Here is a 72,089-nt window from a genome sequence, read left to right on the forward strand (position 1 = left end):
GCATTTTAATCTGGTCATACATACTAAGTGTCAGCTTGGTAACATCCAATGGTTTATCATTTCACTGTGTAATGATCATTAAGCCTCACAAGAATGCTGGGGTGACTGTAGACTTTTATTATTATTAATACACTTTCATTATTTCTACCCCAGAGAAGCTCTGCTGCTGGGAAATGTAACAATGAGTCAAACCCAAGTTTGAAGCATGAACCTATTTTGGAGGCTGTAGCAGTTTGAACCCTTAAGCATTAGACATGGAGTGAGGAGGGCAGCAGGAAGATAAGTGGGCAGGCTGCTGGAGGTCATGAAGAATCAAAGGCTGTAAAATCTTCCTTGTTACAAGTCTTGCTTGTTCGGTTTCTCTTGTCTTTCTGCATTGACCTTGCTCTGTCTGTACCCAGAATCTCACCTAAACTCTCCCTGTCCATGTCTTCCCTCCTGCACCAGCATATCTCGTTTACCTTCCGCTGCACATTTTCTCAGATGGTCTATTTCCCACAAACAAAAAGCTGATAACACATGAAACATGATGGCCGGTCCTGCTTCAGAAGAAGAAAGAAACCCTGACTGTGATGTTCTGTTCAATGTGTGCTTCTTCACGTACAATCTGACAGATAGTGCGTACAAATATTTACATTTTATTTAGTATTTTCCACAAAAGTATGCAGTCACAAAAAGGTTTGAAACTCACCACTGGATGTGTCACTACCACCTTACACAGTATGCAGCACTGAGACAAAACCTAGCCAGAAGCTTTGACAGACAGTGTCATTACAACAGTGGTCTCAGCATTGAACAAGGTCATCTGTGTAGAGCTGTATTCATTTTTGGCAGGCTTTGGAAAAAAGTATTTCCATAACACAAAAGAAACACAGGCAGAAGACAATAAAGAGTATGTTGAGAATGAGTGACTAAGCTTCAGTTGTTATATGGAAGGTAAGGCTGAAAGTAAAAAAACAATTTCTGAATTAATTGAAAAAATTATCCACAGATCTACAGTCAACAAAACAATCTCAACTCAAGGTCTATTTACTTACTTGTTCTGGAGCTTTCAACCATATCACACGGTCATCATCAGTAAATTGGAGGTTGAGTTTAGGTTAACATGGAGAAGAAATGGTTTGAGGTTTGAGCATCCACAGTTCTATAACTGAGCAAACTAAATCTGCTGATGAAGACCGTGTGATGCGGTCGAAAGCAACAGAACAAGTGAATAAGTGGACCTTGAGTTCAGATATTTTTGTCAACTGCTGTTTACGCGAGCAGTCAAGCTCAATGCATTAATCGTTTAGTCAACAGTGAACAATGAAAAAAGAGCCCAAAGTGATGTTTTCTAATGACTTGTTGTGTCCAAAACCCAAAAATATTCAATTAACAATAATACAAAAAAGAAAAACAGAAAATTCTCACATTGGAGAAGCTGGAAACAGAGACTGTTTGGAATGGTTGCAGCAAATGATTAATCAATTTTACATTTTAGACTGATATTGATGAATTTTCTGTAATATTCAATTAATGGACGTATTATTTCAGCACTAGTGGAGAACTTGATAAAAACTTAGTGTACAAGATCAATAAATTATTTTTCTTTACAGTTTTCTCACTGCCAGGCCTTGAAAATTATAAACTGACAGCAATATTTGGATCTCTGAAATGAGAAGGACCACAGTGAAAGAACCTGAAGAAGAGAAGAAAAAGTGACTTTTCTCTTTGATGTATAAATAAATAGAACAGATTTGACAAAAGTGACAAGGTTACGGTAACAAGGATACAATGTCTAAAAGTGTCTTTACTTGAAAAAGCATCTTTCTTGGCGTTCAATCCACAGTTCTTAACCAAAGGGTTTAAAGTGTTGCTTTTAAAAAACGCTGTGCCATAATAAGAGTACAAAAATACATAACTATGCAAGACAGCAACTATTAAAAGTGTCTTTGTGAATACTGTGAGCTCCATACAGCACTGTGTAGTTTGGCTGGCAGCCACGGAGACATGGGGGGCAGTCTGGCGAGGTTTCCCTGGGTGCAAGGAGCTGAAGGCAGCGCCGCAGGAAAAAAAAACAACATATAACAGCAGTAGTGGCATTCAGAGTGAGCAGACAGCTGGTATGCAGCATTTCAAACTGTGTAACTTCTAAAATGCTCCAGGAGAGCGAGGTGAGCTGGTGTCTGGAAACACCTGCAGGAGTAAAGAGTCATGAAGGAGAGAACTTAGATGGCGTAGTCGTCCTGAGCGGCGGGGCTGAAGGCGGAGCTCCGCAGGGCGTCCAGGCAGTTGACCAGGATGAGCGTGCCGGTCAGGTGCTTCCAGCGTTTGGTGATGGGGTTCTTCATCTTGTCCAGGCCCATGTGCAGCTCCTGGATCACGTCCCTGTAGCTGTCACCGATCTGGGCAGCCCATGTGACCAGGAAGTCATACGCTGGCTTCCACATGGCCTGCAGAGAGGGAGAGAGAGAGTTTGGGTACCTTAAGAATTCCGAAGTCTCGGATTGTTTTTACAAGGTCTCAGACCTTAATCAACTCATTAGGTCATTTGGATATGACAGCTGGTGCCAGTTTCAAAGTTTTACAAATACTCTGACTCTTCAAACCTTGTGTGAACACTCAGCAACCATGAGTTCCTCTAAGCAGTTGTGTAAGACTCAGGCCCTTACTCTAGTTCAGTAATAACAACTGACTAATATCTCATTTCCATTGAAATACTATATATAACTGCATAACTACCCCTAAAGGCCAAAGAACAAAAAAGAAGTCGGTCCTACTATACTGTTATTATTATACTGAACTAATCTTAAGACAAACATATGTAAACTGAATCAAAACAATAGTAATGCACTGTAATACAGGTGTACCTCACTGTCCACCACCCCATTCTTGTCGCGGTGCGGCGCCTCATACGCATCCATCTGCTGGCGTGAAACCTTGGCGAGCCTCTCAGCCAGTTCCCTCCAGCGTCCAGCCACCTCCACAGCCGTGGTCAGGAGGACAAAGTCCATGACCAGTCTGGCCACAAGACCCTGACAGTCCATCTTCAACAGAGCCTGCAGAGAAAGGACAAGAGGACTTCAGACTGAGATAAATACATAAAAAAGTAGTGAAGTAGAAGAACAGCTTGAAATGATGGGGGTTTGTAGAGATTAAGATCCTGTATTCTGGAACCATGTGAGGCCAGAATTGTGAAAACACATCAGATCTGAGCTCTGACTGAGAATCAGCAGACAGGGTAAGAGAGAGGACGACAATGAATCATTAACAAGTCTAGTGCAGATTGAAACTGAGCAGAATTCAGTGAAGTTTGACTAAAACTACACACAAAGAGACTAATAAATGTACATCTACAGGTTTCATTCCACTGACTTGATCCTCTGTAATTTTCCAAAGGCTGCCTCCCCAATCCCCCCTGCAAATCTCAGCTTTGTGCATTTTTCAGATGCTTTCTGGTGGAAATAGAAATAAGAGCCTCGTGTTGCTTCAGCAGCACCACTCAGGATTTATGGCACATCTAAACTGAGGATGAGGAAATGAGGAAAACGCCTGCTGATCAACAGTGATAGAAAGAGTCAGGCGCTGAGGAGATACGATACGAATATAGACACAGGACAGAACAAGAGCTGCGTTCAGTTAGATTCAAGTTAAACCCTAATGGTGGCCTCTAAAAGCAACATACTAATGTTTTAGCTACAGTTTGTCTTTAGAGAAAAGGTCAGGGTTAGGTAAAGCCAGACCAAAAGACCAAAGTTTGGACTGCCAAACAACATATCCATCCTCAGCCCCATTGCTAGCGAGACAAAAAATGGGAGAGAAAAATGCAATGTGCCAATGTGTCTCCTGTTTGTTTGTGTCTAACTGGTCTGGACAAGAGCCCAGCTCCTCCCATCAGCCCCTGTAACCTCTGTCTCCATCAATTCTGCTGAGCGACTGGAGACTCAGTCTGCTCCTGCAGCAGAGAACCTGCAGCATGTCAGAAGAGATTTGCAAATCCAAATGTGGCACATGCAAATACAAGTGCATTTGCACTAATGGATACGCATGTATTATCACATTCATATTTACACACACGTACACAGGCACACACAAAAACATCTGTACTTATATACTAAATACAACCCAGAGCCCCTATCCTATTATAACAGCAACAACAATAGCAATAATACTAATAATAATCTTTATTTGTAGATCATTTTTCTAAACTCAAGGTACAAAGTTCATTACACAAGGCAAAATATTAAAAACCAACAATAATAATAGAGACAATTGAAAATGGGTAAATAAAAGACATCAAACCCTAACCCTAACCCTAACCCTAGCCCTAGCCCTAACCCTAACCCTAACCCTGACCCTAGCTGGACCAGATTTAAAACATTTATACTGACTCAGCCGACTTTATTTCCTCATCCAGGTCAATCAAAAAGCTGCAGGGATTATGCCCCCCTACTTTTAAGCTTGGACTCTGGGACAGACAAGAAACCTCTGCTTAACCTGCTTAACTTAACCACCACAACTCCATGACTAACCCAAAGATAATTCCAATCTTAACCCTTAAACTGAGTCTTAACTCTCAAACAGCTCTTGGAAGAAGTGAAGACCAGACAAAGTTAGCCCACTATCCAAAAATTGTCCAAATAAGTCCTCACTATAAAAATATCTTCACTCTCCAAAAGTTTACCCACTTTCCAAACATGTCCTCATTTTCCAAAAATGTCCTCACTCTTTTAAAATGTTAAAAATGTTCTACCTAAAACTCAAACTGGTCCTCACAAAGATAGAAGTACCCAAGAACACACTCACACAGATGAACTGACCCACTCTGATGTAGCTTTTGACTTGCAGACTCAACAGAGCGAAGGTGAATTTAAAGCTCCAGTTTGGGCTTCAGTTCCATGTGCAGGAATGTGTGGAATGACAGGATATGGGGGGGGGGATAGGGGGTAGGGGGTTGAGGGGGGGGTGATTCAGATGCCATGCTCCAGCAGCCACTCTCACTCTGAGACGAGACCAGAGGATGAGATAGCAGCGGCTGTAGGCCAATCACATGCTGCTGACTGTGCTGCAGGAATGCCACCAAATTACATTCATCAAAGGAAAAAAAAAGTTCAGTCACCACCTCTGGACAAATTCAACAACTAAACTAAACTCAAGTTTTATTTTGACTCTGCTTGTGTTGGCGACACAGAGGGTTTGTTTGTTTCGGAGTCTTTGTGGATATCGGGGGGACTGGGCTGTCAGGGAGATAAGCCTTTGACGAGCACCTGTTTCCTCACTAAACAACCACAGGAAATCCCTGCCAAAATAAAGGGAATCACTTTCTGTCTAACCGTGACTTTAAATCTGTCACCAGACAGGAGTGCTGCTGGGTAACAATGTTATGCTTCCTTTATTCTGCAGTGATATACAGTTGGATTGACAATGTCAAGCAAATATTTTGATACTGAATCAACATCAAGATGGTGTTCATAGACACAAGTTGTGCTCTTTCCTGTAATCAGGACCTAAATATAAATCTTTTAAAAATCAGGCAAATTATTAAATTGTCACACATTAAAAACTGTGCATATTTGTGCTGATGGCAATGGTTTAAGATAATAAGCATGAACATATCTTGAATTAATGTAATGAAGGGCTTCCTTTACTACTTTGTATTCTTCATAAGCAAACATCACCTGGGAGCAGAGCAAAACATGGAGAATCTGAGGCATCATCCTGTTAGGCTCTGCCTTCTAAGTAGCGACAAGTTTCTTCCGCCACCTTTTTCATTTGTCTGAGAGGCTTTAATTGTGAAAATTTAATGAGCCCTAATAGCTAGGTGTGGCATGTCCTGTCAAAGCCTGTTTGCCAAAAATACTTGGTTAACAAGCTCTTGGAGGCCAGCGCTGGAAGAAGTATGCAGAGACTTAGAGAAGATATCATTGCCGTTTGTAAAAAGCATCAAACCTCTTCATCATAAAAACACTGAGTGCATGTAAGTGACTCAATCAATAATTCCTTCAGCATCACTCCCTGCTTCCTTTTTTGTACTTTTCAGCCTATTAATTCCTCCAGATCCAATTTAACTGCAGGTCTGATATAAACCTGAATCCTCCACAGACACATTGTGAATGTGGGAAGTTTTCTGAGCTTATGGTGTTAACAAGAGATGATGGTCCCAATTACTACCACAATCTTCCTTTATTGCAAATAGTGAAGTGACAATAAGACAACTGAATTGCAGTATGTGCCATGGCCATTAAGCATAAACTTCCATAAATCCACTTAGCAATCACGTAGTAAGACAACCTTTATCAGAGCAGATTTTGCCTCATAAACAAATGAAATTCAGCCTTTTTCTTCAGTATCAAAAGTAATCCAGGTGATTGTTTCCATTGTTACAATGCATCCATGGACAGATGATTCGGCCCCCGCTGGGTTTCTACAGTCGACCTTGTGAGAGGCTTTTGACTTTTCGCTCTTGAGGAATTTAATTCCTCAGTGGCAGTAAAACACGTTGCGCAAGCTGTCAGAGACTCTCATATATTCCTAAACACTATTAGCAGTGAATGACACACTATAAATGGACATGAAGAAACTTGCTAGCCTAGCAACAATAAGGCTACAAACAACCCATAATGCAACACTCTGTAAAAGACTCTTTCCGTTTAAAATGAAAGAATATCTGATGTTGTGAATAATATGTATAATACAACCACTGCTTTTTCAAACGTAGTCCAGGAAAAAATACTGTCACACATTCAGGCCACTATAGTATTTTGCCATCTTTGTCATGTGGCACAGATTTTTTTTTTTCATACGTCGTGTTTGTGTCCAGAGATACTACAGAAAAAAAAGACTGAGGAGAGAAAAAAGATCAATCAGGTGCATGTCTGATAAATCATCAATGAATTACTATTAAGAAATACAGACTATAAAATCAGGGCTCAAGTGCAGCTCAGCTGAATTACATGGCAACATTACACTTTCTATTTGCATCACCCAAAGTATGATGGGAATGGTAGTCTCAAAACATCTAAAATCAAAATAAAACAAAGAAAAACCATTTTCGTTCATTTTACACAATCAGTACATGTTTTGACATGACTGAGGCTCAGACTGTCCCATCAGCATGGTTCTTACATCCCTGGAATACAGATACTCTCCTCTATACATTCAAATACACATATTTGTGTTGTACTGATATGATGTTCTGAAACATGTATAATACCACTGACGAGGCAAATTGATGACATCTGTCAACCTTCTTGTCTAAATTAACAATCTCTAGCTAAGACATGAAGTGACAATGCCAAAAGCTGTAAAGCCTGTTATTAAAGTTCTCAAAGGGTTAAAAACCAATATTGAAGATAAAAAGGAAAAATCATCTTATCTCAGGGGTTCACACCTTTCAACCGCAACTCATGGACTTCATTAGGGGATGGAGTTTCCTAAGTTGTCATGGTGACACCTGACCCTTGAGAATATTATGTCAAACTACTATTTCCAAGGTCAAGAATGAACTATCAACTATCAGGCTCAAGGCAGGAGATGGCGGCTAACATGAGAGGGAAATTTATGACAGCACAGTGTATGTTGAATGTTCTATTTTTATTATGTTATGAGGTCCAGCTCACTGGTCAGAGCTTTAAGAAGAAGTTTTGTGAAGCTGCACTTTCATCTTTTCCTAGCATGCCTCAGTGGTCGGAAACGTTCTGCTGTAAATTTTTGATGGCGTGTGGTAAAGTATTTAACAGTGAGTGACGTGCTCTGTGAGTCTTGGGCCTGATTTGAAACTAATAATTGCGCCGTAGTGAACGGAGCGGCGTACACTGTTATTACTGCAATTTAAACAGTTTCTACGCACCGCAACAATACACTGAGACTGTGGAGGAATTAAATGCTGTGTTTTTCTTAAATGTCAGCTGATCTGTGTAGACTAGTTATGGGAATGTGTGCGTGTGTGTGCTTTAGTTAAATGCCACAGAGTTTGTTTCACCAGCTCAGCAATCAGTACGCTGACGCCCTGCAGCTCCCCCCGCTGCATAAATCATCTGCTTGTCAAAAGGAGAAGAAAATTCCTGCAGACATATTTTTCAGAGATAACGTTGATGTGGGATTGAAGCAGGCTGTTCAGACGTGTGTACACAGAAACACACACAGTCTCCCTCTTTTTCACATTAGAAGAAAACGGCAAAACTAAACTCTCGGTACGACCGACCATGAGGTTTTTGATAAATGACTTGTTTCTTCCGTCATCGTGTTTCTGTTTTTCCTCTCAGCTACAAAGCTGACACTCAATCTCTCCACTTCAATCTCCCCTTTATTAGTTTTCTATCCCATCTTCATTTTCCATCTGACTTCCTCCACCTTTCCCATTTGCAGCCTCATCTTAGCTGCACTGTGGCTTTGCAGTTTCATTCCTTTTCCAGTTTTCCTTTAAACCTGCTTTCTCGTCTATTTACCTTCTTCATGAACAAACCTCAATCTCAAAACTGACACCTGAGGACGCTGATTGTGGGTTTTGACACTTAACCCACCCATGTGAACTCTCTCCTCATTCCTCATAAACTGAAACAACTTGCACATTCCCAAACAAGGCCAAATCTCCTGAGAGTGAGCGATCTGTTGTTCAAGTCAGTTATTCCAAAAGCAGCAGCTTACCACACCCAGCCGCTGAAGGAGGGGGGGAAGAGGAAGTGAAGAAAAAAAAGAGGAAGGAGGCCATGGATGGTGGTAAAAAAATGTAGATCTGTGTACAAAAATGGCAAAAGCAGAAAGCTAATCGCACATAATGGGCCTGGTGGCCTCTCCAGTTTTCAAAGTCCTCCTCCAGAAATAGGATGTTGTTATTATTCTCAGGCTCTATCTGCCACTCTGATCTCACTGCAAATAATTCAAGAGGGCCGGACGTTCTGCTGCAGAGCTGAGTGAGAGCTTTCTGAGTGAGAGAAATGAAAATCCCCTTTTAGCACCAAGATACAACAAGGTTCTACCTCTGTGGTCTCATGCTTCAAGATTTTACGGAATCTGCAGTCTGTTCACTGTCTGCAACAAGAGGAGCAAGAACAGGGGTTAGGAGGAGGAGGAGGAGGAGGAGGGTTTCCCCTGGTGCTTCTCTTTCTTCACTTGTATGGGAGGAATTCAGACTGCTTGAAAGAAGCTCACAGTGGGATTCAGTCTTATTCACGTCATGTGAGACAGAAAAGTAGTGACTCACTTCTGAGTAAATAAGTCTGCAAGCTGTGCACGTTGGTTTCAGTGTCCATTTTCAGGCTCCGTTTACAAAGTAAATACACACAATAAAGGGCTTTTTTCAGATCATATTACCAGAGAAAAAGACATACAGACAGGATATCAGGTCGATGTCTGAGGCTGTTTCTGGTATCACTTATGTGCAGTCCATTGATCAGTCATGTGTTTTATAGATCACTGTAGATACTAATCGTTGCCGTCATCACTTTAAAATATCTTTTACAAGATTTACTCCCAGTGAAAGAAATTCCTGTAGACTGACTTTGAAATGACTTATGAGTTATCCATGAACACTGAGATGGAAGAGATTTGAGTATGATGTATTTTTGAAAAAATAAAATTGAGAATTTGTTGTTTTATACTGACAAATGGAGATTCAGCATTTTTACCCTTTGTTGGGTTGAGATGAAAGATTGTACTTTATTTTTGAAAAGTTGGTAGTAATATTGTATATGCTGTACTCACGGTGATTTATGTTTCTCTTTTTACATTTCCGTAATCAATCAGTCCATTGAGTTTTTTTTGGGTGGTTTCTTTACTCAGTAGCTTCTTAATGAGAAAGTGCAGTTAGCAGTTTGTTGCTGGAAAGGCAAATCTATGCTGACAAGAGAATGTGTGCAGTGGGTAAATGTTTAAGCAAGCAAGCAGCAGGATACATGAACACAATGTGCAGGGAGGACATGAGCAGAGACACAGAGAGAGAGAGAGAGGGAGAGAGAAAGAGGGAGAGAGAGAGAGAGAGAGAGAGAGAGAGAGAGAGAGAGAGAGAGAGAGAGAGAGAGAGATATGGGGTTTTTATTTTGGATTTTTAATTTCTCCTTCATATCCACAAAGATAACTGCAGCAGCTTGAGAGAGACACAGAGAGAGTGATAACCTGCTTGCCCAGAATCACCCATTCACAAGTAAGTTTATCACATTACAGAACAGTTCAACAAGATGAGAAGACTAATACTCTAATAATCTGTCTGTTAAATATCAAGCTGATAATATGAGGCAACGGTAGGCTGATTTTTTACATTTTGGCCAGAGCCAGGCTAACTGTTTCCCTTTGTTTCCAGTCTTTATGCTAAGCTATGCTAACCAGCTGCTGGCTGTATCTTCATATTTACCATGCACTAGTGATATTGTCATCTAATTCTCTGGAAGAAAATAAACAAGCGTTTACCCAAATTTCCATTACACACATCTTTATTTGTGCACTAAAATGAAATGAATTATTGATTAATAATTCATGATGATAAATATGAATTAATCAAATGAATAATGGATGACTGATGTGTGATGCGGCTGTACCCTGACATGAAATAAAGCACAAATCATCTCCTATTATGTAACAGAATTCACCTGCTAGAGAGAATGTGCTGTTTAAGCGTCTGTGACTGGTTCTATGTGCAGAGGGAGTCTGGGTCCAGGAGGATTATGGGAAGGACAAGGAGGCGCCTGCAGGTCCCCAACTGGAGCTTCTGTTTAGTTTCTGAACAATGAGGCAGGAAACATCTGCAGGCCTGAGATCCATCAGACACAACCTGGATCCTTTCCATCATCCGCTGACAACAACAACAACACAACGTCTTTACAAACCCACAAGACTCACATCAGACACGTGAGACTGTTATGTAACTCTAAGCAGGGCTCCTGACTCCATCCCGGAACCGTCCTGGAGAGAATGTAAACCGTCCCAAAGCAAGACAGAATTCTCTTGAGGCCCCAGATCACTAAATCTGCTCCTGCTGATGTTTGAGTGTTTTCTTTGACAATTTACTTTAAAGATTACAGATGCTGCTTCCACCCAGGACCCCTCCACTATTAATCCCTGACCTGCCCGATTCGTGGATAACCGTGGTGTCCTCAGATATAACTGCAATCTGCGCATCACTACTGTCCACGTACAAGCTTTGTTTGATAAGTGTTTAAGTCTTAGATTAGAACAAAAGAGACCGCAATAACATATTGAAATGCTCTAAATGTACGCTTTAGCTAATATACTCACACACAGCCAGAGTAGCGCTGTGTTTTGTTTAACCAGTGCAACATCCAGCCAGTGATAGTAACTATAGTAACAGCATGAGAAGACGCGCTCCGTTGTCAGTGCTCAGTTCAGTTTATCATTTACTAAGCGATAGTTTAAAATCCCTTTATCATCCGAGGTAAATCTCTGTTCATCCCAGACATATTTTCTACCGTCTCCAGGACGACTGAACTCTAGATGGATTCTTACATGATGATAGCTTTATTCATACAGGTATTACCTGGGAACATCCAGAACAAATAACTGAATGGAACTATTCCAGAAAAAAAGTCATATTTATTATCAATTTGAGTCTGCTTCAATTTTGTTTCTATTGTTTGCCTTAAGTTTGCCTCACAAAATTGTACATAATGAGACATTTTGTAATTGCTCACCTTAAAGACCACAGCAGCATGTTAAACACTGTCATTTTAAATCTATTCATCTCAACTTTAGTGAGATAAATATCAGGCAAGTCTTTACACTGTTGTTCGCCTCCTCTGTCAGAGTAAAATCGGCTCCACAAAAGATAAATGATTTACAATTATGGGAAGAGAGTTGATGGTACAAAACAGGTCTTTAGCTCAGAGAGCCTTTTTTCTCCTCTTCAATAAAACTTCTTGTTGAATGAAATGCTGTATAATCCTGAGAACAAAATGCCAGGGTGGAGTAAACAGCCAAGTACAGAGAAAGTAGAAAGAAGCTGAGGGAGCTATTGTGACTAACTCACACTAACTATGTTCCTGGCTGGTTAGCGTGTTAGCGCTTTGAGTAGTCTTTGCGTCACAAAGCTTTTAGAAACACATATTTTACCAAGACGTGCAGATACATTTTGCTGTCACTGTTGTGACTTAAAAACTTTCTCATGCAAATATGCTGGGCTACAACATCCTCTCTAATTAACTGCAATGTGTGGTCACTTTTGGAGAAATCTACTGGAAGTCTATCTTCTAACCACCAGTTAAGTGATCATTCTGCCCAGTTTCTGGCTGAACGGTTAACTTAGACCTCACATCCAGAAATTTGTAGGAAAACTACAAGTCAAAGTGTTAATAATTGTAAAAAATCACCCAAAATAAAATTACAGACCCTATCTTCCAAGAAGAACTAAAGCAAAAGCAAAGAAAAACATTAATAGATGTAACTGTTGTGGTAAAAAAAAAAAATCTAAAAGCCCGACCATGCAGTATAATGACATGTCAGTGCAAATTTGATGCTAAAATCTGATTAGATATTTGAGATTGGAGGTGCACTCTGTTCCCTTCTGCTCAGCACCTTCCAGCAGATTTGTTTGGCTGGGAGGAGAATCAACCCATCAGGTAGTTGGCACGCCGATGAACGATGATAAATCTCAACCTGCACTCCTGAGGTGCTCCTCATTTTGCCAGAGTTTAAACTGAGGCCTTGGGCTTCTTATTGCTTGCTTCTAAAGACAAACTCTGAGATCAACCATTAGAACATACTGTATGCACTGGTATACTGTATGTTACATTATGAAGAGGTAATTATCATTTGTAGATATAACTACTAATCACCTGAAGCTAAGAACACAGAATGTAGTTAAATGCTAAAATGTAGCACTCTCTCTTACTTTCATAATTAATAATAAATACTGTTGTTGCTACTACTACTACTGCTGGAAAGTAATCAGGAAATGTTAAGGCAATCTGCCCATTTGAACATGACAGTAGTCGTGGGGAGCATGGTGAAGGCTGTGAAAATGCATCGGTGCTACAGCAAAGCATGGAGAAGGTTGTTGAAAGGGCTGTTACTTTAATGTTACTGAACATTAAAGTGGCTATGATCTTTTTTTTTTTTAAACAATCACATGACTATGTGTATGTGAAAGGTGTTGCTTGTAGTGTTGAACCTGCAGAGAATTATCACTTGACTTTGCATTTCCACACACTTCTTCAGAACCTTTCACAATCTTTCAACTTATTGTTTTGGTTTTCTGACCCCTAACTTGTTTTGTTTCACTCTCACAGCTCTCATCAGCATCATTTTTGGCATCAGCAGGCAGCTGTTTTCAGTGAAAAAGCTAAAAAAAACACTACCTGTGCAGCACCAAACAGCAGAAAGATGTTATTCTCTGGAGCTGAAACAGAACTAAAAGGACTTCATGAGGTGGACAGAAACACGACCAAATAAATACTAATGTTGCTCTGCATCTGCCAGATGTCTAAATCATTGACTGTTTGCTCACAAGTTCACCATATCAACTTAAAAAGTGATATGTTGGTGTTATATTAGCAGCTTTCAATTTACGTTGCCTCCTAGTGGCAAAAAAAAAAAATCAATTATTTACGGTTTTATGGTGTGTTCACATAGAACGCAAAGAGAATTGTTCCACAACAAGAAAAGTCAATGCGAATTCACGTTTATTCACGACAGGTGAATGATGTGAATTACATTGAAATTGTATTCGTACAAGTTGAAAATGTTCAACTTGAAGGTCAGAGGGTCATCAAAGTTTTTAGAATTCATACTCTGAGTACAATGAATATCTACACCTACTTGGTTAAAAATACAGCTATAAATTTTCAAGATACCTAAAAATGTTGTTGAAGGGAAATTTTTGTGCTGATGGTGGCGCTGTAGAAATTTTATGGTTGTAAGGCCAGTAGCTTGAAATATTTTGTAGATGTTGAGATGTTTGTTCCGTACCAAAGAGTAACACTGATGGACAGATGGAGCAATGGTCTCATTTCTAAACTTTATCAATCCTTGGTCCTCCTGCTTTGTTACAGTGGTTTATATTACAAGGCTTTAGACATTATTTGGATCACAATACTTTTGAACAAAGTTTATTTTGTATGTGTACAGAGCCTGCAAATGTAAAAACTCATAGTTCCCCTCATATATTTTTTCTCTGGCTCATAGGACCCATCTGTGGCCATTATTAACTTAGTCAACATCTGTACATTCTTAATGTTATCATATCTAAATATACAGGCGACACTGACTCGTCTGAGAAGCAGTTAAATGAATAACTTAGGACAAGACAATAAAAAAAATCTATATTTGTAACAATACACTGTATATGTGTATATGCACTGCTAATGATTCCTTTCTTCATGAACAATCAAAGCAGAAAAGTACAGATTCAGATGTTGGAGCACAAAGGGAGCTCTTTGGTGCAACCACAGTGCTTTTGATTTGGTTGTGTTTCTTCTAAAAATAGACTTCTGCCCATGTCAAAATGACACACCGGCAAATCATAAGAGATTGTTTCCTCTGAAATAGAAAATAGTTCATTTGCAAGAAGAGAGGAAGAAGAGGATTTCATCTGACAATCAGCTACTCCGAGGCCCACACATAGACCAAAATCCACTTTTCAAGGGACAAAAAACAAACATTGGATGTTTGCAAATGGCACAAACAGCATATTTGTGTCGGTTAAACAAAGAGCCTTCATAATTTCAAATTTGCTGGATTGCTGCGTGCTTTGATTGTCCCCGCAGTAACCAGTAATTTAGGTGTAATCGTGACAGAAGAAACAGAAAACACAGTGCCGACCTATATTCAGAAATGGATTGCAAAGTACCGACTCCCCCAAAAGGGCATATTTTCAGTCACCACCTTTTATTATGTTCTTTTCCATACTGCAGTTTCTCTGTCTATAAATGGTTCTAACTAGTGTTTACCACCCTGCGTAAATTACAGTGTTTCTGCTCCGTGTTACTTCAGCTGTATGACCTCTGACAGAGACTCTCAGTTGAATATTATACTGACAGAGAAACAAAGTGTCGAAACAGAATAAAGGCACAAGGGAAGCTTAACGTCACTCCCCCTAAAGGTTGTAGTATTTCAAACAGGCACAGACACATAAAATAAAAACTGGAAGACTGAAAATACAAGGTTTTATGGAGCATTGGGCAATAAGCACAAGTCAGATTAAATATAATATGAGTGTTCAGTGTGTTTAAGCATCTCAGGATGAGAATCATTACCACCTGAGGCAACACAGGAAATCCACATTTCCATGACAGGAGATGCACTACAAAGTATCAGATAGAGTTGGTTTTCACATTTACAGCTCAGCATTTTGTCTATGAAGAAAAGCTGAATATACTGAAAAGAGAAAAGGCTTGAACAGGTCTCTTCGTCTACTGCGGACAAATCTGTTCTCTTTAGAGGAAAGGCACAAGTAAGTCCCAACTACCAATCTGATAAACCAATTACAGCTAAATGTTTTTAGGAAAAGGCTCAGTTCTGTGTTTTGCTCTGTAAGAGCAAAAAGATTGTGCTGTGAGTTTACTGATGATCTATACATGACAATCACCTGTGGCTCTGTTTTTAAGGCATTTATTCACAGTACATAATATTCGTGCACTAAATCTGCCTTTTAAAATTACTTTATACTGTAAATACAAGACTAAGGGTCTGTTTCATTAAGCTGTTTTACTGTGTTGTTTTGTCCCCAAGGGCTTTGATTCATATGCACATAAAGACAGAAAATTATTAGAGCAGCCTGAGCAATCAATTGGATTTATAAGATCAGCATACTGTAAACACGCTGCACACTAACTCTTAAACTCAAGCAACAAACACTTGTATGGGAATAAAGTATTCTGCTGCTCTCCACTGCTCCTCGGGTCTCGACTACACTTTGATGCCTACACAGCAGTTATCGACTGCTCTCCCAGCAGAATTAGCAGACTGGACCAAAGCCTAAAACCTAAAGCAGCTGTGTGCAGATAACAAGAGAAAGGCACAACTCTGTGTTCCAAAAGAGAATTCTCCTACCGGGAGGATCAAGACAGAAACACAGTCATTTAATTGCACATATGAAGGACAAACAGACGAACAACTGAGACTCTGAACAGGGAAGGAAAATTTGCATTTTTTCAAATCAATGACTTGGAGAAAATGCTAAGTCACTGCAACAGAGGAGGATGCCAAGGCTGTAACTTACTGTCAGGAGTTCTTTCTGGAAAGACTTCCGCTCTTTGCTCTCTGCATTGTTGCAGTCCTCCTTCAGCTTCTCCAGCACTGATGCAACCCTCTCAGGTTCACTGTCGAGCTCTGCGCGGCAGAAATGCGTCAAGGGCAGGTTGACATATCCGAGGGCGTCAGCGAATGCTCGCCAGTTGCCGATGTTCTCCATCAGTATAGTTCTTACAGAGGCGTAGATGTATGTGAGGAACTTGCAGGGCTTCAGTATCTGCTCCAGTAATAATGAAGTTGTAAGGTCAGGCCCACTGAAGTAAATGGGTTTAACTTTGCCAACCACTAGCACATTCTTGGCATGGACAAGTCCCATTTTGCCCTGATAATATCCAATGTACCATTCTTTCGTCCACAACTGGCCCTTCAGCTTGATCTTCTCTTCACTCAACAGAGCAACAAAGTCTCCTTTTTTGTACTCCAGCAAGTACTGATTTTTTGTTTGTCGGATGACAGTTTTGATTAGTTTTCCAAACTTCAGGTTATTAATTCTCCTGTCTTGGAAAACAGGGTACTTGGTGGCAATGGCAAGAGGAGACAAGACGATCTTGCCCACTTCCTTCTTCTTCAGGAAGCGCCGCTGCACTGATGTTTTTGGGCCTGCTTTGGGTGGTGGTGTTGGTGTCTGGACACAAAATTGGGCCAGTATAACATCTTGGTCATCTTTGACTTGGATTCTTAAGGTAAAATCAGAAACCTCTTCAGTGTTGCGTGAGGCAATCATGTAGACAAGTCTACTCACTTTGCCTAGTTTGATCTGGAAGCCCCGGACCACTCTGGCCTGCTCACTAGCCTTTACTTCGTAGTTGGCCATGTTGGAGTAAACCCCAACACGGAGGTCCTGCGGTCTGGACAATACAAACTGGTGTTTTCCCCAGAGCTGCAGCGCTACTGGTGGTGCAGACTGTGCCTGCTTGCCTACCTCACTCACCAATAGTGTCTTTGGGGCACAATCATGGCCAAACATAGCCACGACTGTTTTGAAAGATGGGTGAATGTGTTTGGGACCATATACTCCAAGGGTGATCTTTTTAACCACATGCTCCCAAACTGTGGAGTCTGGAGATATGGACTGGGACTGAGCCACAACGCACACATACATGCACGGTTCCAGGTTATCCAGGCACACCTGGACCGTGTCCCCGTACATGTACGCCTGAGGAATAGGGGTATAAGGTCCCTCTTTACAATCACTCCTGACACACAATACTTCAGTGGTCTGCCTGCTCTCCATTTTCACCACAACAGATACTTTCATCTCCAGGGTAATGGTAGTTTTGGTCTCCATGTTGCTGAGTTTGATCTCCACCACAGGGCTGACGGTTGTGCAGCGGTCGTTGTTCAGCTCTAGCGGTGGGTCTAGCAGAGCTTTGATTGAGATCTGCTGGGTGTCCCCTGGAGCTACATGGCCCTCGGGTATGTGGATGCTGATGTTGGTGTCTGGAAGCTGGACAGCCCCTCCTGAGCTGTCCAGCCGACAGACGATGTTGGTCTCCACCGGCTGTGTTTGGCCCCAGCCTGGGTTCTGACCCAGTGAGTCCAAGTCATGGCAGGACCTGGCAAGCTTGCGGTGGGTGAGCCACGCAGTCCGGAAATCCTCCCTGCTCTGGAACTGCTCTGGCGCCGGTGCTTTAAGGCCACCAAAGAAACCAGTGGAGGCCTGAGGGGTGTCGGACTGAGCCTGCAGGATGGACAGCTCAGACAGACTGTAGGACCTTTTGCTTCTAAAAAACGGGTTGTCCCTGCGCAGCGTTTGGCCCACCCCTACAGTGGGACTAAGAGGGTTCAGGTTAAAAATGCCACTGCCAAAACCATTGATGTCGGCAGTGCTGCTGGTGGAGTTGGGCGCTGATGGAGTGAGGGTGTCAAACAGAAGGAGGTCAACTGATTTCTCATTACTGTTCTGATCAAGTGAGCTCTGAGGACCCCCATTTAGAAAAGGGTTTGTAGAGGTATGGGTTGTTGTAAAAGGATTTCCATTTTGGAAAGTGGTTGGTTTCAGAATCACCCCTGCCCACTCTCCTAGAAGGTCCATTTCTTTGGCTGCCTCCTCATTACAGTCTCCCACAGTGTCAATCATCCCGCTGTCACTGAAGGATGAGTCTCTATAGTTGATGGGCTGCACATAAGCTGCAGGAATGTAACCCATCTCTGTGTTGTTGTGGGCGTACCACCACTCTCCTCCTGATGAGTCCAGAACGTAGAGGCGGTCCCCTTTAGAGAACTTCAAGGTAGTGAAGCTGGATGGGCAGTAGTCCTTAATGGCAACGACTTCCCTGGCAGTGCCGAAGGAGGCAGTAGCATCCAGTCGTAAGGCACTGGGAGAAGGCACTGGAAAAAAAGAACAATGTCAGGTTTTTTGATTTTTCTATGTGTATAATGTATGGATTCTAGCAGTTTTCAAAATAGTCTGGTGTCATTAAATAGGTGCAGTCTTTGTGTTGTGTGTTTTCTTGCAAAAATATGAAAGGACTAAAACATGATTGAAACATATATGTCTAAGGCCTACATGTAAAGTTAATGCAAAGTTAAAAAGTTATTAAGAATAACAAACGAACTGCACCACTTGCACGGACGTCATCATTATGCATCTTTAAATACAGTCTATCCCATTCTTTTCATTGCCCAGTTCGTATGTCATTAAAACCCCCAGAGGTGATTGTTTTTGCCTGCATTCTTTAGTTTAAGCAGCTGACCTTTGACATCAGTGAGAGTGGCTTCTGACACTCCTTCGCTGAGATCGATGAGCGTCCCCTCAGATTTGCAGCGAGGGAGAGAAGTGTTGTTGTTGGTTGTGGCTCTGATTCGATGGGCGGCCATGGTTGGACCCGTCACTGTCCAGCAACCTGTGTGTTCAGGCTACGCTAATGGGTTTTCTTTAGCTGGTGGCAAAGTCGGATGTCAACAGCCTCCCATGATCTGAAAGACACAAAAATATTCAATAACATAACATTTAATCAATCTCTTTTTTGCATGTCATTTATTATTTAAGATACAGTGTGTGAAACAACATCGTCAAACATCCAGAGCCCCAATCTTCTCGCCCTTTGAAATGTATCTTGTTGATGTTGATCATGCTCTGAACTCACTGTGCTGTAACTCACTTTAAATTTGGAATGTTTTTCAGTTTTTTGCTTCTAAGCTTCCAACTTGCTACAAATCAGCATAAACTAAGCAATAAATGTTGTTATAAAAAGGATGTGCATAAATACGCATGTGTTTAAAGGCTTCTAAATAGCTTCCTCTCTGGAGTTTGGATCTTCATGTACAGAATCAGACCAACACGAGAGGTAGAAAATCTTCATCAACAGAATAACAAATTATTTCACCCTGAGTTTTGCTCTCTGGCTCATAAATGTCTGATTAATGTTCATACATTAGATATCAGTTTATTTATTCATACCAATTATTATTGATACAATGCTAGTGATGATTTCTGGGATCATTACAACACTGCTGAACAAGTCTGCGGTTCATTTCATTACTTTTTATATTTGAAAAGTAGTCGTTTTTAAGCGTAATAAGAAACACTGCCTGCAGCACACATGTCACATATGATGAAGTGAGTCAAAAATCATATATTAATTTTATAGGTAAGATATTTTGAAAATGCACTAAAACATGTCATTGCTAAGTTTCTGATACAGCACTGTATATCTACCATGAAATAGTAATACTACTGTTTACTTAAAATCAATACAACAACAAAACACACACTTGCTATTTACTTCCTTAAATGGAAAATAAAGACCTAAACCTTTAAAAACAGCTGACAAATATATAGTTTGTTTTTCAAAAAAGACTAAATCATTTTGTAAGACAGCTGGGCACTGTACTTTTTCTCAAACGTTACTCAAACAGGAGGAAATAATGCATTTGTTTGGGACTATTTTCGGTGGCGGATTAATACACATTTGGTGCAGCAGTGAGTATTTCCAGCAGCAGGATGTTTAACCCCTTTTCCTGTCAACAGTTTTCACAGGAGCTATTTTTTCTATAGAAAGTAGTAGATTGCAGTGTGTTTGGTGGATTTTCCAGACTAACAGGGACACTGTTTCTATTCATTTGTAATGTAATTTTTACAATGCTGTACGCACCACAAACTAATCTCCATTCATCAACATTGTTTTAGGATGAAGACAGAAATATCACAACCTGAACAAACCAAACCAAAACTACCAGCATGGATAGATATCACTAGAAGTAAGTGAAAAAAATATGACACACACACACACACACACACATTCTGTTTGTCTGATTGCAGCTGTGAATTTCATTAATTCAAGCTTTGCCTCGAGGAGAAAGGAGACACCCGAAACAACACACTTATCTTTACTTCTCATACATGACTCAAACTCTATACTGTAACCAACTGCAGACGAATATTCAGACCACTGTCGGCAGTGTAAATATGATGGAAACAAAAAAAAAAAGGAGTAAAAAAACTACAAGCTGCAGATGTGGGTCAGTGGAACACAGTGGTTTGAGAGACACCAGGCTTTTTACTTGAATCCATAATTGATAACAGTGTCAGCTCAGGGACGACACACTGCACAGAGAGGATGAGGCTGATGATGGTTTACTACTGGTACACTGCTACAGCACACATTCAGCTGGGCAAGTTCTGAGACAACACTGCCAACAAAAGGCCACAACTGCTCCACTCAGTTAAGATGATGTTATATTGATGCAGATATTATGATTTCACCTGACTCACCGAGCTTAAACAAACGTCTTTCAGTGAAGAGTTTTGATCTCCTGGTTCCAGTTGACAAAGTTGGACAAATACAGAAACCTTTAGTTACATAATACACTGCTGATGGATTTAACGTTATGTATTTTGTTGATTTTATTTGTTGCAGTCTCAAGCACTCCGAGTGTCAAATGTGAGGCGAATAATGAATATTGTGACCTTGTGTTTGTGACCTCTCTTGTCAGGAGAGATTATTGTTCTTGTTGGTATGTACTCTGTATCTGCTCTTACTTCTCATGTGGGCATCATTCAAGACCTCAGAATCACACATCACTAGTGGAGCAGATAAACTCATATATGGAAGGCATGGTGGATTTTATGACTAAAGCATGAAACTTTCTCCAGTGTTTCTATAAACCCTGAAGTTTATTTTAAGATGTGGAGGAATTTCAGATTTGACTTCTGGGAGAGGGCAAACAAATTTTAGGCTGTCAATTTTTTTTCATTTTTTTTGCAGGCATAAAGGCGGTATACATCAATTGTGTTTTATGTTTATGCTCTTATTACACATAGATTGCACAGAACTGCTGTAAACTCTGTTTTAATGAAGTAACCTTTACACCTGGATATATTTAACATACATATTTAACACATATATTTGTAGGGTCAGATTGGTGCTCTGAGCAGAAGTTTGTTACAGGGCCATGGCTGAGGCAGCTGGCAGCAATTAAGCGTCTTTATTAGAACAAAAATGCAGTTTTGGCAAAGATATATATTATTGTAATGCAGAGTGATGGGGCAAAAACTGGAAACTGGAAACTTTCACTGAGTTTAGTTTAAATTAGGCTAGCTGATAACAATATCCCACTTTTTGGTGGGACTGTATCATGATGATATGATCTTATCATGAGGTCACAGCACAAAGTTATATTGTACAAATAAATCTGAGCAAATTGTAATATGGTGGTAGAGGAGAAGATGGCAGAGACACTGGTGTGTGTCTGTTTAAATAGGAGTTTAGCCGACTTCGCTGCATTCAAGTGCCTGTTCACTGATACTGAATTATAATTTTGATATAACCTGTAGGGTCAGCTACTTTATATCAACCTACACATGCATATGCATAGTGCCTAAGCCTCATTAGATTGTAGACAAAACAAGGCCACATCATTGGCAAATATATTCATTTGTGATCTCAGTACAAACTTGCAGTGCTGTAAGTGTTTCAAAGGCTGCACTTTTATGTTATGTGTCTCAGCCTCATTATTCTTACATAATTAAATATACTTATGGTTTGTTTTACTTCATTCATAACAAAATGAGTGTGCTCCCTGCCAGCTAAGATTATCAACCTTTTATTAGGTCAGTATAGTACGTTTATTAACAGTATTTAACAGTATTTAAATAGCTCTCATAAAAAAAAAGCCATGTAAAAATCTGAAAGCTCATTTATGCAGGATTTTCCACAGCAGAGGTGGTCCACCTCGCCTGAAATGAAGATCACGTCCACTGACATAGAAAAATAATACATTTTTATCAAGCAAAGCATTAACCTTCAATGAAAACTTTACAAACTAAATTGATCATGATCAATTGATCTTAGTGACTCACCACCTCAGCTAAACAACTTCCTGGGAGAAAACACTCAAAATCCATTATCAGTCGGGCTTTTACACTGTAAATTGTGTAAGAACTGCCCCAAAATATGAGTTAACCAAGGCCGCGACTAACCAAAATATTCTTGATCAGTTAATCCAACCATTATGTCTCAGATTCATTTTGTCTGTAAACCAACGTACATGTATGAAATGCTGTTACTGCATGAACAAGTTGTGCTTAGTTGTTTCAAAGTGCAGGACAAAAGTTTTTGGTAAAGCAAATTTTCAGTGTTTATACTCAGAGCCGTTTTAGCAGCCTGATGAGGATCTTTGTATTCACTAGCCTGTTTAAAAGGTGCTATACGAATAGTATGAATTAGCTATCAGCAACTTTGATATCAGTATCACATTCAATAATCCATGCTCGTTAGAACCGTTAGTGTGCTCTGCCTCGTCAGCAGTATGACGTCTGGATCTCATCTCTCTGAAGCAGGGGGAGGGAGGGTGAGGTGAGGTCAAATGTAAAGTCTGGGTGGTCTGCAGCAGCAGCAGCTATCTAAACCTCAGCATGACCACCCTGCACTGTCTTACTCCCATCACCACAGAACAATGGTGGGTGGGGACTGCTGGCATGTAAATCTGAGAAAGAAGAACAACAAAACTCTGTCATGTAAATCGGCACCTTGTTGCCTGGTAATAAGGCACTTGGAGAGGCTACAATGAGGCTCAGCCAGCTGCTCTGCTGACGGCATGTCAAAAACTCTCCCTTTGGACTTCTCTAATAACATTTCTGTAGAGTTAAGCTGCTCAGCATTTAGCACAGACTTTCATACTGTGTGGAAATCACACTTAGCACTGCCTCATGTGTCTCCTCAGAGGACAGTGTCAAGAAAGGAAAGCACTTGGCTCTACTGCCCGTACTTTCTTCAGAGCCTCAACAACATAAAGGAAAGATCTAGCGGCTGATTCATTATTTATTTAGCTAATGTTCAGTCTCAGAAATGTGTCTTATAAATGGCTTTGAGGATGTTGAGGTGGAACTTCACATTTGGAAGCACTTAAAAGTTCAGAAGTAATCAGAAACCATCACAGAAATCCCATCAGTCTGTTTTTGATGTTTAAAGTACGTGCAGACCTGCAGCCAGTCTCATGAAGGAGATTCAGCTTAATCAGGCTCTCTCCGGTGTTGGACTTAACTAAATCTATGCAGAGTTAAGTACTTCAGATAGAGGAAATGTGTAGATAAATATGATGAGATAAATTTGTGACCAGAGTATTTCATGAACAAAGCCAACTATTTATTAGAGTGAGGAGGCTGGTCACTGGCCATTACAGGGGCACAGTGTTGGATTGTCTACCAGTTTGTAAAGATGTTAACCTGTTAATCAGACTGAACTAATATTCAATATTTTCCTCTCCTCTTTTTCATGGAAGCCTATGTTCTCCGTAAGGATCAGCTTTTCCTTTCTTTAGCCATGCTACCAACTCTAGGGATGGCACTGTTGCTCTGTCAGTCACTCCACCACTTTGGTCCACAGTGAAATGTCTAAAAATAATTGGATGGATTGCCATGAAATTTTGTTCACGGTTCCCATGATGAACATTATGAATCCTACTGACTTTGGTGTCCTGACCTTTACTCTAGAGCCACCATGAGGTTGACATTTGTAATTTTAAAATGTCTTGACAACTATCTGATGGATTGCCATGATATTCTGGACAGTGTTTCCCACAGAATTAGATTCTATCTGTGGCGGTGGCTGAACGGTGGAAGGAGGCATACCTGCACTTTCTTAAATTTATTACTAAATAATACCATGCTCCACTGCAAATAGCATGCAGCTATGTACAGCGTGCTAACCTTGACAACCCAGCTGTATTTTGACAGTGTTGTGTCAAGAACATAGACAGATCAGATAGAGTTATCTTGAATGCATCAATTTTGGACAAATTTGTGCATGTGTTCATGATACTAACCATTCATGAACTTTAGTTTGATTGTATTAAGGAATTTGGCCTGCCGTCTTCTCTGCGGGGAAAAGCCAACAACAATCCTTCCTCTCGCGCATGACCATGTTTTGATTGTGCATAGAGAGAAGAGGCTATTCACAGATAGTTGGTTATCAATGTGTTTGTGTGTGTGTGTGTGTGTGTGTGTGTGTGTGTGTGTGTGTGTGTGAGAAAGAGAGGGAGAGAGGGAGAGAGAGAGAGAGAGTTAACGAATCAATGTCCTGCGTCTTAAATAGTGAAAAAATTAGAAAATCAAAATGTAGCGGTCAATGATGTTATTGTGGCAGGCTGCCAGAAATAAATAACTGTATGGGAAACTTTGGTGTAATAACTTTAGTGATCCTCTGACTTTCATCTTGTGCCATTATGTCAATTTAAAATTGTCCGATACTTTGGTTCATGATCAAATACCTGTGAAACACTCCTATCAGCCTCTGACATACTTTGTTTAGTGCTAATTAGCAAATGTTAGCATGCTAATATGCTAAACTAAGAGGGTGAACAAGGTAAACAAGCATTGTCATTGTGAGTCATTGTGAGCATATTAGCATCTTCATGTTAGCATTTAGCACACAGACTCGCACAGCTGGTAGCATGGCTGTAGCTTATTTCATTTAGAAGTGAATACATAAGCTAATCTATAGGAATGACCATACCTGTGATGACATGGTCCAAAAATGACTAAACAATCCTTTGAGTACTCTTTGCAATCTGACTTCAAACTTCTAAGTGTCTGCAGCAGGAGTAGGAGGGGATAGGCTCTGTGGCGTCAACTGCTGCTTCAGACTGATAGGATTCTCCCAACGCAAACCAAAGCTATGAATATAAAATTATAATCATTTTTGCTCCTCTCCAACCTCTGATCTCATTTCCTGTCTGGGCCATGAGATGGTCACTGTCAGCGGGCATCAGAAGTGGTAGCGTGTTGACCCTGCTGAGGCACTATAAGCCAATTTCCACACTTCAATTCTCTGCAGTTGCCATGGAAGAACAGCTCGTCTCAAAAAAAATCACTCAGACTTCCCTTCACGGTGCCTGCAGAGGAAGTCCTCTATGAAGTCGTCATCCATGCCACTCCTTTTATTCAGCAGTTCACTTCCTGCGGGGGTGGATGTTCCTCAGGAAAAGGCTGGTGCCAAATAGTTTTTTATTACAGATTGCAGTGAAAACACAAAGCATCTCTGACTGGGAACATGAGGTGCTCACCATCATGTAAGAAAACAAAGAAAGCTACATCAACATGTTAAAAGGTTCATTTTAGGTGTAGACATCATGAGATGTCATTATGGGTCTTGGTTCTAAAATATCTTTAGGTTTTCTGCTTTCTCTTTAAATGTGTCTGCAACACTGTCAACAGATCTGAAGGTTATAAAAACCTAAAAACACCTAACGCAACAACTTATTTCGTTGCAACATGCAATAAATGTTTTTTGTGCTGACTGTCAAAAAGTTAAGGAGAGCTAATGGAACAGCTGTCCACTTATTCAGCCACTCATATAACTGGCTCTTTGGTGTCTGTGTTAGTAAACAGATGAAGAATTTGACGCAAGTTAAATTAAATTAATGCCAAATATCCATTCATTCAGAAATCAACAGCGTTTGGGAGCCTCTGAGCAGCGCTGTTATGAAACACGAGTTAACAACTGTGTCGTTGCCTGAGAAACTCTTGGTAGCGTAGCGAGTGAGTGGCTAAGCGAGAGAGCGAGCATCAGGAAATTGACAGTGAATATGAGCGGAGCAGAGGAAAAGGTTAGCAGGAGGTCGTCAGTCTGGCAGTAAATGTACAGTACAGACAACAGTGTGTCAGTTAATAAATGCTGCAGCTTCTCAAGACCAAGAAAAGTCACGTCTGTTGTTTCCCCAACTGCTGGAAAAGTGAAGGGGGTTAGCTCCAAAGTTAGCAACAATGGGTTAGCCTAACGTGACGACGCTTAACAGAGACATAGAGAACAGAGAAATGTGTGGCAGCTAATACGCCCCTCCCCCACCCCCCGACCCCCCACCCCATAGGAGAACCTAAGGGAAACACTGGATCTACTATAAACCGACCATAAGAGTCGACAGCCATGCTAGCAGATCAGGGAGGCTGCACGTAGCATTCAGCTCAACAACTGCTAACAAGGTAATGTTTAGCTGGTTAAGTGTTTACTTTAGTGTGTTAGCATGGTAGCATTTTCTAATTAGCACTTAACAAAAAGTACAGCTGAGGCTGATGGGAATGTCACTAGTTTTGCTGGTATTTGGTCATAAACCAAAGTATCTTACAAATAGAAATTTAGAATTAATGACACAAGATAAAAAAAAGTTAGTCCTACAATTCTTAGCAATAAATCCCTGTTATTGTTGAGACATTTCACTTAAGACTAAAAATGTCAACCTCGTGGTGGCACCAGAAGAAAAGTCAGTAGGATTCATCATCTGGGGACCATGAATGTCTACAAAATTTCACAGCAATCCATCAAGTAGTAGCAAAATACTTCCATTTAAAATGTAAGCAGGTAGAAGAATCACTGTTTCAAAGTAAGTCCTTTTGTTTATTGAACAGATTGACAGCCCAATGATAACCCTCATGTGTAAAGTAAGCTAGTTAAAAACACTGTATCATTATACTGTACATTGAACATTACTGGCATCATAATTACAAGAATGATGAGGTGGGTTGGTACTATAAACAGACCCTGCCTACCTCCTGACACATCATGTTGATACATTAATAGGACAGTATATTTTTTGTGTATCTGGATAGATGAAAAGACTGCAGAGGATGAGCATTAATGAGACTCGGGCTATAAAACTGGTCACTGTGCAAGGTCAAAGACACAACGATGTTCACCCTGCAGCAATAAAAGCATCCTGATGACCGAACAACTGGCTCCATATTAGCCCTCAGTGTAGGCAGAGTCTGCTGTGAGTTTAAGGACGACTGCTCCTGAGCAGGAAGTGGCTGAGGAGGAAATGCCTTTGTGATGAGAGGCAGCCAAATCTCTGCTGACTCTCCCTGCCTGCCACATTTCCTTCAAAGCACTGCTTTCAACACATTGTTCTCCTCAGCTCACTCACAGTTAAGAGGGATGCTTAAGGAACAACAACAAAAAAGATCATCAGAATATCAGAACAATAAATCAGTTTAATGTAACCTTTACACATGCAGGAACTTTAACTAAACACAGTACAACAGTAATAAAATAAAGATTCAAATCAGGAAATATCTGATCCAAAATCATTGAAATAGGACTAAAGAAGACTAAAGAGCAACACACACAGGCGATGCATATGCAAACCCACTGTTTTGCATATGTGCCCATTCACTGGCAGCATCAAGACAGGTCACTGCATCAGGACACTCCACTGTCCTATTTCTAAGCATCAACTCTCCATAAAAGTATATATTTGATCTCATACATTTCTCTGATCAGTGCATCCCAGCTACTGACTACTTTGTCTGTGTGGTACATTAACATGGTGTACATCAAATGATGTGATGTGGCTATGTTGGACACCAGTTGAATTGAGTTGAATCTAAAACATTTAAACCGACCTTCCGTTAGATCCATACTGTATGTGTTCTAATAATTTTTTAAAGAGGTAATAAAGTGAGTTTGTTGCTTTTTTAATTTCAAAATCCAAAAAAGCAGATAATATAAAATGACCTAATATTGCATTCTGAATGTTGCTGTTCAGGTTACCTGCTCCCTATCCTTCCCCTAGAAAATTAATTAAATGCATCCGAAACATTCAAACTGTAATTAAGTGAGCTGTCATTTGAGTTGTGCTGCTCACATAAGGGACAAGAGATTTTTGTTAACTATTCTAAACAGTTAAAGGGAGGATATGCAACTTTAAAAAGAAGAAATAACAAATTCTTCCTCTTACAAATGAAAAGTTAAATTTATAAGCAACATTAGCGGGTCTGCTCAGTGACTCTATAACTCTTCTCTACTTGTGCTGATGTTACAGTTAGTTTCAGCATTTATCATTATCCCACAATTGTGGTCAAAATGGGCAATGTTCAGCAAAAGTTACTAAAGCCCTTTTAAACTAAGTTTTACTTTTGGTTTAACACTTGGGGAGTCAGACCATGTCCACACTAAACCAGCTGAATTCATAAACGCATCTTTTTCTCTCCATTTTGGCCCTCTGTCCAGACTAAAACAGTTTTTTTCTCCCCCAAAAATGGAGCTTTTCCAAAACATCCTCCAGAGTGGGTAAATGTGAAAACGTCAGCTCGGCATTGTAGTTTGTACGGGGGAAACCGAGCTCTGTAGAAATGCTGTCATATCGCTGACAAAACAGATGGTGGCAGTAGTGCAGTGTTTTACTGAAGACAAAGAAGAAACACAACAACAATAAGAAATGTAGCTGTGTCGGGCCTCATTCCCGTGTGCATGACACGAAGGCCGGCTTGCACGCAGTCACAAAGCCTGATAACTAAGAAGGGCGCCAAGTCAAAGAAAAGGAGTCCAAATCGGACTCCATCTCCCATCATGCACTGCTCAGTTTGCACCTTTGTGTTAAATCTGTGGGATGCCCCAAATTCTTGTCTCTCATTGGCAGAGATGCTCCAACACCAGAGGAAGTCATGGCGACACAGCCGTGACGTCACAACAGCTTTAAGTATCGACTGCAGACAGACATCCTCGCCTTCCCATTGTAACTACGCAAGGAGGTAACCCCATGCACGTGTAATTCCCCTCGCTGAGTTTGAAGAGCCTCCCCTCGCTGGATGAGCTGAGACTTCACCCTGTGTTCAACCAAACACATTCACCAGATCCAAGAGACAGACCGCTGCTGCAACCCAGCGCTCTCAATTTGCCTCCAGAAGGGAGAAAGGATTTCTCCACAGAGACGAATTCTTTAACTGAGTTGGCTCCGCTGTTTTCTCCGCAATGCCAAATGAGGCTCAGCTGCCATCAAAGCCGCCAACGTTGCCGCGACGTCTGGGCAGAGACGGTGTTATACTGTGTGTTGTTAGCTTTTAGCTTTTTAAGCTATATTGCTTGCGTTATTGTTGTTTGTTGTGAACGGGCTGCCGAAACCCTTTGTTCCGCTATAGTCTGAAGAGTAGTTAAAGTTTGCTGCCTGTTTAGTTGTGTTAACTATGCTAGATTGTTTTGTGTTTGTCCCACTTGGGACTGCTGTGTCACCATGAGTGAGAAAGTAATTTGTTTGTCAATCGAAAATCAGACAACGGGCATTACAGACTGCCGTCCATATGTGCACTTTCTATGGACAAAGTAACCGCTTCTCTCCCTCCCACAGTCACTTTTCCTCATTTTTCTTCCCTCTCTTGCCACTAACCCACACAGACACACACACACACATATACACAACACATACACCTCTCTTACACATCTGACAGTCAGATAATGTGGGACACAGTGCCGCTCTACCCCTCGTTATCTACCATTGGACACGTGTGTTTGATAAATTGAATTGGGTGAGTGCAGAGACGCCGACCACCGGTCAGCACCATCTTGCTGTTGTTTAACCGAAACACCGCAGTCACATCTGCCATTTGGTTCTCACGTAATGTGACTTCCTCACGTGGCCACATAAGCATTTTGATTTTCGTGTGTCTTCATCTCCCGAGATCACGTCCGCCATCCTTGAGATTGAGTGAAGCCATCTAATGAGATCACATCCGCCATCTTGAATCACCATCTTGAATCTCACGGGGACATCCTCTTCACATCTACCACCTTGCCCACAAACACACACACTCAGCATCAACTCTCCATAAAAGTGTATATTTGATCTCATACATTTCTCTGATCAGTACATCCCAGCTACTGACTACTTTGTCTGTGTGGTACATTAACATGGTGTACATCAAATGATGTGATGTGGCTGATATGTTGCACATCAGACGTGTTGAATCTAAAACATTTAAACTGACCTTCCATTTGATACATATTGTATGTGTTCAAATCATTTTTTAAACATTTTCCAAACATTTTGATTCTCGTGTGTCTTCATCTCCTGAGATCACGTCCACCATCCTTGAGATTGCGTGACAACATCTCATGAGATCACATCCGCCATCTTGAATCGCCATCTTGAATCTCACGGGGATGTCCTCTTCACGTCTTCACGCCACCTTGCCCACAAACACACACACACACACACACACACACACACACGCTCCCGCTTGCATGTGTTTTCACTGTACATAGCTGTTGTTATTGCTTAGGCAGAAGTAGATTTTAAGATAGTGATTTATTGATCAAAGTATCGGTTTACTTTGTTAACTTTGCTGTTTTTTAATAAACACTGTTGTATATTTAAAAGAGAAGTCTTCTATTATTGTGCTTATGTATCGTGAAAAGTGACTGATTGAACTCAAACCTTCTTCATTCACCTGTGAATGTTGACATCCCTCAGATATTAGCATTCTAGGTGAACTCTTTTATGAGACTACCTCACTGTCTGGTTATTGGTCCCGGTGTCCAGGTGCTGCCCCGTTATTATTAATTCAGATTAATAATTTTATTAATTATCATTCATCATTATATTATTAATTCATTTTATTAATTCATGCTGATAACCAGCCATGCTCCTCCCAGATCCAACAGCTGCAAGCAGCAATTTGCAGGTCCAAGCTTTTTTGCGCTCAACAGAAGGAAGCAGCTAAATTAGCCAAAATTACAAGCGGGTTTCAGGGTTCATGAAGGTGAATGAAGTCACTTCAGCTAATTGAATTCTGTTTAAAGGAGAGAGACTGATCACACACTTGTTTCATCACAAAGCCTTGTGGCATTTCAATAACTGCACACTCAAATTTCCACCATTTGTCTCCCCTTCATCCGATTTGAATGAAACTCTGGGTGTATGTTCAGGAGATAGCGAGGGATGTCTCCAGTGAGTTTAATCAGGATTGCTCAAAGGCATCTTGAGTTATGAGTTTGCATGAAAACTGTGTTTTGCAATTGAACTGGCTTAATATATATACGCAGTATATTCTGATGTGAAACACTATACTAACCACAGTAATTAATATTACTGTAGAATACTTCTATATATACAATTACACATACTGTAGATCATGACAGTAGGGAGAGAAGGACAACTTAGCCTAAGTGTGGTTTACATAAGCACAGCTTTTTAAATGTATTTCATCAATTATCTAAATAAAAAGCAGCGGATAAAAACCAAAAGATGTACTTAAAGTGAATCGCTGCAGTTCAATATCAGGTTATTCCTGTTCATCTGTTTCTGATTTTGACATCAACAACAACACACCAAAGCAAACATTCAGTATCTACTTTTCTACCCACATATGGACTGAACAGAAGTTAAACTGATCCCAGCCCTGCCTCACAGACCGAGCCGCAAACACGCAGAGTGCATTTCTTTCTAGCGAGGGAGGATTTAGGATTTGACGAGTGTGAGCTGAACGAGCTTGCAGGCCTTGAATTAGCTCATGAATTCATGGGATAACGAGAGAAACCCAGATGCTGTGTTCTCAGGCTGCAGCTCGGTGAGAGATGTAAGAATACAAACACTCTCACACTGAGTCAACAGTGCTGAGGCCTTGAGTGTTTGGAAACAAAGCTCCAGTATCTCATGTCCTGGAGCGAGGCGGAGCCATACTGCAGAGTACACATTGTCAGAGAGAAACGTTTTCTGTACAGCTGGAGAGCTGCACTTCACAACCATCCCCCAGAACATCATCATCATCACTGAAATAAAATGTAAAAAAAAAAAAAAAAAAAAAAAACCTATGGAAATGTTTTTGCATGAAGGGCTACAGCTAACCATTAAATATAGTAGTCTGTCAGTTATCTTTTTTAATTCATCTTTCAGTCTAAATCTCACAAAATAGTGAAAAATGCAGAGGGTGAATAACTCATTTTGTCCAACCAACAGGCCAAAACCCAAATATGTTCAGTTTACAACTAGCCCATGTCAACCACAACAATATTCCCAGTAACCCAGGAACTCTTTCTGGGACTCAGGGTCTAATTTTGGCTACAGCGCTTTAGTTCCTGGTGCCACAAACACAAACCTTGCAGCTGCTACATCTTGTGTCCAGCTTTATTCACGCAGTAAGCATCAGTGGGTGCCACTATAATCCATATGAGGATGAGGGACAGACAACAAAATTGAAGACAAAAAACTGAGTCTAAGAAGAAGAGTGAGATAAAGAGGAAGAGCAAAAGAATGAGAGCAGCAATCAGGAGAACAAAGTGTGAGAACAATGCAGAAGACAGTGTGTGCAAATGAGAGAAACATTCAATTGTTAGTCTTTTATTGAGCTTACTTTCTAAAGAAGAAATGAATCACATAAACACTCCACAGATTCACCACTTTGGAAACGGGTGCTCTAGAGTTTTAACTTCCTTATTTTATTTCTTCATTACATCCAACTAAACCAGGAGTGAATGCATCAGTAAATACAAACAGGATGATAACTGTGTTGTTGTTCCCTCACATCTTGTGTCTCAAACGCCATTTTTAATCCATCATCAGTGTCATCTGGTTAATCATGGTTCGATAAGGCACTTTTAGAGACTCCATAGTTTCTGGAACTATTTGGTTGAAAGGGAAGCAACTAACGATTATTTTCATTATCGATTCATCTGTCGACTATTTCCTCAATTAATCAATTAGTTGATTGATCTATCTGTCAGAAATTAGTGGAAAATCTCAATCACTGTTTCCTAGAGCCCAAGATGATGTTCTCACATGTCTTGTTTTGTCAACAACTCAAAGATATTCAGTTAACTGTCATAGAGGACTAAAGAAACCAGAAAACATTCACATTTGAGAAGCTTTTTTCAAAAAAATTACTGAAAAAGATGAATCGATTATCAAAATAGTTGGCAATTAGTTTAATAATGGGCAACTAGTTGATTAATTGACTAACTGTTGCAGCTCTAAAAGGGGGCGATGATGTAGAGCAGCAAATCCTCACTTTTGAGAATCTACAACCAGCAAATGTTTCTTTGCTTGATAAATGACTACAAATAAAGTGATTATTGATTTATTTTCTGTCAATCAACCAATGGATTAATTAACTTACCCGCACTATTTTACAGTGTCTGTGCACAGAGACTACTGTTCAGGACAGTGTATGAAATACTAAATAAGTGTTTAATGGTGTAAATGGTCTCACCTTTCAGCTAAAAATAACACAGCCTGCCTCACTGAGAGGACGTATTACATTCCAGCTCTGCTCTTTTTTACAAACCATGTTCATTATGTTGCACTTTTCTGACTGTTAGAGCTGTCAGCACTCTGCAGCCAGAGCTCCTGATGGCCTGAGGTCCATACAGCCTGAAGCCCAAACATGTAGAGCAGTGTGCTGCTGACCAGGGGCAATAAACTGTGCATGTTAAACATTTGGGCTGCAAACACCTCTGGCTCTGTCCTCCAAAGAAGTACATAATCACACATGTTTATGCTCAGTATTCTACACTTGTACACACAAGCTCAAGCAGAAGGTTCAACTGTTTTGTTTTCTTCGTCTGCCACCACAAATGTATTCTGTGCGAGTCTGCCGGTGCTGCAGCAGCTGCAGCCATCATTCACTCCTTCACATCACAATATAAACATACCAAGGAGGAATGGCTGCAGGGATAAAGTGAGGAGGAATGTGAGGAATGCTGGGCTCCAAATGAAATCATGCATTATTCAAGTGAAGGAGGAGAAAAAAAGATGAGAGACGGGTTGTTCTTTTGATGACAAAAAGGAGGTTAGAGATCATGTCACATTTTCATTGCTGGCTTTTATCGAGACATTCATTGGGCTGCTTTCGTTGTTGCCAGTCATGTCACGATCCAGAAAACAATGGCATTACACACACACGCCCCTACCCCCCAACCACACCACACATCCTAGACACACACACTCACTCACACACTGTGACACATACACACTTCACTCCATTGGCTTTCCTCAATACGACTAGTCCATAGTCTACAGCCATGTTAGCAGTGAGGCTGGAATCTTCATTAAACACCAGATAACAACACAGATAGGTGCTCAGCCATGTCGGCCAATCACAGCTGTGTAGGCGGGACTAAGAGTGGGGACATCATCTTACTAAATAGCTAGCTAAAAAGCTACATCCATAAAAATTAGCGACAGAAAATTGCAGACAGAATAGCGACATATGTGCAGCTGCACAGATTGCTATAAGTCACCATTCAGAAGTAACAACCCCTAAACTGGCACGTTTCTTCAGTGGTTGTGTCATACTGCTAGCATGCTAACATGCTGCTAGAGTCATGATTTCCAAATACAAACGCAGAGAAAGTCATGTTTACACTGACATGGAGAATCCAGTTTAAACAGGCAAAGATGATTCACAGGTAGGATTATAACAGTTATAGATTTTGATAGTAGTATTATAGTTGGGAAAAAATCACTGTTTCATGATTATTATTATTATTTATTTCACAATGGAAAAAATCAGATGAGCATGTTTTGGTTTTAAGACAAACTTTGCCAAGGATTCTACAACACTGTAGCAGTACCAGAGCTGATGCATGATTTTAGTTGATTTCTAATATTTAAAATGTAGTATTTTTAATTATTATTATTAATATAAGATTAAGATGAGCTTTATTGATCCCCCTAGGGAAAAATATTACTAATGTAGGTAATAAACTGAAGTGTTTTATTATCATCTGTCATCTATGCCCATTTTTTAATTAATTTTAAATAACCTATTTTAATAATTAATCTATTTTTATTTTGTTTGTTTGTTTATTTTAGTAAAAATGAAAGAAAGAAATTGAGAACATCTCTGATGCAGGTGATATTAATCACTGAAATGCAATTCATTAGATCTCCTGGTATAATGCTGGAAGTCTATAAGATCCTAATGTTAAGTTAGTCACATATTTACCTTCCATACCTGGTGTTTACTCAACACAGGTGAGAGGAGGCAGCAGGATGTAAATGGTCTTACTGAGGCCCTTGAGGGGAGTACATGCCGTTTTGGTGAGTGCTAGTTTATAAACGGTGTAATGTTCCTTTTCCTGCTTTGCTGCCATTGGTTCATGTTGCACTGAAAGCCCAACTCCTAACTCACCATTACTTTGTTGATTGTAAGCGACATGTTTTTATTATTCCCTTCCAACTCAATGTATGATTAAGTAACTTTCCAGTAAAGTAATGTTTTTTTTAGCTTAGTTATTACTATCTATTATCTTTACTTGAGCAGTATGGCTGGATGGTGTTCTTGAAGTTGCATTAAGTTGGAGGTTTTGGATCCTTTAGCAGCAACTTTTCTTCGGCAAGTTTTACGAATTGGAAATCCGTCTGAAACTTTTTTTTTGGCGTATGCACCAGCTGAGCTATTCTTATTGGACTGAATTGGCGCCATTTTTTGTTCAGTATCCAACTCTTAAAATTCATCCATGGGACCTGCTCTCTATGTAGATATAAAGGGCTCATTCTAAGGTAAAGAAAACACAACAATTCTTATTTTCATATTATTATAGACTGATTAAAACATACTTATGAATATTATGTTCCATTTCTGCCAAGTCCGTTCCGCTAGTTGCCACTAAATCTTAAACACTTGTCCTTTAAGGCGTTCTAGCTGAGCCTTTACATGAGGTTTTAAAGCGTGGTTAATAGTGAAATCGGTTAATCGCTGCATCTCTGCTCGCAGGCAGCAGTGAGCACTCACTCTGGAGAGCATGAAGGAAGAGGAGGGTGGCTGGTAGGAAAAGACCGAGCTCCAGGATGACTCATGCCTGGTATAATGACTGGCTTCAGTCCCTGACAAGTAAAGCTGACATGGGTGGCCCTAGGCTCAGGGTTGAGAACGGGGCGGCGGGGGGGGGGGGGGGGGGGGGGGGGGGGGGGGGGTGACCAGCTGCCTGTCTCATGCCAAACACAGCCGTGCCCTCTCTGTCATAACTCGTGCTGTAATCTGCTGGAACTGAGCTTCAGCGACACCAGGAGACGCACGTTCACCCTCTGAGGGGAGGGGAGGGGGGGGGCGACGCTTATCTGGAATCACATGCATTCATTTAAACAATGAGGACTATTCAAGTGCAGCTGTAACCCAAGATGTGTTGTTCCTCAACGATGAAGGGATGAAGTACGTTTTTGCTCTGAAAGTGATTGAGAAACTGTTTTCAGAAACCTCTCCGATAGATAAGCAGAGGTCAAAGTGCAGCAGGTGTTAACGCCATCCATGCTCAGGTTCATTAAATCTTGATTGCAATCCAAAATGCAATTATTAAGAAGGTCTGATGAATGCCTGTGAGAAGGGAGGGACTGCAGAGGAGATGTTTGTGTTGTTCCATCAATCTGCCAAATGAAAACTCTGTTCAAGTCATTTTGAACATTTTGAATGTGTCAGCCAGTGTGAATTAACAAATAGTCCAAATAAGGGTTTCCATTTCTTTCACACATAGCTTCTGTTGGTAAATCCCATGAGAAGACCAAACCCAACGATGAATGGATCTACTAACAAGTCATTTGTATATCAAAACCTCTCATCTTATTCCTCTGTGCCGTAGAGCTCCACTGTTGTCTAACAACTATTAAAAACACATCAGTGAGCTACACTGTTGCACTGGATGACATGATCCTTCACAACCATGAACAGGCACTGTAGTTTATTTTGACTCTATCCCACACACCATCCGGCTGCCAAAAATACTCACTGGAGCACCAAATGTGAATTTATCCGCAGCTGAAAATAGTCCCCAACAAATGCAGTTTTTCTTCCTGTTTGAGTCACTTGCTAAAAACTACAGTGTCCAGCTGTTTCAGGAAATTACCTAGGCTGTTTTGAAAATGAAACTATATATAATTGTGAGTCATTTTTAAAGATTGACATATTCTGTAGGAACTAATGGGCTTGGTCCTGAGAGTCTCAGACAGAATGGGGAAGTCAGACAATCATCTTTGGTTTTGGTCTTTTTATGGGATTAGCTGACAACAAGAAAATATCGAATTTCACAGACATGATTAGTAGCATATTGGCTAAAATATTCAGAAACACTGGTGTACTAAACTCAAGCATCATAAAGCATCATATTTTAATCAATCTAGGCCATCACAAAGCCAATTTAGTCTTTGGTGCCACTAATTACTCAAGCTACATTATTTAATTTATAAAAGAAGAACAAGAGACATGTTGTCTTATTTTTAGGAAAATACAAATTGTCCCAACACAACTAATCTAGCATTCCGACTCATATAGATACAATAGTTCATAGGCTACATGATCATAGATAGATATAACAAAAGCTTGAAAACGACAGATTATATTCGACACATGGATTGACAGGAAGTCAGAGCCTCAATTGAAGTGAATGTTTCATTTTCTTCACCATCCGTCCTTATAAAACCGTCAGAGTTTGTGTTCAGGTGTGCAGTGGATATGTGAACTTGTAAACAGAGTGAATCAGTGCAACACATTTCAATATATCCATGAACTATTCCATATGGAGATTAAGTCAAGAGTAACAGTTGTGGTTATGCTGTATCGTCCAAATAGAATCAAATCTATGAGAAATTGATTTTTGTTGTTTAGCATTCTGGGAAATGGCTGAGTTTATAACTTTTCATGCTGTTTGTGCTGCATCAGGTTACAGAGAAAATATCACATCTTCTCTTCATAACAGAAGATAACACACATCTTACATTTCTGGTTTACTGTTGACAGTTTTTCCATTTATTTAGGAGCTAAGCTAAGCTAACTGTCAAGTGGCTGTAGCTTTATTTTTAAGGTCCAAAGAGGTAACTTTATAATTTTTGTTGTTGTTTATCTATTTCTTATTCCTAAAGATGAAGTTGAAATGGAAAAAAACAAATCCTTCCGCATTTTTAATAGTGAACATCTAGTTTGTTGTCATTTGTCCATCATTAACTGTGTCATCAAGACTGCTTGAATGCCAAACATATGACTATATGTGTTGACTTCTCATGTCAAAAATTACAACTCCAAGACTTCCATTTGAAGTCTGCAGGAGTCCTACAAGCCAGAAAGACAGGCAGAGAGGTTGTAAACAACCCCTGATGATGTAAAACCACTCCCTTCCAAATGATTTGGTTTAGATGACTGCTTCAAACACTGTTTACAACCTGATGGTCTGAAAGCCTGTGTTGTCCTAAAAGAACCCACTGATGTCACATCATCCCCAGACCTCAGCAGGAAAGACTGAGGCTGAGACTTGGCCTCAGCATCTTAACAGCTTTTCACTCGATAACTGCCAGATAAACAAAAAAATGGATGAAGGAATAGAAAATACAAGGAATAAATATTCTCTTTTCCATCTCACAAATATGAAACCCGGAAAAGCCGTTCCGAATTGTAACTAGTTCTAAATTTGTAAGAACCCAGAGATATTTTGAGGCTGTATCAGTACTTTAAGAAAGCAGGGAGTGAGATTAGTGGATCAGAGTTTTGTGGCCGCGTAAGCAGCCTCTCTCTCTGTCTTCCTCTCCTCTGCTCTCTGTGGCGGTATTTGACCGAGGGCGGGGCTGAGCTCCCAAACACACACACACACACACACACACACACACACACACACACACACACACACACACACACACACAGAGCGGACAGCAGAGCAGAGAGGTCGTGGAGGAGACAGTGAACCAGGTGAAGTGAAAGAAAACTCGTTACAGTAAATTCAATAAAACCTTCATGAGTAAAAAGCCAATAACCAATTTATGGAATCCTGTAAAAACACCTGTTCAACAAGTATAAACTTGTATAAATGTGATATTTTGAACTGCTTTGCCTGCAGTGTCTCATCCACTACCAGTTCTGGATGTAGTGTGCTTGTTTGGCTAATAGTGAGCTCTTCTTACAAGCTAAAATGAAAGCTATCTGTATGTAGCCTAACTGTTTAGCCTGATTAGCAGCCTCCACTCCAAAACCAGCCCCCCCACCTGCTGCTAATGTGAAGGGATTCACATTATGCATAAAGATCACTACCACTCACGTCTGTCCGTTCAATATGAAGCTACAGCCAGCATACAGTTAGCTTAGCTTAGCTTAGCATGGATACTGGAATCAGGGGAAACAGCTAGCATGGCTCTGTCCAAATACTGCTAAAGTTCACTAATCAACATCACGTTACATCACATTTGTTTAACGTGTACAAAAACAGAAGTGTGAGCTGGCAGTGGAGCAGGGAGTCTAACTCTCACCTCACCAAATGATTATACACTTAGAAAAGTGGATGATGATTTCAAACATGGCGTAGTGATATGAGAGCTATAATGCACTCTGATAACAGACTCTGCTTCACACACCTTTACCTGATCCATTATTAGTTCATATCAGGACTCCTTGCTGTACATAAGTTAAGATACTGAGTCATAATCATGAGACATTAAGTAAAGCCAGACTGATATATCAGTAGGTCAACTGCAATAAATGTTTTATATGCTGCATTTTTGTACTTTTTGTCAATGTTCATTTGTCATGTTTCATTTGATCTTATTTTGCTTCAAATGATTTTATTTTCCTCTACATTGTATTGTTAAGGCTCAAATGCATCTCTTTGCCTTGTTTAAGGTTCTATACACTGGAACCTTAAGCCTATATGAACTTGCCTTGTCTTAATTCTAGTTTAGAATATTTGTGTTGAAGGTATTTTTGTATTTGAATTCCACTGAAGTTTACAGTTAAAAAATGATCTTAGCTTAAAAGTGATCTTATCACTTCATTATTATTGTTGTCACAGCTCTTTAATTACCCATCCTGAGGCACACTTGACAAAAATAGATTGTTTCCTACTCTCACAGTGATGAAAAATAAAAATATCCTGTATTGGTTGGAGATATATACTCAACTTTAGGGCTGCAACTAATGATTATATTCATTCTCAATTAATCTGCCTATTATTCCCTTGATTGATCGTTTGGTCAATAAAATAGCAACAAAAAAAAAAAGTGAAACATGACCATTACACTTTCACAGAGTCAAAGGTGGTTTTGTTTGACCAACAGTCCAAAACCTAAAGATATTCAGTTTATAATCATGTATGAGAAAGAAAAGCCTAAAATCATCACATTTGAGAAGTTGAAAACTTTTGGCATTTTTGCTGAAAAAATTAATCAATCATCAAAATAGTTGCCAATTAATTTTCTGTTGATTGACTATTTGATTAATCGACTTATCAATGCAGCTCTACTTGTAATAAAGTATCTTGTATGTATGATGAGGCCATTGAGATATTCAGATTCCTTTCTCTTTTTTTTTTTACTTGGATCACAACAGTTGTTTTTATGTTCGATTAATCTACTGGTTATTTTCTCAATTGATCAATGAATCAGACCATAATATGTCAGATTGGTGAAAAATATCCAGTCAGGTTTCCCATAATGTTATGTCTTCAAATATGTGCTTTTATCTGACCAACTATCCAAAACCTAAAGAAATTCAATTTAGTACAAGTGTACAAGTACTGTTAATCAATTAATTGATAAAATAATCATTTCAGCTCTAGTTTTCATCATTCCTCTTCTTCCTCTCTGTATTAATTAGTTAATATTCTATTTGGTGGAACAGACCTCAGTTCCTGACAACACGCACATGAGGAATGAAACGGGTCCTGAGTCTGAAACCTCTGTGATCCGTGTTTCCTGTAAACAGCAGCCTGTGCTGTGTAGATGATGAAGATGATGCCGAGTCTTCTCTTGAAATCAGCGGAGTTGTGTTGTGTTCGTTAATGCCATGGCAACCGGTGTCACCCACAGTCAGACCTCCGTGATAGCGCGTTCATTAACGGTACAGTGAGGTTACAACACTGCTCCTGCTGAATGTCTGACAGTTATTACAGTTTTACGAGGCTTTGCTTCTCTATTAGGCGGGGTTTCACTTGAAATGACGGATGAAAAAAGACTTTTGATTACATCAACGTAGCACAGCGCTGCTGTTTTCCATCAGAAACAACCGTTACTGTAGTTTGACGGTAACGTTACACCCGCAGCAGGCTCGCTGGGTTCAAAAACGGTCCAACAAACAGCGACACAGAAAACACAGGAGAAATGTGGCTTAACCGTCAAAGTCTTAACACACCGTGAACTTGCAAGGACTGTCGACCAGTTCAATATCGATTAAACGTTTTTAAAGTTTTTTTCACCCACTGTGGATTTTTCCCTCAGTGAAAAGTTGCAGCTAATTCTTTGGCTTCAGGATGAAAACAGAGCGACTGTAACATTCTCTCACAGCGGTTACATTGTTCCATGTGGAGGATAAAAAAAAAACATTTTGAGCAGACTCGGAGGAAGACAGAGACGAGAAGAAGATGGCAGCTTACCTGGCAGCGAAGAACTCTCGTTTTGTCCCATGAAGAAAGCGATAATAGCCGGGCAGGCGCAGTTTCCGTCGAGCTGGCCCAGTGGTGTGGACGTGTGTGCGGACTGAGTGTGTGCTCCAGGAGGAAAGCAGCAGAGCCCCGGCTGATGTCACCGGGGCAGGGAGGGGCCTCTCCGGGACACATTTCCATAAGGACATGATGTCACTCCACTGCTTCATACTCTGACTCCACACACGAACTTATAGTATTTAAACAGGGAAATTTATTTGACCAGTGAGTTCCAAACAGAGCAATAGCTCCCTCACAAATCTACAACAAATGGCCTGGATAAAAAGGAATTGCCAGTAGCCTACAGTTTACACTACATAACAATATGTTATTAATAATAATACAGTTATAATTAGTAGTCATCAGATGTGTAAAGTTGCTATCAAATGTAAAACCATTTGACAGTTATAATTGGTTACTTTGCAGATTTGAAGATTTAGATTCTACATCATTCCACCAACCTTTTTTTTATGGGAGGACTAACTCTTGTTGCAGAGAAAAATACATGGCTGCAAGAATGTAGGCCATCACATCACAGTTTGATACAATATGGACAACTACAGCAGGGCACAGTGGGCTATACTCTGCCGAGTGATGACACAATCGATAATATAACAAGCTTTTAAAATACAACACATTGTTAAAGATGAAACCAGTGGTTTCCAACCTTTTTGGCTTTTGATGTCTTACAAAAAGTAGTGTGTAGTCAGGGTCACTTTTCAGCTGTCTTTTACTGTAGTAGGATTCTGCATGCAGGACTTTTACATGTAATGGAGTATTTTTACATTGCTGTATTGGTACTTTTACTTAAGTAAAGGATCTGAGTACTTCCACCACTGGTATCAACAAAGCAACCTGTAACAACACGCATGCATGAGTATTGTATATACCAACAAAAACAGGCCAGGCTGCCTATAAGGGATCCAGTCCTCATCAACACCCATCACATACAGTACTAACAGTGAATAATAGCATTAAGTGGGTATAGCCCTTACCTTAAAACAGAAGCAACCACAGAGGCCTGACGTTAGAGTCAATTGACTTAGATTTTTTGGTAAATCCAAAATTTGCCAGTAAGTTTCCTTGATTTCTTTTTGACATATCTGCATGCTGACTACAAAACAGAGAAATGAATAACAACAATCCAGCGTGCAGACAGAGTGGGACCGAGAAAGTTTGTTTTTTTATCTGATATTTCAGTTAGAGTGAATGAAGTTATATTCCACCACACTTTGATGGAAATGGCAAGATTAGCATGCATGCTGGTATCTTTATTAAAGTGAATTATGAATGATGAATCACCCTCATGTATGGATCATACATCAATAATGAATACTGGAATACTGGAGTCATGTCTGTGGTCATAATATTCACCCTACATGTAGCCCTGGTTTGGTCTCCACCAACTCCTGAGAAAAGCATTTGATATTTAGACATCTAAAATATCGTGTCTGGTGTTTGGTTTGTTGGGTGCTGGCCAGTAGTGTACAATGGGTTTATCAGAGCTTGCTAGCTGTATACAGCTGCCTGCTGCTGCTGGAAACAATGTCAACAGGCAGCACATTGAATGATACAGCTAGATTTGAATAGAGCATTCAAAACAAGGAAGAACTGCGTATCAAAAAAAAGAAAAACATTTAAATAAAAAGAAGCAATATGTCATAAAATCAAGACTTCAACACTCAACGCTGTTGTCCTTCAAACTGAATTTACTTCAGTCATTTTCAAAACTGAGTTTGGTTTTCTTGGAATGGAATAGCTTACATTCTGAAACATTACAATGTGAAATAGAAATATCAAAATGAAATGTTACACTGAAATGTACCATAAATTAGAGGGATGAGATATATGAGAAATTACTATTCTTGCAATTCATCCTACTGTTATTAAGTTGTAAAGTTCAGTACCAAAACTCCCACATTCATCAAACGCCTTGCTCAAAAGCACCTCAGCAGTGTAAATGATGCTGTTCCATAACCTCCACGCCAAGATTTATCTTGCTGGTCCAGGAATCAAACTGATGACCTGTTCTCTTACTGTTTCAACGTGTAATAATTAACTGGCATGCTGATCTGAAAGTCACACCCCTAAAAAATACACAGCAGGTCTGTAATGTTTGATGCAAAACTAGTTTGACATTGTTTAAACACCCACATGGTACAGCCCATTATTCTGGAGAGGTGAGGGTTCACAGAAATGTTTCATCAGTGGTTGTTATTGGCAGACATGTCCTTTCATGTCCATCATTACATGTACAAGAGTGTTAACTCAGATTTCACAGAACTTAAAGAAAATGTGGCATTAAAATCAAGTTTATATGAGCGGAGACGTGTGAATGACTGTATGAGGTTCAATCACACATTAAAATGTCTGACAGAATAATTTACAATCTGCAGTGGAAAGTTCAGAAACAGAATATCAAACTTTGCTTCAACCTCCACAGAGACGCAACATCAGAAATAAGATACTTCATTCCATGACAGTAGAAATATTTCATTATTATTCTGTCATAATCTATTTATTGGTCCATTACATTCTTTTGTTTTCCATTGCTGAAACATATAATCCACTCTCCATTATGTCTCCTTTTTTGGTTAAGGGAACAAACATACCATCTATTTTACTTTTTTTTGTTAGCTTTTACCACAAACAGAACTTGTGACTTGTGTTTTTGTTTTGGATTTCAGGATTATTGCTGGTGTACATTACACTAACATGCTCACAAAGACAATGCTAACATGCAGATTTTTACAAGGTATATCATTTACCATGTTTACCATCTTAGTTTAGCATGTTTGCTAACCATTGCTAATTAGCACTAAACACAAAATACAACTGAGATTAATGGGATTGTTTTGAGTTTTGCAGGTACTTGGTTATAAACCAAAGTACTGGACAAATTGAAATTTTGACCTGATGATGGCACTAGATGAATATTTAAGGATCACCATTCTGAGGGGGACATGAATGTTCTTGCCAAATTTCAATGCAATGCATCCAACAAACAATTGTAGAGTTTAGCAGTTCTGACCAAAGTGGTAGACCAACATTGCCATCCCTAAGCCACGCTGCTAGCATGGCTAAAAACGAACAAGTACAAACAAAGGAAAAAAGTAAAAGCTGAATGATTGATTTGCTTATGTATTGTCATTATCAAGCCTTTCAATCAGTGTGATGAATGACAGAGTGAAGTTGTAGGAAGTGATTATGATGCTCCTGTCAGCAATAAATGAGAGTCTGGGTTCATATGGCACCACATCCTGAGAGATAAGCAAACAGTCACCGCACGCCTCTGAAACTAGACACACTACACACTACACTACAATCACACTCTCAGGTTAGACCACCTAACAAATTCTTGTTTCATGATTTTAAAAGTAAGCAGGCTTCCATCTCCAGAAAAAAAAAACAGTGAACAGCGACATCAGAATAAACATCTCTTCATTTATATTCAGTGTAAGACATTGCCTTGATAAAATGCATTAGCTTTTATAAACATATAAAAAAGATGTTTAGTGTAATATTAAGGCAGATTGAAGATGGACTGCGAATACATCAAATATGTGTGGTTTCATAATACATTTTCCCACATGAAACAAATGGAGCCATTATTGCAGAATATTCCAGCATGTACTATAGATCCTGTGAACCTCCATCTTCAGGCATACACACTGAAGGCTTCTGGGTAGACTGAGTGGCAGAATGTTGTTGGCTGACTGAGGAGTGTGTGAATACCTGACTTCATGGACAAAAACACATGGCTCATTACTGGTAGCACAGTTTTTTCTCCTGAGAAGACACTGTTTAGATTTATTTTGAAGTTTGCAGCTGAAGTTTGGAAGTACACTACATGGCCAAATGCATGTGGTCCTATTGTTGCCTCAACTCTTCTGGTTTCAGGTTTTTCACTAGATGTTGAAACCTAGATGCAGCTATTTTCAGGGACATTCACCCACAAGAGCTTTAGTGAGTCCAGCACTGATGTTGGGTGATCTGTATTTCACAATAAATTCTCGGAAGGGCCTTATGAAATTTTCTCATAGGCCAAATCTGGTTCCTGAGAGCCACTTGTCTAAAATAGAATTGTATGCTATATTAAGCTTTCTTTTAATTGGAACTAAGGGGCCTTGCTCAAACAATTCAAAATAGCACTGGACCAATAGCACACAAAAGTATGTGGGCATATAAACTACAGTACATAGTTTGTATACTGAAATCATGGAGATAATCATCCAACCATAAAAGTCAGCAGAGATTAAGGACATTTTTACTAAAAAAAACATGATCCATAAATCATTATGTAAAGAGCAATGATGGTAATGTTCCTGAACAGAAGTGTTGCACACAGAGATCTCTGACTTTTAAATTCTGCTTCACATAAGCCTCTAAATTGCTGTTATAAACCGTTTTTTATGACAATATAGTTGCATAATTTAACTTTGTAGCAAACACCAACAGACCATAAAAGGAACAATCTGCGCTGAGCATCATGAATATTACACTGTTACCTGTTTTAAAAAGTAAAAAATATACAAAATGAAGATTTCACTTTACTAGTCCAGGGATATCCATGAAAAAATGTCCAAATTAAAAGATCTTGTAGTGACCTGCTTTTCAGACATGTGGATTCATCTCACATTTATGTCTGACGTGTGAAGTTTCCCATCCCATATCAACACCAATGGCTAAAACTGGTGTAAACTCCCAAAAATGATTGAATAGCTCTGTAATGAATTGTATCATATTTTTTATGTTTACCTAAATGCCAGAAGCATAATCTGAAAAAGGACTTATACATTTGTGTGTAAGTATGGAATTTCAGGGCCTTACATAGTTCTGTTGACTTTGTTAGTTTGCACTATCTGCTTAGTTAAAACACTGATACCCTTGCAGAAGCTACACCAGGCTGTGTCTACACTAAATTCATTGCTCAGTTCCTCAGGGAAATTGTTGATAAAAATAAAAAAGATAAAATCCAATGTTATCTTTTAAAAGAGAATTCGCTGAATGGAAAATGTGTAATGTCAGAGTGAACATTCTGTAACAGTACAAACACACTGTCTCTGTGAGCAAATTAAACAGCAGTTTAGCCCAGTTAAGCATTATAAAGCATGACTCAGCTCCCAGTCTGCAGGAGATGTCAGTTCCAGCTGTTCCTCTGAAAGAAATGCTGGAAGTAGCCAAACAAAAGAAGGAACACCAACCTCCGAGCAGCTATTGACATGCGACAATCACTTTGCTTTCCTGAACTTCCCACTACAGCTGAATTAAGTCATCCTATATTTTTTATGAAGAACTTTTTCAAGAGTGTTTTCTTTAAATTAACCTCACACTGAACTATTGTGCGTCATCTATTTATATTTACCATGAGGTTCATGTAGGTCAGTATTTAGCCAGGAAGTGAAGTTTGGGTGTGATGAATGGATGTGTGAGTGTTTGCCTTGAACCTTCACATTCACATCCTGTCTCATGATAGTAATGACTTCTTATATTTTTATTTAACCACCACTACCATCCTTCAATTCACTTAACAAAGGGTTCCACAGTTCATTTCCAGGCAGCCATTGGTTACCATTCATTTTTGTATGAAAATCTATTAGCAGACTCTGTAATCCATTACAATGAACTTCAAGTCTGTTTTACTTTTGTTAATGTTACTTTTTATCAGTGAGACGTTATCACTGAGCAGTTTAAATGTAGATTAGTTTTGTAGGTATTTGGTCAAAACCAAAACATTGGAAAAATCATTTTTGGAACTGATGCTGGTGCTAAATGAAAAGTAATTACAATTGATCCTGATGGGAACATGAATGAGTTCAATCCATCAGATAGGTGTTGAGATATTTGGTGGACAGACTGACAGATGTTACTGTGATGGATTACACATTTCAAGTATCTCCTGATAGATTTTTATACTGAATACAAATATGTGGAAACTAATGGCCACTTGTAACAAAACAAAACAGTACCACATTTCCAAACAACATGGCTGACTACAGATCCTCCAGACTTTGGTTTCCAGACACAAGTATTGAAGAATAGCCAAATAAGCACAAAAACAATAAATGCTTTGCTGTCATGTATAACATTAACATTATTCTTGATAAAACATTTAAATATGATATCATTTAAATAATCATTTGTAGGAGACAGGGTTGGTATCTTCAATGTGGTAAAGCTGTTAACCAGTGTTTAACTTTAAAATGGCTTTCAAACTTTTGTCAATAGCTGACAACTAAAATGATTTTGTCTCTGGATGACTGTCTGGCCCTTCAGCTGCCAGAACTGTTTCCAGGCCCTTAAGAATGTAAATAAAGTGTAATGTGGCGGAGGAGATGTTGACAAGTGGAAATACTCTCATTATTTTGAATTTACTCCACCAAGGATAAGAAAATTAGCGTTGCATTTCATTTGTGTCAATGTCTGACTCACCTGGTAACAGCAATGAACTCAAGAACCAATCTGCTGAAGCACCTAATCAGAAAACACTCCCACGTCCTGAGCCTCATCCTGTTAACAAATAATACTGAAAATGTTCCAGCTCCTGATAAACAGAGCAGGTTTCTACTAGCTGTGCAGCAATACAGAGATGACTGAATGGATGGATAGATGGATGGATGGATGGATGGGTAGATAGATGTTATGGTTCTGTCCCAGTCTGGCCCTGTGTTCCTCCAGATGCTCTCAGGCTTTTCAGTCTGTTTAAGATTGGACTGAGTTGGAAGAAGGACAGATAAGAAGTTCCAGATGATATTTAAGGACCAGTTGAGAAATTGTTGTTTTCTACATCGGCTCTCATTGGAACTAAGTGCTCAAATGAACTGAAACACTAGTTATGTTATTCAGAGCTGCAGCTGTCTTTTAGTCCAATTTCTGTTACATGCAGCCTTAATGTGCAGACCACTCAGCTTGACAGATTTATTGGTTCTTGCTTGTAAACAGCAATTTATGTTTCTATTCTTTGGCAAAGGTTCCTGGGATGGCGATGTAGTGTTGAGGTTTGTTTGCTGTGTTTTCTCAGTGTGACTTTTGCACTTCAAGTTATATATATGTAATTCCAAAACAGTTTAGTGAATGATGGTTCATATATGAAAAGGATTGTGCATGGTTATACTGTGAACTTTTATTTGGCTCATGGATGAAGCTCTGTTTTTGATTTTTTTTTCGTTAGCCCTGCCCTGCTCCCTTTGTCTTCCCCAGCCAATCAGCTCCCAGCCTGCCCTTCTGTTTTGCCACCTGTTCCTTGTTGTTTCATTAGTTCAGTTTGTATTTAAGTCCTGGTTTTCAGTTCAGTATTGTTGGATCCTTTTCTCAGGTTGTTCTGCTCTGTTCAGTATTGTTCAGTTTAGCTCTGCACTCAAGCTTTAATGAAGAATTTATTCTTATTCTTATATATTCTCCTTGCTCAGCCTGCAGTTTCTTGCATTTGGTTCCACATGCTCCGCTCCACCTAACAATAGATAGAAGATGGTTAGACAGTATTATTTTCCTCACTCAGTAATGAATAACAGCCTCCTTAGAGTTTTATGAGAGTAATAAGTCACTGCTCTGTGATTTACTTTTCCAACACTGATATTAACTAGTTTTAAGGTATCATAATAATAATAATAATAATAATAATAATAATAATAATAATAATAATAATAATAATAATAATAATAAACTTTATTTATACAGCACCTTTCATGATATAAAATGCAGCTCAAAGTGCTTTACGAAAGAAATATAATATATAAATATATATCTATATATATATACACATATATATACATACACATATATACACATATTAAGAACAGGATAAATATCAATTAAGACATACTAAAAGAGTAAAAGACAATAAAACTGTCAACTGAGGTTGCTTGTCTAATATGAGGAATACTACTAATATAATAGTAAATAGTACGGGTTCTGCTGTATAGCACATACTTTTGTAAAAAATCTTTTTCTAAACTTAGCAAAAGGCAAACTACCACAGCTGCAGGACATAGAGAGTAAGAAAATATTCTGGATCAAAGTAATGATTCCTGTGTGGAAAAATACTGACTGTAATAACCCTGTGGTCGAGAGGCAGTGTAAAAAGTTTAATTGAATCAGGACTCCACTGACAAACCTCTCATCACAGCGGCGGGTGCAGCTGGAGTGTCTGCATGAAAGCAAATCTGCTGAAAACAACATCAAATATTTATTAGCAATCACTCCTTCCGCTGTTCAGAAAAGGAAGTGTAAACACACTTTGAGATCCCCGATCATTCACAGCTTGCTACACAGTGGGCCAACACTGGCCCAAAACCTGACTCATGAATATTTGGTTTCAAAATAAACCAACCACTAATATCTTGAGTTAAGATCATTAAAGGCTTGAACACAAGGTCAACACAGCTTTCTCACAGCAGACTTGTCAAATACAGATGTAAATAATGACAATAATCATTTTATCATCATTAATGTTGTTAGCTATGCCTGTACTTTCTGGCAAGGCAAAATGTCTGCTGCAAAATAATATATAAAATATTATATAAATATATATTACAAGGATAAGGCTGATGACAATACTTTTTTATTATTGTCAACAAATTTCACAACAAAAGAAAATATAGTATATAACCAGCCTTATCCTTAAAAATAAAAATAAAAATAAAAATAAAAATAGGTGAGCATTTCAACATGAGAGTAAGGCACAGTGAATAACTAGCTAGTGTTAGTGTGAGAAAGCTATTGTGGACCTTTCTGTTTTCATCTTGCTCAGATGGCAGAGTACATGTAAATTCCACAGTGTAATCTTCAGCACTTTAATTAAAATATGAAAAAAAAGGCCTGAGAAGACATGACATGTTCTGCGATTCAAATAGGTCTGCTGTTGTGCTCACTGACGGCTGTTTCCCCCGGATAGAGATACTTTTGACCAACCAGAGCTTTGTAGATGGGATTAACAATGAGGATGTCATCTTCATAGTTAGGTACCTAGCTACATCCATGAAAAACAGTGACAGAAAAATTGCCATAAAAATGACAGAACTAACAGCTCTAACACCAAGAAATTTCTTTGATTGCTGTGCCATCATAATTCCTAGCAACTGCTACCCGCAACTGCTACCAGAGCTTTATGTCAACTGACTAGAATCAGGATCAGGTTTATTGATTAAGTTTATTAAGTTAAGTAATCCTAAATAATATAAAAGAAAAAGAATACTGGTTAGAGCGAAGCAAAACTATAAACAAAACTAAAAATAATCCCCCTCCCAAACAGACAATATCTAACAAGAACATTATTGTCTATTGATTGAATGAAGTGAAACAAAATGGAAATTCAGTCTTCATCTGAATAGAATGCCGCCATTATTGTGAGTTATGTTATTAATTACACCTGTGTTTGAGAAGTCAAAGTATCTGCTGTGAGAAGCTCTCAGTGGCAGCCATTTAAAAAAAAAACTCATCATGCATTTAGAGGGATTCCTTTAGTTATGCTACATGTATGATCATGAGTCATGCTCTAGGTCATCTTTGTTTTGTGCGTTCTGAATTGTGTTGTACAAAATGAGATGAAGAGATGACAGATCTCACCATGCTGGGCTGGCTCTTAAAGGTCAATGTGCACAAGACATCATCTCTTCTGCCAGAGTACATCGCCTGAAGATGTGAAAATTACAACCTCACATTATTATGATAATTATTGTTTCACGGTTTTGAAAGGTCTAGACTTGTTGTTGTCACAGCATAGCTTTGTTGTAATGCATGAAGCGATGTTGGCATTTACGGAAGGTTCTGTAACTTTAAAGATTTCTGCGGCTTTAAAAAAATGCTTACAGCACACTTCTATAACATACCAAAAATACCAATTATGAACACACATGCAGCTGTCAAGTGGTTTTGAAAGTTAGAGATAACGGTTAGGGCGTAGTATTTTAGAAACACTTAAAACGGGTCTAAAAGATGGTGAAATCTGCTTCATTTACAAGCATATCAGTCTTAACCTTCAGTTAGTTATGGAGGGATACAGACAAATATAAAATGTTAATTTCTTATTGTTGAGGGGGTTTATGCTGCAAAATATGCATTTTGAGTTTGTTTAACATTGAAAACAAAACACCTGAAATCTCTCTATGTCATTGCTGAATACAGAGCAGTGATATTGATACGTTTTCAATGTTATGAGTCCCCACAGCTGGTCATTTGAGTGGATCCCAGGGAAATTGAGTGAGTGCCAGGACTCTTAACTACAATAAAATCTAAGATGTCCCGAAATTAGTGTGGACCATCCCAAATTTTAAAATCTTTGTCTACGTTTTTTTTTAACCTTTAATTATTCAGGGGAGTTTCTCTGAGAGTAATGCTCTGTTTTTCAAGAACACCCTGATAACATTCACATAGTTACACATTCATAGCTTGAGGCTGCCCAGTACAACCACAGTCTGATCTGCCGGTCAATGAGCAGTTGGGGTTAAGGGCCTTGCTCAGTGGTGGTAATGAGGGAGGGGCAAACGTACGGAATAAAGTAATGGTCATAAATATTTTGAGCTTGTGAAATGGTTTGTGAATGTGTAATAAAGTTTTGCAGCTGTAAAAATATTTTGTGCATATATGCAGATATAATTTGCACGTGCAAAAGGTTTTCGTTGCTGTAGAAATATTTGGTGTATGTGTAATTAAAATTTGTGCAGGATTTTTTTCAATAGTGAGGTTTCACAAAGTCTGAGAGATGGACACACAAAAAAAACTGACACCTTTTTAATATATCTAGTCTTGTGCCAATAAATAAAATAATGTACTTTGTGTATATGTGCTATATACATCAGTGAGAAGCAGCGCTGTAGTAACAGACATATCATATGTGTGAACTGATATCACCCATTTGCTAGTAGACATGAGTTGTCATTCTCATATTTCAGATCCTGAAGGAGGCCAAAGCCTACAGCTCTATCCCAAAAGTTCAGAGGGCCATGATACTGCAATAAAAAGAGTCTTATCAGGGCTGAGGATGCCACAGCTTTAATCCAGAAGACCACATGAACCATGTCAGTTCGGTTAACAGTCTGCTGTACCAGCCTCAACCACTCAGGAGTCATCATAGATCAGATTGCACTGTTGTGCAAGAGGTGGTTGTTACACTTAAGTCATACATACAAAATATGAATATTGTTCATCCAGTTAATCTATTTGGCATGAATGTTAGTTCTGGTCAAACTGTCAGTGCTGCTTTCTGAAAACAGAAAAGTAACAAAGTATTTTAAAACAATACAGTCTACATATATGTATTATTAATGTTTCCAAACAGTAACTTTTCTTTTTTTTTCTTAGCATGTAAGGATTCAATATGTGGATTCTTTGAGATTTTTAATTGTATTTTTCCCAGAGGCCACAGAGACAGAGGATGTCCATGCATCAGATGAAGACCACCTGTGAAGTATCAACAGTGACCACATCAAACTACATGGGCCCTATTTTAACAATCTAAAGTGCATGGTCTGAAGCGCATGGCGCAAGTGCATTTAGGGTGTGTCCAAATCCGCTTTTGCTATTTTAACGGCAGAAAAATGGTCACTGCTGGACCCTCCTATGGTCAGCCCCAGACCACCAGTTTAACATCCTGTTCATTAATTTGTTGCAAATTTAATTTTGGAAAAGGGTTCATTTTTAATTACATCTTTGGTTTCTTGCTTTTCAGGTTTCCTGAACTTGAAAATATGCATTTGGACAACTGAGTTGCCTTACTAAGTACAAACTAAATACACAACACATTAAATGTTTATCATTAATATCTACAGCATCCTCAGAAGAGCTCACTCCATCATTCATCTCTGAAGACCTGCAGGGGGATGACTGCAACAGAACCATCTGTCCTCAAAAAATATTTCTATAGCTGCAAAACGTTATTATACATTCACAAACTCAAAATATTTATGACCATTGTTTGATTCCATACAAGCACTGCTTCTTCACTTTCCCCTCAGAATTACTCCTGCTGGTCCAGGGAATTGAATAGACAACCTTCCATTCACAAGCTCACTTCTCTAACCTTTAGGCCACCACTGCCCCATTATCATTAGTTAAAATCATTCAAAGTGAGCTTTAACATAAATAAAACATCATACAAATGATTAGATGATCAATCATCAGCCCTTTTATTTAAATTAATCTGAAAAGATTAGATTAGAGACTAGAGGTAAATTAGCCACACCACAAACAAATGACTCTTGCAAAGTGAGGAAAACAGATGACATAAAAACTTCTTTCAAGAAGCAGAAACTGTGGTAAGTATAATACATAAAATGGATTCTGATAAAACTTTTTTAATGACCATCAAGAGCAACTTTGGGTTCAGTGTCTTGCCCAAAGACACTTCGGCACATGGACAGGAAGAGCCGGAGATTGAACCGCCAATGTGTTGCAAACCGCCCAATGTGTTGCAAACAGTTCGCTTTGCTTGCACCCTTCCCACCCAAGTCCACAATTGGCAACAGTACTGCCATCTGGGAACCACCTGGCACCCAGGTGCTCTGGTGCTGCCACTATGACAGACAGGTGCTGTGTTGTAGGCTCCCAGAAGTGGGAGCCTACAACACAGTCACTCACTTTCAGGGAGAACCAAAGTGAACCAACTGAGCTTTCTCAGTGTTCACAAACAGGTCAAAATGAAATGCTGCCAGATCAAAGTGATTATATCCGGACTGAGGCTCCATTTGTCCTTGAGTGTGTGACCTCTGGACATTCTGTCTGCTCTCATGTTGAAGACCCAGAAATATGCTGGGCCCTCAAGGGCTAAATATGGTGATCAGCCCACAACAGGATTTCTACTGCTTTCCTGTGAAGGCTGAGGCACCTCCCGCCCCCCTGCCTGTTCCAACCTCACCACAACATATTTGCCGCACAGCTGGGTAAAATGGAGGAGTACCTTCTGTACCACAGTGTCCTGATCAGTCTGTTGACATTTCACTGCCACAACGTGCTGATAACCCTGCCAGCTTGCTTTATATATGAATGCAGGGACAGGGATGGGATAAGGGACCGAAATTACTCCCCTAACTCTAACTGCTTGTTTAGAGAGCATTCCAGCACTGTCATGTTTTTTGCCTGCCTGGTTTTAACCCAAGCCTTTTGTTTTTGCCTGTCTGCTCCTTGCCTGCTTTGTTTTCCATTGATGACCCATTACCTGCTGCCAGACAGATAGATACAGATAGAACATTCATGCTATTGCCTGTATCCCAGTCCACACACACACACACACACACACACACACACACACACACACACACACACACACACACACATACACACACACACACACACACACACACACACACACACACACACACACACAAAAACACACACACACACACAAGTGAGTCTGGATCTATACGACCATGTCAATAAAGCAGTTTGTTCAGGGCCGCTATGGAAGAAGGAGCAAAACGAGCTCTTCTCCATTTTAAAGTCCTGTATCTACAACCAGATGGCAGTAGTGTAAGTAATTAAAGAGTACGGTCTAGACCTGCTCTATGTGAAAAGTGCCCTGAGATGACTTTTGTTGTGATTTGGCACTATATAAATAAAGTTGAATTGAAATTGAATAGTGTGAAGTGTAGATTGAGGGGGCGATAATGATCAGTTACAATTATGAGTGCAAGACATGTGATGGGTCTTTGATTCATGTTTGAGACATTGATTTTGGAGGCAGTACGTGTAATCCTGATGAGTTTGTTTTTGTTGGACAAAGTAAAGAAACAGGGGGAACAATACAACAGGATGGGTTGAATTATGCTTGTTTAAAGCAACAACAGGAGGTGGGGGATGAGTCCAGCCATGGTGTGTTGCTCCAAACCAAGTTTATTGACTAGAGTAAGTCCAAGATATTTGAAGCTGTTGACCTGTTAAACAGTGGATTGAAGTGGGGTTCAGTTGATTGTGGGGTGTGTTTGATTTGCTAATGACCAGTTCTTTGTGTTATCCACACTGCATGAAGTGAGAAATGAAGTGTTGTTAGGCTGTAATAGAGTTATCATTTAGTAGTCCCTGTTTGGCAGTGTCATCAGAGTATTTGTAGTATGTGGTGATGGGTGAAGGGTGATAGTTATTTGTGTCGAGGGTTTAAAGGAAGGATGTTGAGGTGCTGGAGTTTCATCTGGTGGCTTTGAGGTGTGTGGAAGGTGGAGCTGAAATCAACAAAGACGATTGAAGCGAAGTTGCCTGGGGATCCCAGATGTTGGAGGGCAGACTGGAGGAGGCATGCCACAGCATCCTCTATCCCTCATTTGGCCCAATAGGCAAACTGATGGGGGTCCAGCTGTGGTCTGACTGCTGATAGGATGGTGTGCAGAATCAGTTTTTCAAGGCATTTTATGGCTACTGGAGTGAGTGCGACTGGTCTCTAGTGGTTGGGTTCACAAGGATGGGGTTTCTGGGTACTAGTTTACTTATGTACTTATATACTCCAGAGGTGTATTTAGTATCTGGGACAGCGTCCTTTAGCCAAGTCAGGGCAATGATACAGGCTCTGAAAGCCCTCTCCAAAAGGCACTTGGCGTGCAGTAAATCAATTTTATTCCAAATTAAACATACATTTGCCAGTATGATGGAGGGAAGAGGGGGTCTGAAGGGATGCTTCCTCAGTCTGGCGCATACACCTCCTTGCATACCTCCTTTTCCTCAGTCAGATCTCTGATGGAAGGATAACTGCTGGCTTCATGATTCAGGGGACAGAGGATGATTCATGATTCTCGGCTATAGGTGAGTGGTTTGTCACCACTAACCTCTGGTTAAATTGCTGAGCTGTCCTCAGTGATCAATAGGATCATTAATATGATCCAGAACACTTTTAGCTAGACAATAGACTCAATGTCAGACAATCTGAGACTCACTCAAACTCACAGAATTGCACAGAACAAGACAAGAAGGAGCACTAACATGACATGACAGCAGCATGCACTGAGTTTTGCCATTAACTGCTCTACTCTAGAGTCTTGCTTTTGAGTCCACACTCCTGAGTTCAGAGGAGTTACATACTAATATTTTGCCCCCCTCATGTACTGTTAATGGAATAGACAAAATATTAGGAACACTATTCAATATAATGCTCTCCAGTACACCACCACTACCCACTACAACCTCAATAATAATCATAAAGTAGAATTATCACCTTTCTGACAATGTCAACAAAAACTGAAAATGTATAAGCTTCATAAATGTAGAATTTATGGCAGAGCTGTTGTATTGGATTGCATCAGATTGTACAGGTGTACCTAATAAAGTGGTCGGTGAGTGTATGTATCTTTAATATATTGGATCCTTTGCAATGCATTGAGATGTGTATCACATCTGCCTCAGTGATGAAGGTCACATTTCTAAATAATAAAGACATAGGGCTTCTACTAATAGTTATACATAACTAAAGTGGATTTTACCAGTGCAACGGTGTTAGAAACAATGCATCACCAGTTCATCCCAAATTGTGTCTGGTGGACACTTTTTCATCAGGGCAATTGCATTGTGAACGTTTATGCCAGTGCACCACTGCAAATCGGCGAATCTTCCCATCCCTATTGTACGTTCCAATGCAGTTCTTATTACAGAATGAGTATATAGGAATGGAGGTAAGCCGCAATTGCCATTGAACCAGGCAAATTAAATATGTTCTGCAAATCCTGAAATTAATCCTTTTGAACACTTTATCTAATTTTATTAGGTTTACCTTTCAACATTAGGAAGTAACTAAAAGCTGAAATGCAACTTAAAGATCTAATTACCTTTCCTTATTGGAAACACTACAGGTTTTAGTGGCAGCCTAATTCATGTTGACAACTGGTACTGCTACAATCTGAAATTGATGTTAATTAAATGTATCTGACACATTTAGTAAACAGCTGTAGCCTTCTGTACTTACTCTAGATATTGATGGTCCTAATTGAGAACTATTAAAATGATCAGATTGATTTATATCATATCAAGATTTTAAACTTCTCTAGAGAAGAGTCATCACTCTGTAAAACAACAAAAACATACAGTGCACTTGCAGTCACACAGTGTTGTTACAGAGTGATGTGTCTTTACTTACATTCTTTATCTGAATACAGACACCGGCTGCGGAGAACACATTAAGCAGAGAACAGGATAACTTTTATTTTAGTCATTACTAAAATTGAAAAGCTGCTACCTATATGTTTTCTTTTGATCTTAGCTAATAAAAATGCAGGTATCTTGCCAACGAGGAACTGGATCCATGAAGGAACCCAGCTATAAGAACCCATCCCTAATTGTCAGCAAATTTCTAACTGGGATCTGAAATGGTTGGCTTGGTAGTCAGTGAGGTGATCACAGCCTTCACAAATGAAAAAGGGTTGAACTAACCAAACTGTGTTGGAGCAATAGATAGTAAACATGTGAGTTCCTTCTACAACTATAAAGGCTACTTCAGTTTCATCCTGATGGCTGTAAACGACGCCATATAGTCATGTGTTGTCATAGGGGCACACGGAGATGCTGGGGTGTTCTCAATTGTTTGTTTGGCTATATGTTTTTATGGCGACACCATAGCATCAAAGGTAAATATTCTAAATGTCTTGTGCATCAGTTTGCACACATTTCGTGTCTGCAAATTCAGCCAGACATAATGTAAAATAAAGTTCTGTGTTTAAACAAGGCTTGACTTCACAGTGTGACATTGCATTGATATGTGAACAGGTTAAGAAATAAATAAAACAACTTAACACTGATGGCCTGAAATGAACACACATTCAAAAAGTGTTGAAAATGACTATGTTCTTGCTCTACAGCGTCGCTCAGTGAGAAGACAAGATGTTATCTGGCAATTTATTTGCAAACAGTACACAGGCTACTGTGGGCTGTAGCCAAAGGCAAAACAACAAAAACCTGTTAGCTGTGCCATAAGCTCTCTGAAGTAGCCTCTTGCATAACTTCTTGCATACAGATAAACTCTCACTATCTGAATTAGAAGGGAGAACAACAAAGATTCCCTTCACAAATAAATCATGACGTACATGAAGCATGTGATGTAAACATCCACTGGCCCTTCCACTTCACTGAAGAGACAAAAAATAGCGGCAGACCAAAACATCAGATCTGTGTGGAGTGATGAGGAGACTGTAACATAAATGCCATCATGTTTTTTACATTGTTTTTGACAGACAGAGGATTTACTGCTTTCTCAGTTACATGTTGTGACCTTTTTCTTTAGTGCAGTATTAATGTCCTTGTTTTCAATAAATGATGTTGATGTCTTTGTTTGAATGTCTGTGAATGTTGTCTCTGTTTGTATGTTTGCTGAAAATCTTGTTGTTTGTTACTTTGAATTTGTACACTGTAAATTTTGTTTTTATTTTGTGTATTTTCTGTATTCAGAGCAGCCTTGGAAAAGAGAGCATACTCTCAATACCACTCCCTGCAGAAATAAAGTTTAGTAATCTTCTGCAATGGTTTCATGGCTCCCAACTGGAAAATTAGCACCACTAGAGACCAGATACATAAAACTCTGTGTAGATTCATGACTAAAAGTCAGTCATTGTTGAAATAGACACACAAGGTGCACAAGCCTCATTTCCTCTCACAGAATTAGCCATAAATGGATGAAGACATGCCCTTAACCAGCAGTTTTCAGATCAACATGCACCAGCAACAGCTGTCATTCCGTACAGCTGTATGACTATTTATACCATATCATTCATTCACCACATGGCAGTGATATCTCATCATCATTTTTAAATGTCAAAAATGATGATGAGATATATCATCATATATATATATATATATATATATATATATATATATATATATATATAAATAATTATTTTGTAACTCTCATATCAAAAGGAAGATTTTTTTTCCATTTGGTTCGTTTGTGTCCCAATTAAGGATAAAAAAATAATATTAACAGCAGAATAATGCCTCTGATGTAAATTAGAAGAATGATAAAAATTCAATATCAATATTAAGTTTATAGATGATTTGATTGGCATTTTACAGATTGCTGTGTAACCATATAAAAATCACACAATCAGCACAGTTGGTCATCAACTTAAACAATGTTTCAGATTCCGTCTCTCACCTTATTTTTCCACCTCCACGTCATCATAACTTGTGGCTGGCTCTGGAAAAAACCTGTATGCTTGGTCTGAAGTATGTATGAGGTTTAGACATTCTCACTGCACATTCTGTGTTCATAAAAGCATGGTTTTATACATCTGGCTCCAAGTGTTTATTTTGAGAGAAGTATACAGAGAGAGATTAGATTTGATTAAAACATGGCTTAAGCTTCTTGGCTTCTTGCTTACATTATAATGCTTGCAGTGTGTTTTCTGATGGCAGATATTGCTCATTGGTATCTCTTTGAATATAGGCAGACAAAAAACTCCATCAGCACCATCCCCACTCTGTTTCTCCCACATTTTCTGCCAAGCTCGAGCATATCAGTCATGGACTTGTTGCTGTATTTCCCTTTCTACTTCTAAAATGTTAGCAATCATATGCCAGCTTTCCCATGCCAGCATGCATATTTGTCAATGTGGAGCGACATGGAGATATCATATGAATCATCATGTAAATGCAGGAAGTTGCGGCCTGGCTCTCAGAACATTCTACTATTGTTGTACTGGGTGAAGTCCCCACCAGTCATGTGCTGAATTGCATCTTGGGGCCACATAGCATTAATTTTTTCAAAGGAACGTAGGACATACAAGATAGCTATGACATGCGTGCAAGCAGATACTTAAAGGTAAGTATGTCAGTGTCCTTAGGTGAATGTGTGTTCCTTCCTCCTTCCCATAGATTATCAAAAAGGGTTGCAACAATAACATGGCGCTAACCTTTGAAATATTCCAAAATTGAAATTTTGCAGTTGATCACCTGCCTTTCCATTGCTAATGTACCACACTAAAGAGTATCAAAAAGACAAAACAGGACTTAAACGTCACTCACTTTTCCTTTTCTTCTCATTTGTTATTCAGGGGTGTTATTACCAATATAGTCTCAGATTAACATCATGTAAAGTTGTATGTCGTAACTTTTATGTGACCTTTTTTTTGACTAAATCCAACCCCACCCTGCGATATAAATATTGAAAAGAAATTCCATTTTGAGATCTTAAAGGACAGGTTCACAATTTTTCAAATCTTATAACAGCAGTCAGGTGCTCAAACGAACTCCGAAAGAGGTTTTCCTCGCTGTAATCATTCCTCCTGTTCATACTGGCTATTAAAGGATCCCCTTCACATGTGATTTCTATGTATGTAGTGATGAGGGCCAAAATTCACAGTGTGTCCACACTAGGGGTGTGCCCGAATACAAATACATTATTCTGCAAAGCACAAATAGTGGGTTTTATACGAATATTTGTTTCATACAAATATTTTAAATATTATTTGTTTTTGGGAAGAAAAAAAAAAAGTCAAATACCAGTTTGCAGGTCGGTTACATTGTTATCTCAGTGTCTCTCCTCTGCTCCACTGTTACATCTATCAGGGCTAAGTCCCAAGGGACTCTCCATAACCTGTTGTTCCCCTTCTCCTTTCCACAAAGTTAGGTTGTAAAAAAATAGGCAATAAATGAAAAGTGCAAAGCAAGAATCACCTTTGAGGTTCTACTACATGTTACATGCTGTGCTGTCTCTGTGTTATTGGTGTATAGATAGGTAGAGGTCTGTCTGCAATGAGTCAATGAGTAAAGTTTTAGCTCAGTAGTCAGTGCAGTTGTCTATGATCTGGGAGACTCCAGTTCAAGACCTGATGAGGGGACCTCCTTCGTGAGGTAGTTTATTCATGAACACTTATTGTAACACTTTAATTTTCTAAAACTAAAAGCATAATAAATACAAAAACAGGATTTTTAAGCCTCTGTCCACTTTTATTCGAATACAAATACAAATACAAATAATTTTGCTGCCTCAACAAATACAGATACAAATACAAATACTGGGCCCTCTGCACATCCCTAGTCCACACAGTCTTTTTGTGCAAAAATGCATCTAAAAGTTGATGTGAAGCTTATATGAGGCTTCAGCAGACTGAGTTAGTCATATCAATTGGACATCTGCCACATTTACAGTCTTTTTAGCATCAAATTCCTTCTTTGTGTTTCTTGGACAGTGTTTCCCTGTTGAGCTGCGGTGGAAGTATAGTAACAAAAAGAGAAGCTTCAGTACAAGAATAGGAAAGGTACAAAAATTAAATCACATTCATTGTTGTCAGGTGTGAAAGCAGGGAACTGCAAGACTCCATATCTCACCTCAGTATCAAACAACAAGTCTATTTCTTGATTTCCTCCTCAGCCGTACAAAGGAAATAAACAGATCATCTATTTGAAGAATGGGCAAACACTGGGGAGCTGATTCCCATTTTCGTTACATTTACACTGTCCAACTTACTGTCACATACCTAGGAACTAAATTACAAATTCAATCAGCTTTGCTTATGACTATTATCTCAATCTCATCTGGGATATGAGCACATAAGAGAAAGATAATAAATATTTGATTAAAGGAGAGATTAATGAGAAAACTCACTGTATTCTTGGATGGTTTAAGCATAAAACTTTCCCTTTTTCTCTTTTTCATTTGAGTATAAAACTGATAAGTTGGTGACATGTTAATGTCACAGATACTGTCTTCTCTCATGAAGATGTGCAGTCATCTATCCCCATCAGAAATACATTTCAGCAGCGGCTGCCATGTAAAATCTCAATCTACTTGGGAATGAAGTGCTTCAACACATCTCCTGTATCCATCACATCCCCATTACATCTCACTACTCTCACAGAAGCAATACATTCTCTATTTAGGCACTGTGAATAGTGCTATGACACTCGCCTGGGAGCTCAGTGCCATGTCTTAAAGCATTACAATTCAGCTCACAGTTGAAGCTGAAGAGTCACAGAGACAGAGAGAGCTTTAAAATCTTTTCCTCACTCCTGTGAACAGTATATTACGGACAGACTACAGCTCAGAGACATCTTGTGTGCTCATAAACACATTCAGTCACTTAAAAACATGCTGACATCTTCTCATAAACATTTATTTTACATGGCAATACTATGATATTCAGATTTTGTCAACCACACAGGCCAAGAAAGTTAAATGTACAACAACTTAAATGAAGAAAAAAGGCCTTTGGGGAAATATCAGAAAGTCTCCTTCTTGTCTCAGCCAGGTGGAGGGGCGTGTTGATGCTTGTCTTGTTTGACTGACAATAACTGGGTGGTGGAGAGACAAAGTAAACAAACTGCTGTAGCTACAAGTCATGAACAAACAATGTGTTGCTTACAGGAATTTTGAAGAACAATGTGACATTTGCTGGCACATTTACATACTTTTCAATGTGCTGCAGCTAAGCAATTAATTAGCTAACTAACCTACAAACTGGTGTTAGCAGTGCATTTTTCCCCAGTGTATTCTGGTTCAGTCTCTGAACCTGGTTCATTTTCCCCCTTGGTGTGATTCATTTGGGCAAGTCTGAACACAGCAGTTACACTCAGGTGGGGACCAAAACAACCGTACCAAGACCATTTAGAGGAGGTGGTCTCGGTCCCGTCCCAAACGAACTCTGGAGCAGTTTGTCTATGGCTTGTAGTGATGCATTTTGGTTCGCTTGGATTTTTCTCTGTGTAAAAGTAACCAAACTGAGGGGGAAAAGTTTACCAACTCAACCACTGATTCTGACCAGCTCAAGCAAACTATAGGGTTGAAAATGCTGTTAGATAAGAAGGAGACTTTAGCAGGAAAGCTTAATGTGGGTTGTTGTTTAGAGTCTGTGGCTTTTGTTTTGTGTAGCAGGATGCCACCAGGCTCAATGTGACCGTCTGCTCTGCCTATGATACAACACCACGTTATCACTTAATTCAAGATTTGATTTGCTGAATCAAAATAAGGTCTCCATCTATGTTGATTACTTGACAGCATTTAATCAAATTAATGTAAAACTACATGGCACCATCATGAAACCAACAAATTTAAAGTGTAGTTTTCTCCTTTTGGTTTCTGATCAAAAAGAACACAGGACAAGTGATTTACAGAAAAAGAAATGCAATTTAATTTCAGATGGACTGTAAAGAGAAGAAGAGTGTCATTTTAGGCTTACTTGCTTTCTTGCCAACAGTTAAATGACAGGATAGACAACACTCTCAAATCTGTCTGTTAAATATTAAGCTATGTCCAGGAGACCATTAGTTTAGCACAAAGACTGTAAGCAGAGTCTGGCTCAGTCAGGTATAATTGTTTTAAAATAACACTATGGTGACAAGAGAAATTGCTACACCTAACACTACACCCAGATGCTAAATGTCTCCTGGACTGGACCAAATTTAAGAGGCAGCCCAATTGCACACAAAGTCAATGGAAAGATGCAAGTTTACACAAGTTGAAAATGTCTCAACTTGGACGAAAACTTGGCATGATGTGAAAACCAGTGTTGGGATTCTCCTGTTGACACTGTAGATGAAAGATGGAGGATAAGCTGTTGCTGTTTGTGAACACCCTGAACTGTTTGATCGGTTGCATACAGAGACAGAGCAAGAAAGGAGCCAAGTGAAACAATAGTGAATTCATGGTAAGTTCTGAAAATATGTGTTATTTGGAGACTGTTCTCCCAAGAAAAATTACAAAACAACTTGCTGCTTCTGCTGTTGCTGTTCTGCTAAATGTGCTGCTCTTAGTAATACAAGACCTCTTAAAAGAGCAGTTTTGGGTGTGCTTGTGCACTACACAATTTCTTGCCATGGCATAGTCCCTTTACATAAAAGAGCATATGAAGATCTCCCTAACCCTTATAACCTCTCTTGCTGAGTTGTCAGCAGCAAGTCTTCCAAGGACAGTCAATGGCTCCACCAACAGGGATACCAACCCTGAATGCACTGGTCTGGGTTCTGGAGAACACAGGTAGCCTTCACATATTCCTCTAAAACTGCTGGTCTCTGAAACAGCAGAGAGGAAAATTGCAATGGACCTCCATTCTGCAGTGGGCACAGACATTTCCAAATAGCACTGGCAATGATTCTTAGAGTGGTATTCACACAAATAATGCAAGGCAAAAATTTGTTTTTGGTTTCTGAGTACACTTTGGGAGTGGTATAGAGCTTTTCATCTAACTAGACAAAAAAGCCAATAAGCATATTTCCCAAAATGTCAAACTATTCTTTGAAAACACGCACGTTTCCAGGAAATACTAAAAGCTGCAGAGCATGCTCATGAACATACTAGTAATTACTAGTAATGTACTAGTCCTGGAAGGACTGGGTTGGTGCTGGGACCTGGAAGTGCTGGGTTAGTGCTGGGTCCTGGAAGTGCCTGGAAGGGCTGGGTCCTAAAAGGGACGATCTGAGACATAGGATGGTGCAAATTCTGTCTCCAATAACACATCCCTGTTGTAAGGTTGAACGCCTTTCACTCGAAAGCCGGCCTAAATATTCAGTGAGGTTGCAGCCAGATGATATGCAATTACCACAATCCCAGGGATGTCATAGATTGTGATTGTTTTCCCTGGGTTGTTCCTCATCCAGGAGTCAGATACTGAGTTTATGTGCCTCTTCAGCAGCCCATAGACGGTTCTATCCAAAGGTTGCAGCTTATGTAACAGTTGCAGTGGGGTGAGAAGGAGAGCATAATTTTCCTTGGCAAAATTTAGTCCATCAATGGAAAGATGGGAGCTGTGGTTGTTCAGAGGGAGTAAGTATGGCTTTTATTTTGAACACTTGGCATGTTCAACAAAATGATTGAGGAAATCCACAAAGTGTATATTCTCCTTGTTAAAGGCTCTTGCCCTGGCAAGGCTAGTTGCCTCTGGCTTTCTAAGAGAGAGTGTAGGGTGCCGCTTTAAGAAGCATATGAACTTACTCAATTCCAGTAGCACTTAGAGTGATTCTGACTGTTGGGGAAAAACCTTCAGAGTGTTACCTTTCAAAAGAGACCAAAACCATGCCTATACTCCAAATTGTTCAAGAACAGCTTTCAATTTACTTTGGGTATGCCTGGGATAGGCATTTTAGGCAAATTTTACATGAATGGTAAGAGGTTTAATATTTGTATGCTGTGTCAGAGTGGTGAAGATGACTTTATATGCTCACATTTTCTTTGGTTGTGGCCTGTTGAACTCTCTCGGCCACCACTGACCACAACCAAGTGCGCAACAACAAGGATGGTGTGTCAACTAAGAACATTACCCCCCCCCCCCCCCCCCCCCCCCCCCAATAACTGTTACCCTTAAGTACTTTATTCCTGATCATGATGGAGAACAGATTACCCCAAAATTTTAACAAAATCAACTTCACTTGTCCCCCTCATTATTTGTGTTCGACCAACTCCAAATATCGTTTCACACTGCCGTAAATGTCATGGATGAATAGTCGAATTATATTTCTGCAAAGATAGATGTAACGTAAAGGGTGTTATGGGTAACCATAGGTCACAGACACAGACCTCTCAAATCTCAACAATGCATTGAAGAAGCTGATTGGTTGATCCAACTTTCTGTCAAGAGATGGTTTTGAAAGGAAAAGAAAAGAAAACATAAATTTACATTCTTGTAAGTATAAAAAAAAGAACCATACAAATTTCTCCATGTCCCAGCTATCATCTCGCCTTGTCAAACATTTGTCTCTCTACAAGTCTCACTTCAAAAGAGAATTTAATCGAATTGAGACATTTACCTGTTTTAATTTAAGGAAAGGGTCGGTTATTTTGGTTTAGATTAGGTTATGAAGTGTTCACACAGTCCACAGTTTTTCATACTAATACTGACAAAAATATGCTGTTTGTTTTTGTGCAAAAAATATGATTTTTTTATGAGATCAACACTCACTCTATTTCCATCCTCCTCTAGCCTGTTGGGTATAATATCTATGCAGCTGCACCCCTTGTTCATCACCAATAGGGATTAAGTTTGGGTGATGAAACAAACACAGTTAATGACATTCCCTTTCAGCAGCAAACTAAATGACTGTATTCAAAATCCAATTATTATGATCCTCAGTGTGGTGAGACCTCCTCCTCCCTCTCATTTTGATGGCATTAGTCATGCCATCAACTCAAATAAAGAACAGACACACTGAGTGTCAACAATGAGACAGATACTTCATTTAACAGATAAATGACCAGCGGTTGGCCAGTCTTCTGACAGCTTTTGATGATTTTCTGACGGCAGGGCCTTTTTCATTAAAACTTTCCTTAACACATTGGTCATCAGTTGTTTTCTACACTGGCAGGTATTTAAGTTTGCCTCAGTGCCAAATGAGTTAACTTCTTTCAGAATCACCACCTGTTGTAGCACAGCAATATAAAGGAGGTTAACAGATAGAACTGGTTACTGATGGTTTGATTTCAAGGGTGTAACAGTTAGTTTATGATTGTGAGGGATTCAATTTTTGTTTGGGGGTGGAAGAGAGACCTTACAGTATAATTCATTCCGATACAACAACCTATAACTGGATTTTAAATTTATTAATTTATTATTAATGTAAAACATTGTCAAAAGGGTTCTATTGTTATTGTAGGAATTTGTGTACTCAAATAGTGTTATGATTTTATGGGGGAATTATGAATTATTATTGTGCATGACTCAAATATAAAATTATCCATCCAGGGCCATAACTCATATTAGAGTATGTATTATAATAGGGAAATAGTCCTTGTTGGCCACACAAGAGAGGTCAATTAGAATTATGATTGTTATTGATCTTAGTCAAGATTGTGCAAGGGTGTAGGGCTTTTAAGGTTAAGAGACTGAGATGCAAGCCCAAGAAAACACCAACAAGTTCAGCTTTAGTTACATACACATTTATTTCTAATACTACAGCTACGAGTACTAAACACTACAACTACATTTTACAAAAAAGACACATGAGGGAATGGGGAAACTGGTACACAAGGCTATGGCTGGTGAATAACTGGAATGAATGATGAGGAGTTATCTCTTGTGTGGTTGCTATGAGAGACCTGATAAACAGATGAAATGACTGTTACCTGGGACGCAGCACATCATATCAGGGGTACAACAGCTTAGTTCTGAATTGCCAATTGAAGTTACACATTATAAAAGCACCAGGGTTTAAGCAAGTTGATGAAGGCTTTGTAGAAGTATTTGCTTGCTCCCTGGGGTAGCTTCTCACAAAGAATGGAGTTCGATGTGCTGGGGTGAGAAGCAGGAGTCTGGATCTTGTACTGATGAGTGAGTCGGCCCGTCTGGATTTGAAAAGTTCCCATTGGAAGAGAGCTCCTGGTTTAGGACCTTTAGTTTTGATTCTTAACTCATGACTCTAGATTTTGAGGTTTCACCTCCTATTGTTCCAAATCAAATCTTCAGACTAGCAAAAGCAAGCTGTCAACCAGCATGGCAAAAAGCAAGGGCAAGAAACAAGGACAAAAGGCAAGGTTTCTCAGATGAGAGATTATTCTAATGTTCCGGTCTGCCCACCCAGAAGATGCATCTAGGCCAATCACAGGGGTTGCAGAGTTCTGGGGGGCAGAGTCAGTCCCTTCCTGTCCATGGACTGGTGGGTACTACTCCTGAATACTGTTAATCTTTTGATCAAAATTACAATTTAACTGCATGATTTCCAATTTTGCATTTTTGACAGTAGCTTTACTGTTTTGAGAGTGAAACAAACAGAGTGGTACTAGACATGACATTAGTGTTATCAAAGATGATGGAATAAATATTAGTGGTACACTTCCTAGCTTAAAAGCAGTGGAATAAAAGTCTAACTAAGGCAAACACATATTACAAGTTTGCGTGTGTGTGTATGTGCATATGCATGTTTGATGGGAAGTGTTCTGGTAAATGTCTGTGAGTGTCTTTATGTCACTGGGGCATGACATGTTATGCAGCAAGTTTTGGCTCTCCTTGTGGTTGATGGTGATGACTTGCAAGCTGTCTGGTGCTCTTATGCTGGTTTTCCCAGTGGCCATGTTAGGGTGACCACATTTTCAAACTCCCAAACCGGGACCCTTAAGTGTACCATACATTCATGCACACGCACAGTGTCATCAGGATGGGGGACAATTACTTCAGTGCTTCGCACACCTACCGAGCACACCTTTCAACACCATGGACAGTGCCTCAGCAGATGAAAAATTATGTTTTATCTCCCAAAATCCACCAAAGTATTTGTCAGTGTGCACAAGTGCAGGTGACTGGCTAAATGGCCCACTGTGACACAGTCTCTGCCAGCTTATGTACAAATCTGTTTGTGGCCTTATATAAATATAAATATCTTATATAACTTATATATAATAACAGCTTGAAACTGGGACAATCTCAGACAAACCAGGACGTCTGGTCACCGTAGACCATGTAGAATATTCAACCACCTACAGTAGTTGTTGAGATATATCAGCCTAAACCAAGATGGTGGACTGACCAAACAACATTGCAATCCATAGAGCCATGCCACTAATGTGGCTAAAAATATTTAGAATATAATCTCATGTACTGTAGCCAGGCTGGATTGTTGGGTGGATAAAATTGCTTTATTTCAGAGTTGACCTCTTGTCACCTCTATGTTGAAAACTACAATTTGACTTGACTGAAATTATTTTCTCTATCCATTTCCATGATTCTATGATTTTCTATTTCCAAACAAAAAGAAAAGCATGAAACATATTTGAAGATGGCCACTTTCTCAGGCATTTATGAAGGGAATATCAACCAGCGCTGCAGATACATTTTTTTGTCTTATTGTCCTACCTGCTTGAGATTTTGAACGCTGCCTTTGTGCCTCAGCAACTTCACAGCTTTTGTCTGAATAAAGGGATTCCCAGTTGACAAAAGGCTTTTTAAACTTTCTCCTTTGCTCAAACCATTGAATCTCAGAGTGGAGAGGGAAAGGCCTTTTCAGTGGAAAGATGTTTGCTCACTGGAGCTGAACGGGTTCCAACACCCGCTGGTTCTGCTGAGACTGAGTGTGGCTTTAAGGGCATTTCGCTTTGATCATACATTAACAATCTGACATACTTTAAGTTCTTTTCTGGTTTTTCATCTTGGTGGCAAAGGAGTCATTTAAAGTTTGGTACAGCTTTCTAGTCTGTCGGCCTTTCATTTCAGAGAGAATGTTCTGCTGCTCAAATGTCAGCCATGCCTCCTCAAACTGCCAAATTTCAATACGATCAAACAGTTACAATGGCACAAGTGATCTCCAGGATCAGCTGTTGGAAAGCCAGGAAACATATGAAAATAATAAAGTGCTTTGAAAATTAAAGATTTCTACATAACAATCAAGTTAGTCTGTCTTGGTCAAATCAGAAAAGAGCACCTAATACACATTAGTATAACTTTCTCACAACAGATATGTTGACATGTAAAACACAGGTGGAATTGGTTGGTATATAATAACATGAAAAATGACAGCACTCTGTTTAGTCGTCCCAGTTCCAAGGCCATAGTATTTGTCATTCAACCATTGTAATGTTGTACTGCTTGTGAGGGGGACAAGAAGGAGAGACTGCCTCTCCTTCCTGTAGTGACTCAACTTGATGGTCGCTGTGATCACCAGTTTTCCAGGAAATAAAAACTACAAGATATTAAAATATCCATGATACATGCACAAAGTAAAGCTTGTTTGTTTTTGTTTTTTTGTTTTTTACTGATTACCTGTCCCTATAAGTGTGTTTTACTGTATTTGACTGGTCAGAGAGCTACTGTGCAGTTGCATTTTCTGGATTCGTTTGTGGTCACTCCAGACTGTGATTGGCTACTTAGTTCAACACTCAGAAAAAAATCTGGAAGGCAAGTTTAAATGCACTGGTTATATAGACTATATTCTGCATTTTGAAATCTAAAACAAAAGGGGTAAAGGGTAAAGCGTATGTGCGCATCTGCACCTTCAGAGACAAACAGACACATTCATGGTCTATGATCTCATCTCAAATCTATTCAGAAACTGATTGTGATAGATAGCTCAGGACCAAAACTTGATGTTTGCTACTATGTTTTTGGGTTTCTGTTGAAGGACTTTGAAATGATATCTGTCTCAAGCTAGTTTATCTAGGGTGTGCCAAAAACTGACAGAAGCTTTGCCAGCCTAAATGATTCAGTATCCTGAGTATCCACTTCTGAGCTGCCTATAAGCAAGGCGCTGCTGCTCCCAGGAGTTTCAAACAGGCTGCTCCCTGACAAGCCAACAGACCTGTCTGTGGTGGCGCTGACTTCCAAGTGTAATTGTGTGTGTGTGTGTGTGTGTGTATGTGTGTTGGTGCAACCTGATTATTAGGACATCTCATATGGGTACATACCGACTTTGTAAGAACATTTTGTGAATGACCGTAATTATGAAGACAATGCTGATGTCCTCATAAGTCAAGCAGTGTATAAATGCTTATCAGGGTACAACTAACCACCTTCCGCTTTTTCACCACATGTCCTAATAGGGCCGTTGTACCAGTTTTTCAGTGTGTGCAAGTGTATGGCTCACAGTTTATAAAGTCCCTCTCTCGGAAATTCAATGCTAGTGCAGTTCGATACACATTAAAGTCGGTTTTCACTCTGAACGAGCCTAATTCATCAGTGGAGTACATCCTGATCAGTGATTGGCTGCATTTATGTCAGTCAGAGAGATTCTGATCAGTAATTGCCTGGTGATGTGTGGTGTGATGTCTGATGTGTTATGTGTCATCTGTGCGGGATTTAAAAAGCCAGCAGAGAGCGGCAAGAGTATGAAACTATGTAACTAGCTGAATGCCAGTGAAATTAACCAGCCACAACAGGAGAGTAATCGGAGAGTGTCTCTTGCTCATGTTGACAGTAAGGTTAATATACGTCATTAAATTTATATCATTTCTGGAGCTAGTTAGCTGATAACCTTTGTGTGCATGATGGCTAGTTGGGCTAGGGCTAATTAGAGTAAGGCTAATGTGGCTAACAGTGGCTGCTAGTTACATTAGCCGCTAAGAACCATCCCGGCTAAGCACAGTATTCAACGAGCAAAGTCATTGAATAAAGCCAAATTCTGGCTAATGTGGTAGCTAACAATGAAAATAAACTCCTCAACAAGATCTAAAACTATTTAAAAAAAGACATATTGCTGTCCTTCACAAGACCATCAATAAAATCCTTCATCAACTTAAAAACATGTTGAAGCATTCTCTGTCTTCTTGCAGTTCTTTAAAAAGTCTTAAAATGTCTTGAATTTATGGGGTCTTAATTACAGTAAACACTAATTTCATTCATCCATCTTTTTATCTTTCCCTTTTCCCAAAAATAAAACATATTTTGGTGCATCAGTATTTCTGATATAAAACAAAGTGTTTCCCATTCATTACCTAGTGTGGCAGCACAGTGTAATTTGTCCTGCCACAGTTTCAAATAGTTGTTTATGTGAAATGATTCAGGTGTG

The 72,089-nt window shown here is 39.4% G+C and overlaps 1 protein-coding gene across 1 annotated transcript; it reads right to left on the reverse strand.

Annotated features, from left to right (window-relative positions):
* Window positions 1-615: 615 nt before the first annotated feature.
* On the reverse strand, window positions 616-42,068 carry LOC122992395 (SH3 domain-binding protein 4). The gene is made up of 5 exons (XM_044366186.1): window positions 41,724-42,068; window positions 18,873-19,095; window positions 16,145-18,507; window positions 2,850-3,038; window positions 616-2,432 (listed from the first exon to the last, which is right to left on the reverse strand). Exons 2-5 carry the CDS (start codon window positions 18,994-18,996, stop codon window positions 2,208-2,210), a joined length of 2,901 nt encoding a protein of 966 aa, XP_044222121.1. The 5' UTR covers window positions 18,997-19,095; window positions 41,724-42,068; the 3' UTR covers window positions 616-2,207.
* Between the last annotated feature and the right edge of the window lie 30,021 nt (window positions 42,069-72,089).

The sequence above is a fragment of the Thunnus albacares genome, chromosome 11 (genome assembly GCF_914725855.1).
Source record: "Thunnus albacares chromosome 11, fThuAlb1.1, whole genome shotgun sequence".
Classification (NCBI taxonomy): domain Eukaryota; kingdom Metazoa; phylum Chordata; class Actinopteri; order Scombriformes; family Scombridae; genus Thunnus; species Thunnus albacares.

Coding starts and splice junctions, on each gene's coding strand:
- LOC122992395 (XM_044366186.1), bottom strand. CDS start 18,996: ATGGCCGCCCATCGAATCAGAGCCACAACCAACAACAACACTTCTCTC. Junction 3,039..16,144: donor TCCAGAAAGAACTCCTGACA/GTAAGTTACAGC, acceptor CTTTCTCTGCAG/GCTCTGTTGAAGATGGACTG. Junction 2,433..2,849: donor ATGGGGTGGTGGACAGTGAG/GTACACCTGTAT, acceptor CCCTCTCTGCAG/GCCATGTGGAAGCCAGCGTA.